Source organism: Euleptes europaea, chromosome 16 (genome assembly GCF_029931775.1).
Source record: "Euleptes europaea isolate rEulEur1 chromosome 16, rEulEur1.hap1, whole genome shotgun sequence".
Classification (NCBI taxonomy): Eukaryota; Metazoa; Chordata; class Lepidosauria; order Squamata; family Sphaerodactylidae; genus Euleptes; species Euleptes europaea.
This window is the reverse complement of record NC_079327.1, coordinates 49153600-49222097: the sequence shown is the minus strand read 5'-3', so window position 1 is coordinate 49222097 and position 68498 is coordinate 49153600. Positions and strand designations below refer to the sequence as shown.

General features: G+C 41.4%; 2 protein-coding genes across 3 annotated transcripts; both read right to left on the bottom strand.

Moving 5' to 3' along the window:
- Window positions 1–16719: 16719 nt before the first annotated feature.
- Window positions 16720–39293, bottom strand: ZFX (zinc finger protein X-linked). 2 transcript variants are annotated; one of them, XM_056861697.1, is made up of 8 exons: window positions 39198–39293; window positions 35279–35367; window positions 33363–33929; window positions 23846–23995; window positions 23040–23183; window positions 22820–22954; window positions 21233–21373; window positions 16720–18234 (listed from the first exon to the last, which is right to left on the bottom strand). In XM_056861697.1, the coding sequence occupies exons 2-8, from the start codon at window positions 35337–35339 to the stop codon at window positions 17048–17050; spliced, it is 2385 nt and encodes a 794-aa protein (XP_056717675.1). In that variant the 5' UTR covers window positions 35340–35367; window positions 39198–39293; the 3' UTR covers window positions 16720–17047. The 2 variants fall into 2 exon arrangements, with proteins under 2 accessions (XP_056717675.1, XP_056717676.1); XM_056861698.1 differs by lacking the exon at window positions 39198–39293 and adding an exon at window positions 38897–38915.
- Window positions 39294–45518: 6225 nt separating this feature from the next.
- Window positions 45519–62999, bottom strand: EIF2S3 (eukaryotic translation initiation factor 2 subunit gamma). Its single transcript, XM_056861909.1, has 12 exons — window positions 62916–62999; window positions 61516–61579; window positions 59674–59801; window positions 59423–59544; window positions 54754–54848; window positions 54045–54203; window positions 51579–51713; window positions 49748–49842; window positions 48962–49106; window positions 48439–48608; window positions 48148–48320; window positions 45519–45752 (listed from the first exon to the last, which is right to left on the bottom strand). Exons 1-12 carry the CDS (start codon window positions 62982–62984, stop codon window positions 45689–45691), a joined length of 1419 nt encoding a protein of 472 aa, XP_056717887.1. The 5' UTR covers window positions 62985–62999; the 3' UTR covers window positions 45519–45688.
- Between the last annotated feature and the right edge of the window lie 5499 nt (window positions 63000–68498).

Genomic DNA, 68498 nt, shown 5'->3' with positions numbered 1-68498 from the left:
AAATACCAACCCAGTTTAGCTTCCAAGATCTGACTAGATTGGGCTATACTATACTAGCCCTTTCCACCTTAGTGCCAAACATTTTCTTCATCTTTAATATGCATTACTGGGGAAGAATAAACTGCTTCTCACAGTAAGTGAATGGTCACATAGGTCATGGGCAAGATTGCTGAAGTTCATTTATATTATTTATTTTAAAAGTGGACATTGTACTTATTGGGGTTTTCCAGTGTTTACTTGTTGGCTCATATGTGGATCAGTATACTGAGACTGAAACTGATGTTCAAACAGGACTGTTCCCTGTATGAAGTGTGTAGTAATCAATTATGATTTTATATTGAACTTCTAAGGTGATCCTTCCTTGTTCTCTTTTATAGCCGTTTCTTTCCTCTTTCCCCCCCTTGATTGGTTGATTGTATTGTTTAAAAGTTGCACACTTTTAGATATGTCTAAAAGAGAAAGTATTTTGATGAATGGGTAGAGGAAAACAAAGCCACAGTAATAAAAACTACACTGATGAATAAAGTATCTCTGCCGAGTGGAGTGTAAAGTGATTTTTTTTAATGTCACATTCTGTTGAAAAGAAGGGGCTTTCAGAAATGCTACAGTGTGCGAGCGTGCACATGCACATACACCGAGAAGTGTTTAATTTGTTACAGTGATCATGGAATCTGTCACTGAGTTTGAGATGATTTAAAAAGACCAAAGCAAGTTTCCGTTCTTTGGCAGAAAGCTATACTGTAGTTTAAATTAGTGTGGTGCAGCTGAACCCGTATTTAAAATGTGTTCGCACTGACATCGCAAGAAGAGAGTTTCTTTGTTTAATGGCATTGTCAGAACAGCACACTTCAATGCTCAAGCCCTTCGGAGTTAGGCCTTTTAATAGAAAGTGACAATTTAAATTGCCATGGTGGTGGCCTACATGGTGCTTAAAACTATTATGAGCTGACGCTGTAGTTGGCTTTAAACCAGTTTGTTAAAGCTTAAGATGGGAGTGGGAAATTAAGTGAAGAATAATTAGTCATTCTTTTGTTCTTCACTATAACAACATTAGCCATGATGAGCTCATTTGCCTGTGCTATTAATTTTGTCATAGCTCTGTACTAGTTAATCGTCAGTGCTAAGGAACCTGATCACAGACCAACACACCAGTCCCCACCGCACCCAATAGCTGATGGTCTTTTCCCCACCTCTTGCCGTACAAATTAGGTAACAATTTATATAGTTTGTTTTGAGGTCTGTTCTAAGTTACTTTGAAAGGACTTCTTTGCAATCCTGCAATTGCCCATTAAGCATGGCAGGAAACGGGATAAAAAGCTGCAAGGCAGTTTACATTCCAAGGGGTGGGGTGGGTGGGGAAATGGTGCAATATGTGAGGAGATATTATTCTGTCCCCATGCAGAGGCAGTAAAAGTAAACACATCAGCAACTGTGCCAGCGGCCATGTGGCCACCATGCCGTGGCCTCAGCTCTAAGCCATCATACCTAAAGGATCCCTGAGGCAGCTGCAAACTCAATATACATGGGCAGCCCATTTTTGAAGGGGGGGAGAAAGGTGGTGGCCGGGAGGGGTGGTGCCACACCGCCTCCACAGAGACTTCCCTGCCAGAAAACAAAAGTTTAAAAGGCTTTAAAAAAAACAAAACTGTGAAACTCCTCCATGGAGTTTCACGTAACAACACAAGAAAGGCCCTGCTGGATCAGACCCAGGCCCATCAAGTCCAGCAGTCTGTTCACGCAGTGACCAACCAGGGGCCTCTAGGAAGCCACTAACACGACGAGTGAAGCAGCATTTATCCTGCCTGTGCTCCACATCACCCAAGATAATAGGCATGCTCATCTGATCCTGGAGAGAATAGGTATGCATCATGACTAGTATCAGGATCCTTTCCCTACCCTATAGGGTCCCCAGGCCTGATCCTCAGGTTAAGAGCCACAGGGCAAGAGCCCTTATGCCCTCGCTTGTGCCTCTGGAAGGAGGACCGTTTGCCATTTAAATGCTCACAGCTCCCGCCGCTCACACACAAGCTCCACCCAGCACCAATAAAAAACCCTCCTAAGAAGGCTACAATTAGGCTCCAAGCACGCACTGTCCCTCAATCACAGTCCTCCCCAGCAGTTAATTAATGCTCAATTAATGCTCCCAGCAGTTGCAGGAAAGGCAAAAATCAGCACTCACTTCTCCTAGCCAGCACCTCTATCTCCCAGCCCAGCTGATTCACATGCAACCCCTCGGGGCTATGCTAGCTATTTTGCTGGTGTAGCAATGCTGCAGTGTAGAGGGGCGTTCCCAGGCCAAAAGGGGCTTGAAAGCTGACTAACATCAGCTCTGCCCCTGGGAATGCCCTGAAAATGCCCACCCCCCATGCAGGCTCTTGCTTCTGGTTTTTTGCTGCCCACACAGCAGTGCTGACGGCTTAGGGCCATGCTGCTGCATCACTCCCTGGTGCCGGTGTAAGTGCCCCTGTGCCAGCGTCTGTGCCATTTTATCATGGCGCAAAGTGGGATGGATGCTGGCATGGGGTTACACCGGCTCCTGCGGCACTTTGCCCCCCCTACAGGATTGCATGGATACTCTAAGAAAGTGGTGACATGTCTCTAAAACACTCTTTGAACACCTCCAAAGGTAGAATCTCTGTCCCTTCATGTAGCTAGATGCAATTGAAGAATCACCTACTCCCATATGAAGCATCTGCCTGACTGTTGAATTACCTATCAGAGGCCCTCTTCTGCATGGCCTGCTTTTGGAAGTTAGATAGAATCATAGAATCATAGAGTTGGAAGGGACCACCAGGGCCATCTAGTCCAACCCCCTGCACAATGAAGGGAATTCACAACTACCTTCCCCCCACACCCCTAGTGACCAGAAGATGGCCAAGATGCCCTCCCTCTCATCATCTGCCTAAGGTCGTAGAATCAGCATTGCTGACAGATGGCCATCTAACCTCTTCTTAAAAACCTCCAGGGAAGGAGAGCTTACCACCGCCCGAGGAAGCCTGTTCCACTGAGGAACCGCTCTCTTAGAAAATTCTTCCTAATGTCTAGACGGAAACTCTTTTGATTTAATTTCAACCCGTTGGTTCTGGTCCGACCATCTTGGGTAACAGAAAACAACTCAGCACCCTCCTCTATTTACAGCCCTTCAAGTACTTGAACATGGTTATCATAACCCTCTCAGTCTTCTCCTCTTCAGGCTAAACATACCCAGCTCCTTCAACCTTTCCTCATAGGACTTGGTCTCCAGACCCCTCACCATCTTTGTTGCCCTTCTCTGGACATGTTCCAGCTTGTCTACATCTTTCTTAAATTGTGGTGCCCAAAACTGAACACAGTACTCTAGTTGAGGTCTAACCAGAGCAGAGTAAAGCGATACCATCACTTCGCGTGATCTGGACACTATACTTCTGTTGATGCAGCCCAAGACTGCATTTGCCTTTTTAGTTACAGCATCACACTACTGACTAATGTTCAGTGTTTGGTCTACTAAGACCCCAAGGTCCTTTTCACACACACTACTGCTCAAACAAGTCTTGCGTCTCTCGCTAGCCTAAGTTCATACTGAGCTTTAGCTTTCCTAACACTCTCCCTACAAGCACTAGTTATTTGCTTATATTTTCTTTGGTTATAAGGCCCTCCTTCCACTTCCTAAATGAGTCTTTTTTTTATTTCTCAACTCTTTAAAAAGCTGTTTATGGGGCCACCCTGGCCTCTTTAGGCTCCTCCCATTTTTCCTTCTCATAGGAATGGTTTGGGATTGCACCTTCAGTATTTTATTTTTAAGAAATGCCCACCCTTCTTGAACTCCCTTCTCCTTAAGTATTTCTGACCATGGGATTCTACCTAGCATAAGTTTAAGTTTCTTAAAATTTGCTCTTTTGAAGTCCAACCCACATGTCTGACTACGTACAGGTTTTCCTCTCCCCAAGATTGTAAATTTCAAGAGTACATAGTCACTACTACCCAGGGTGCCTACTACTTTAACCTCATCAACCAGTTCTTCCCTGTTGGTGAGAATCAAGTCTAAGATAGCAGACCCCCTTGTTTCCCTGTCCACCTTCTGGAATAGGAAGTTGTCAGCAAGACAAGTCAGGAATTTATTGGATCTTGCATTTTTAGCAGCACTGGACTTCCAACAGATATCCGGGTAATTAAAATTGTGTATACCAGTCAAGGGAACACTTTCAGAGTTTTTGTCTTTTAAAAACTTGGATTGGATTCCTAATCATACTAGTTAATCTGATATTAATTTCCGGTGTTTTCAATGGGAAATAGATCTCAAGGTGTAACAGATCCTTCCTCAACTGAGGTGAAGTTTTCAGGGCTTGCAGTTCTCATCTAAGGGATCCTGCTTGCCAAATTGTAGATGAATAGTATCCTAATTTTAGAAGCAGTGAAAATTCTTCTTTGCAAAGTAGGCCCAGGGACACGGGGCATCTTTGGAAAAAGTTTTGTGTAGCCCTGTAAACAGCATAATTTTCATGACAACTTTGTGATGTGCAAATAGGCCCTTTGTGATGTATTGTGATGTATCCTGGATGGTTTTCAGTACCAAGAGGAAAATGCAGAAAGCAGGGGAACACAAAGAGGGGTAAGATACAGACATAGTTTCATTCTCTGGGTCTAACTAGATGATTCATGTTACACAAGCTGGGTTGCCCAACCTGACATACAGTCACATGTAACATTGGTGAACTAATGTTCCCAAGCATTCTGCATCTCCCCCAGTGGCCATTGTGGCTTGGGAAAACAGTGCAGGAGGGAAGGCTGAAACCAAATGAGGCCCTGGAGCACTTGGGAAAATTTATTTCCCAGTGTTATGTATGACTGCAAGTCAGGTTGGGCAGCCCTCAGTCTAATTATTTTATTTATTTGTTTATTTATTCAATCTCAATTCCCGGCTGAAACCAGGCTCAGGGTGGCTAACATATAAAAACATGTAATTCATTAAAACAATAAAACAATCTCCATAAAAACAAGCAAATTCAGAAAAAATTAAAACAAGAAAAAATTAATGTTACATGTATTATCTAGAATCATAGAGTTGGAAGGGGCCATAAAGGCATCTAGTTCAATCCCCTGCTCAGTGCAGGATCAACCTAGAGCATCCTTGACAAGTGTTCGCCCTGCCACTGCTTGAAGACTGCCAGTGAGGGGGAGCCTCACCACCTCCCTAGACAGCTGATTCCACTGCTGAGCTACTCTTACGGTAAAAATTGTTTCCTAATATCCAGCCAGTACCTTTCTGGCTGTAATTTATACCCATTATTGTGAGTCCTATCCTCTGCTGCCAACAGGAACAGCTCCCTGCTCTCCTCTAAGTGACAGCCTTTCAAATACTTAAAGAGAGCAATCATGTCCCCCCTCAACCTCCTCTTTTCCAGGCTGACCCCAAGTCCCCCAGCCTTTCCTCATAGGGCCTGGTCTCCAGACTCCTGAGCATCTTCATTGCTGTGCTGTACACCCACTCCATTCTATCCACATTCTTTTTGAAGTGTGGCCTCCAGAACTGCACACAATACTCCAGGTGTGCCTGACAAATGCGGTGTTCAGCAGGACTATGACATCTTGTGATTTGGATATTAGGCCTCTGTTGATACACCCCAAGATCACATTAGCCTTTTTTGCCACTGCATCACACTGACTGCTCATATTCAGCTTACAGTCCACCCATACTCCAAGATCTTGTTCACACACACTGCTACCCAGAAGTGTATCCCCCATCCAGTATGTATGCTTCTCATCTTTGTTACCCATATCTAGAACTCTGCATTTATCCTTGTTGAATTGTATCTTTTCACATACATCCACTTTTCCAGTGTGCTCAGATCTAATTGAATTCTATCTCTATCTTCTGGTGTGTTCGCTACTCCTCCCAATTTGGTGTCATTGGAAAATTTAATGAGTAGTCCCTCCAACCCCTCATCCAGATCATTTATAAAAATATTGAAAAGTACTGGGACCAGAACCAAGCCCTATGGCACCCCACTGGACACTCCCTCCAATCAGATTAAATGCCATTGACAACCACTCTTTGGGTTCAGTTCTCCAACCAGTTCCCTATCCACCTAACTATCCTCCAGTCCAGTCCACAGTCCTCCACTTTACCCATCAGAACATAATGGGGAACCCTGTCAAAAGCTTTACTGAAATCCAAGTAAATAACACTGGCAATTCTTTGCGAGAAGAATTCCTCCCCCCATCACTGCTGATTCCCCACACCTGATTCCCAGTGAGGGGGGGCAGGAGATTCATGGGGAATCCAATATCCCCCCATTGTCAAGCCTGGTGCAGTTCCAGGCCCCACTATCTACTATGGAGCCTGGCTGGTGGCGGCTACTTATGTTCTTCTCTGTCACTGCTGCTGAGCCTGGGGCGGTGTTTAGCATCCACCACCTCTAGCCTGGAGCCGCTGCTAGCGTCCACAACCACCGCAGGTGGGCCCTGAGCGCTGCATTCTGTTCTGGTAGGTATTTTCCAGATGTATATTTGAGGGAGATTTAACCCCCCATATATTTTATTGTTGATTTTAGATTTTTCTGAAAACATGGGAAATGCCCCAACTTTGAAGAAAAATCTGTTTAGCTTTGGTGTGGCCCTGATCTGTGGATTTAGGTATTCACAGATGGGGGTCACACGTCACTATTAGATATATAGATTGATGTACTACCTTTTGCTCAATTGCACAAAAGAAGACAGAGCATATTTTGGAAATAATTTGTTAGGCAGCAGTAAGGTGCTCTTTGAATAGCTTTATGACCACCTCTGCCTTTTCAAGAAAAAAAAAAGTCATAAAAACAAAATGTCCTAGAGCAAACTGGATGTTGAATACCAGTACTATTATATTTTTACAATACTGAGAAATTAAATTGTCGGTATCTTGTGCTTTTGGCTAGGATTGTTGGCAAACTTCTTCAATCTATTTTTATTGTTTAAGAAGCCAGTTGGTAAGCTAAGCCTATTTCAGTTCTTATACATTATTGCCACCTATTGGCAAGGCCTTCAGATTACAATACTCTAATTTACTGTACTTAAAGATATGACCTGTATATTCTGGTTTTTACTGGATAACTTCTTTGTTGATATTACTTGTACAATATTTGAAGAAAAACATACAGCATGTATCCGTTCAAAAACACTCTATACTTGATCTTAGCCAAAAGGCCAAGAAGCAATAAATTAAAAAACAGATAGTTCGGATTTCAATTAATTTGAACTGCCAGTGCATACTTTAAAAGCAAGCAAACAAACCCCTAAATCCTTTCAGTGGAATCCTCTATTGGAGCCATCTGCAAAAACATTTAATATTTCTTTATAGGGCACACCAACATTTTACAGGGATGCCTGTTGTCAGTGCTGCTTTTTTGTGCAGCATTTGCAGCAGTGTAAGGCAGGTTGTATCTTTTGTGAGGCAAAGCTAACCTTCAGCTAAGGGATAATCTGGCATTCTTTTTAATTATTTTTTCTTAAAATGCAACAATATGGAATATAAAACTAATTAAATTAACAATACATAATCAGAACCATTATATAGAGGAAACAACATCTAGTTCACAAATTAAAAATAAGTGAAGGAGGAGAATGTACACATTTGTCGTTCATTATTTGGCATTCATGGTGCTCTCCATGTTTGATGTCTTAATTTTTCACTCTTTCCTTTGTCCTCTACCTACAGCACTGCATAGAAGTGTTTGGGCCAGTGCAGTGCCCTTAACCCTCCCTCCGCCCCATTCTTTATATCCGCATTTTCTGTATTACATTTTATTTATTTTATTGTTATAGGCTGCCTTTCTTGTTGACATTCAAGATGGTTTACAAAAATAGAAACCAATGCAATAAAACAGTATAATATAAAAATAAATGATGCAATAAAACTGGATCACAAACATTAGAAAACACAATAAAAACAAGATGAAATAAACAGTGCAATAAAAACTGCCTAATTTTCCTCTACAGACATTAAAGCAACACATTAAAGCTCCACAGACATTAGAGTATTGTGTTCAGTTTTGGGCCCCACAATTTAAGAAGGATGTAGACAAGCTGGAACGTGTCCAGAGGAGGGCAACAAGGATGGTGAGGGGTCTGGAGACCAAGTCCTATGAGGAAAGGTTGAAGGAGCTGGGTATGTTTAGCCTGAAGAGGAGAAGACTGAGAGGGTTATGATAACCATGTTCAAGTACTTGAAGGGCTGTCATATAGAGGAGGGTGCCGAGTTGTTTTCTGTTGCCCCAGAAGGTTGGACCAGAACCTACGGGTTGACATTAAATCAAAAGAATTTGCGTCTAGACATTAGGAATAATTTTCTAACAGAGCAGTTCCTCAGTGGAACAGATTTCCTTGGAAGATGGTAAGCTCTCCTTCCCTGGAGGTTTTTAAGCAGAGGCTAGATGGCCATCTGTCAGCAATGCTGATTCTACGACCTTAGGCAGATCATGAGAGGGAGGGCATCTTGGCCATCTTCCGGGCATGGAGTAGGGGTCACTGGGTGTGTGTGGGGGAGGTAGGTGTGAATTTCCTGCATTATGCAGGGGGTTGGACTAGATGACCCTGGTGGTCCCTTCCAACTCTATGATTCTATGAACCCTATTCCCTCTATAAAATGCCCTCCTGAACAATTCTGAATTTGGTGTGTCGTGCAGAATTTTGACTTGTGAGTTTTCCTGGTTTGATGAGTATATGAAGATCAGGTTTTGACTTTTACATTGGTCTTAAAGAGATGTCAGATATGATGTCTCCTTCTTGCCTAGTCATATCTGGGCTTGGGCTCAGATCCATGAGTTTGATTTGTTTTTAGTCAGTAATCCCCAGCTCAAGTCACTCTGAGGAGTGCTTTCTCATTTTTATTAACTTCTCCATCAACTGTCCGTAGAAAGCATTTTGTCATATTCTATTAACTTGCCTTTTCTCTGTAGTTTATTTTCTTCTTTCTGCGCCACCAGAGGTTTTTGATTTCAGTCTCAGTTAACTCTCCCTCTTTTTCTGTCCCCTTCCCATATTGCACACTCTTTTGGCATTTCAGAGCATGCACTTTCTCTCTGCATGTGGGTCAAACTGTGGTGGGAATAGTCCACAATAATAGGTGTTTGAAAGGTCCCCAGGATCAAAAATATTAAAAGGGACCTTATGGTGGTACAAGCCTTGTCTCCTTAGGATTGTCAGTTACTGCCAAAAGGTATTTGGGTTTGGGGGTAGTAAGATACCACCTCCTTGAAACCACAATGATTTATAGATCAGTAAAGTCAAGAGTATCTGCTCTCACAGCTCCAAATCAGCCAAATCAGCAGTAGACATAGAGAACAATCTTAAGCAGGTCTATTCTATGGGGCTTATTCCCTGGGAAGTGTTGTTAGGATTACACTGTAAAGTAGCATGGACTTTGCACTTTAAAAAGAATCTGCACCATGAACCCATTTTCCTAGTCACAGAAAGGGGAAGGGGCTATTTTGGTTAGCAAACCTGAATGTGGACAGGGTTCTTGAAAGTGTTTGGGCATCCCCTTGTATTTTCAACCTTTATCTATCCTAGTACCTTGCAACCAGCTGAACTGGCTGGCTAGTTTGACCTAGGGTTTTTGCAGTGCCTCTGTTTGGGAAGTGGTAGTGCCTACCCTCCTGAAGGTTGCAATTGTATGTCCTTTGCTAAACAAGCATTCTGTGGATTCCCTAGACCCAAGCACCTACTGGCTAGTGGGCTGTTTGAGGGCAAGGCTGTATTCTGTATTCCATAGCACATTCTTTGACTCATGTAAACTTCTGCAATATCATAAAATACAACTCATTAACCCAGGGGACAAGGAACTAGCGGAATCCTATCAGGGTTTGTTTGAAGGGTCAAGGGTCAACATCTTTATACATGATTCTTTATAGAACGGAGCCTTGGCTGCTTACAATGACCACTCCTACTGCTCTGAGGAACATGGGCATGTTGAAAGCTGTGGGTGGTTCCTATTGCTCTTGGGGAGGCAGGACTAAGTCTTATTTCCTGCCTCCGTGGGCAGGAATCCACCCACTACTCTCAGTTTCACTGATGCTGAGCTAAACAGAACAGGAACTATAGACAATAACAAACAAATAATAAGAACAGTAATAACAACCATATCAACGAGAACAACACTAAGTTTAAGCAAATACTGACATATACAGTGTCTGAGATTTGAGAGAAAAGGGCTATAGAGAAAAAATAGACTTAAGCGTATCTAACTTCCATCAACTATTCTTTTGAAGACATCCTGCTTCTTATATATTGAAGTTTTCAACACAGTCCTTCCCTAATGGACAGTACCCCCAATTCCGACACTCTGCGCGCTGATGTAACCGCCACTAGGAAAATTACCTTTAACCTTAGGAATTTCAGCGGAACTTCCCTCAAAGGTTCAAAGGGGGCTTTGATTAACACCGTCAGAACTACAATGAGATGCCAAGTGGGGAATCTGTGGATTGCTGGTGGTTTCACCTGTGTTACTTCCGTAAGGAAAGATTGAACGTGAGGATGTTTGGTGGTATGCACCCCATCAATTGTTGTAAGCACTGTGGCTATTGCCACCACTTGTCACCAAAAAGTACATGCTCTGAAATCTTGTTGTACTCCATCTTGCAGGAATTCTAAAATTTTGTTAGCTCCGGGGTATAGAGGGTCCACTTTTTTCCTCTTACACTACCACACAAAAGGAAGAATTTTATATACGCCTGGTTGATGGACATCTGGTTTCAATGATGGTATCCACTACCTCAGAAGTGTAGCCAAGTCTTAGAAGCCTTCTCCTTTCAAGTGCCAAGTAATCAGTTGAAACCACTGGGGAGCTGGGTGTAGTAACGGCACTTGGAACAGTAAATCCCCTTGCAATGTTAGCAACCATGAGTCCTGAACTGATAACCTCTTCAAAGTTGTGAACTGCAGTCTGCGTGACTATGATGGGGTGATGATAGGGTGATTAGAATTACTTCAGCTCTTTCTTGTTGTACTTTTTGCAATACTTTTGGAAGAATGGGTAACGGAGGAAACACATAAAGAAGACCTCTGGGCCATTTGCTGAGAAGTGCATCTGTCTTTTCCACCTCCAGATGGAAAAACCTGGTGTAGAACCTCGGGAGGACATGGTTCGAGTTGGAGACAAACAGATCCACTTCAGGAGTTCCAAACTTGATCATGATGTCCTGTAGAACTTCCCAATTCAGGGACCATTTTCCTTTGTCCAGGATCCAATGGCTGAGCCAATTGGCTTGTACATTCAATGTGCCCTTAATGTGCTCCGCCTTCAATGACAGTAGGTTGCCCTTGTGGAGTGCAGACAACCTTGAACCCCCCTGTTTGTTGATGTGGGCCTTGGTCGTCACATTGTCCATTCTTACAAGAACATGTCACTGGTGGAGCTGATTCTTGAACTTCAGGAGGGCTAGTCTGATGGTCCTCAGCTCCAAAAGATTTATGTGTAATTTCTTCTCTTGTGAAGACCAGACTCCTTGCATCAGCTCCTTGTAGATTGTTGCACCCCAGCCTTCCAGACTTGCGTCTGTGAATAACTGAACTGTCTTGTCCTGTATGAAAGTCTAGCCTTTGTTCAGGTTGAAGTCCTTGGACCACCTGACTTGCAAGGACCGTGAGACCACCTTATCCCTTTGATGAAGGATGTCATTTTGAAACGGACGGAGGAGCCATTGAAATGGGTAAGAGTGGAACTGTGCCCATGGCACTACTCCAATACAGGAAACCATAAGACCCAGCAGCCTTGCAAGGTGCATAGTCCTGTGTAGGGCTGTTGACATGGCTGTCAATGACATCTTGATGACCTTTTCGGGTGGTAAAATAAGTAGGTTTTCTGATATTGATAATTATGTCCAGATGATGCAAAGTCTGTGAAGGCCACAGACTGCTCTTTTCCTTGTTCACCAGGTAGCCATGTATTTGTAGACCCTGAATGACTCTGGCCATGTGCTGGACCGATAATCCTTTGGACATATCTGTATGCCTTCTTATCTCAACATGGTGACCGTAGTGATGAGGATCTTTGAGAACATTCGGGGAGCAGAGGCCAACCCAAAGGGAAGAGTTCTGAATTGGTAGTGCATCCCCATATAGGTGAAGCAGAGAAATCTTTGATGGTGTGGATGTATGGGAACGTTCAGATATGCCTCAAGGTCCACTGCCATCATGAAGGTACCTGGGTTCAGCGACTCCATGATGGACCAGAGCATATCCATTCTGAAGTGCTTGGCTCTGACAAATCTGTTGACGTGTTTCAAGTCTAAGATCACCACCAGTTTCCATTTCTCTTTGGTACCATGAAAAATATTGAGTAAACGCCCATACATTGTTATTTACTGACATCAGTTCTGTGGCTGATTTGATTTAAATGATTGATTGCCCTGATGTTTCTGGAGTGTTTTTCTGGATGAAGAGAGGTGGGAGAGGTCAGAAACCTGTCTGGGAAGACTTTTTAATTCTATTAGATAACCTTTGAAACAATCTGGAAGACCCAGGGCTCTGGGTTCGACAGTGACGATTGATAGGCGAACTGTTGTAATCTGCCCCCACCTGAGTCTGATTGTCATCATTTTTTGCCTGATTTGGAGAACTTTCCCCCTTTTTGTCAGTTGAATCTTCCCCCTCTACAAAAGGAACTCCTTCCATACCATGATCCCCTCCTCTGTTTCGAAAATGAGGGTTTGATAGGAACGGAAAAAGGGAAATGAGGAACCCCTGCGATTCTTCTTAGGGGGTCTAGGAAACAGCGTTTAATTTTCCTTATTGCTGTCTAAGGCTTTATCCAGCTTGTCGCCGAAGAGATGACGGCCTAAGTATGGATATTCCATGAGAATGGACTTAGATCTAATATCTACTGGCCATGTTCTAAGCCATAAGGCTCTTTGTGTTGCAGCTGTGGCTACTACAGAACGAGCTGCAAATTAATTTTCTTACTCATACAATTGAAGCTCTGGCAAAAATAGCTGGATAGCTAAATGCTGCTGCTTCATGTGACTTTCTAGTCAAAATCCATCTTTTTATCTAAAGGATCTCTGAGGTATCCAACCCCATCCTCAGATAAGACATCTGAGGATTGCAATGATGCCACTGGGCCATCTACCAGAGGAAGCTGGAACATGTCCATGGCATGAGGATTCATTTTACATAGCTTTTTTTGTAGCTGCTGGGAACTGCCTATTCACTAATGGTTTGTCCCACTCAGCCTTAACCACACATACAAAATATTCTGGAAAAGGAACTGCAGAGTTCTTGCCCTGAGAATTAGGGGGAAATTCTGTATTTCCCATGAACAGAGATTTACCCTTTGGTTCCTGACCCTCCTCAACCTCCCCAGTAAAATCGAGGGCAAAAAGTTAGAAAGCAAAGATTGGAACTCCTCTGCTGCAAATAGCCTAGGCTGTTGATCTTCCACAACAGTGGGCTCTTCGTCAAACACGAACTCGCCCTCTTCCATTTCATCATCATAAATTTGTTCACAGGGTAAATAATCCATGCCTCCCCTAGGGGCAGTAGCCAGGTAGGAGTTTTTCATGGCCATCTTTGTAGGCTATGCTCTGGAAATCCCCACCAGAAAAAAAAACCTTTGTGAGTGCGAGTGAGGTGGAGAACTGCCTGGGGACTCTGCAAAACTGGCGGGGGGAGGGAAGGAAGAAAACCCAATGGCTGTAAAGCCTTCAAGGCTTGAAGCTGCCTTTCCAAGGCAACATTAACTATGGCCATGACATCGGCCTTCGTGACTGGTCTTTGTCTCGCCACTTCAGGAGAAGGGGTTGGGGGTACGTTACCAGGCGCAGTGTTTTCATGACCAACTAAAACTGCCTGCGCCGGGGCCGCTGAGGTGTTTTCTCCACCTAGTCGATCCAAGCGGGCCTGAGCCGCTGCCATTTTGCCACCTGGGGCGTCCTTCGCACCTTTTTTTAGAGGCTCTTCTTTGCAAGATCTTTTGATCACACTCAGCCCAGCCCCCGGCTCCATTTCCTCCACAGCTGTTAGAGGTCTTGGCAGGCTGACTGGCCGAGGTTATTAGATGGGGCCCAGAATCCTCCTCAGAGAGAAAGTCATCTTTCCTGTGGGCTCTTGCGGCTGTCATTTTGTGAGATCTGATAATTCTCCTCACAGTTATAGAGATGAAAAAAGAGAAAGTAAAAAGTAAGACGAACTCCCAGGAGGGACAGAATACAAGGAAAGAAATAAGTAATAGCTAAAACTGGAGGGAAAAGGCACATAGATAGAAAAAAATTCCTAAGAGCGAAAAGCTCAGCACTGAGAAAAGTTGCGAAGGTGCTCTCCCTGTTGAGGCAGGACGGAAACTGAGTGAGTAGATTCCCTCCCAGGAAGACAGGAAATAAGACTTAGTCCTGCATCCCTGAGAGCAATAGGAACCACCCCCAGCTTTCAAGATGCCCTGTCCTCATACTGAGAATATGCCACTTTCAGTCTGTCATCTCTGTTTATTCCAAGAAAATAAGTTGCTATTAGACTAACAAGTTGACTATTGCTGAAAAGTTACTTTTTAACAAAAATATGTAAAATAGTACCTGGAATCAAATAAATATTCATTAACAGGAAAATAGTCTGATTTTTATTTTTCACATTATCAAGTACACATTACAATGTCACATATCCCTATATATGAGTCTATGGAATTTGTTTTTTTTTCTTTTCATTTTTACAAAGTGTACAGAGGGTGGGACATAGTATTTAATAGACATTTTAACAGAACAATTATTTATATTATGTCCTTTTTTTAAAGTACCATTTAAAACATGGAACTGAAACATCAATTTTATAGCATAGGCTAATTAAAAATAGCCTGTAACAAAGGTCAGTACATTAACAATAACTACACTTTTCATTTGCTTTTTATACAGACACATTGTACAAAATCCACTGGACTAAACTCTTAATTTTTGTTAAATTCCAAAAATTATGCTCCAAAACAATGTTTAAATAATGTTTATGATTGAAAGCTATACTGGAGGAAGGAAATGGTTAAGGTTTTGTGCTTTTAAGTTTAATGATTATTCAATAAAACAATTTTTCAAAATAGGTTATACTTTTGAACAAGAATCTGGGAATTTCAGGAGACTTAAATTTTTGTAATAGGCTTTAAATTATTTGAGAGCAGATGACAATTGGGAATTTGGGCAAAATTTCATTGAAAACAAGAGGCACATACATTTCATCAGCTAATGGCTGGATCTTGAGAACTCTTGCATCACAGACTGCAAGTGTTTGAAGGAGCAAGCATTTAAGCCCTCAGTGCAGCCACATGTTCATCACACCAAATGTTTGGAGGTCTCTATACAACTCCACAGGTGCTGCTTAATTTACTATAATATCAAGCAATGCTCCATGGCCCAATGCATATTGCTACTGCTGGATCAAATGTCCAGAGCATGATGTATAACAGATTCCACCAACTATTCCAGTTTTATGAACATGCACCATACATGCTAAAAGCTCAGAAACTGCTTCACATAAATATGGCATAGCAAAGAAAGCTTTCACTTTGCACAAATTTAGACACTCAAGTCAGGCTTACACATGTCAGGCTGTCTGAATGACTCTATTTTATTAATTAACCAGCTAGGTAATACTGCCATATTGGAAGGAATGCACAGACTGCATCACCTGGCCTTGTACCATAGGGTGTGACAAGTGATTTATTGGGGAAGCCATGTTTCTTATGACAGATGAAAAGTGAGGAAGCGAAGGTGTGTAAGCTGCCCTTTTGGTCCTTGCATCTTACTTCCATTATACTTGACCAGTGCACCAAAGCAGAGATGAAAAAAGCAAATACACAAAACACCACGTGAAAGATGGAAATCCATTAAAATGTGCTTTGGAAGCCAAACTTTTGAACTTTGTACCCTAACAGAATACTTGCATGCCATAAAACAGACTGCTACAGCTTTGCCTCAATAGCTTTCAGGCAATAGCTCAAGTGGTAACTGAAACATCCTTTCAGAAGTGTATAACGGATAGCAAGAAGAAATGGGTAAATGCATGATAAATTACAGGTTTGAAGAACTGCTCACTCCTTACAAATTATTCAGTTAAGAAACATTCTGTGTTCCTAAAAAAGTAATAGTGGTAACATAAAAAAAGCTACAGGAAAACAAAAGCTTCATAAAAACACATCTGCTTCTATTCTTTACTTGCCCATCTGATGTTCTCCTAAATAGCATATAATTAAAAATTGTCCAAGGCTGTTGGTGGATAGTTTAAAAAGCAATTTACCAAATAATTCAAAATGTTTCATAGAATCTTGCAAAAATGCATTTAATTTGAGATAAACTTAGCAACAGTCAATTGGCCAATCTATCCTGTCAACAACTGAAACAAATGTCTATCAACAATGAGTCAGTAATAAGTTTCAAAATGCAAATACATTTTTAATACATAACCAAAGGCAGAGAAGCATATAATACTTTGGGAGAAGTGCCTCAATTTTTCCTTTAAAATTCATACCTATTGAAAGAGAATGCTCCCAGCACTCACTGTGGAAATATTAAACCTATGTAAAATAACTTCAAATAATGGAAAATGGTACTGTTATGGTGCATAACTACTCAATTCAATATTAACATGTTCCATGTTCTTTAAATGAGATAGTTAAGTGGGTCCTATACTACAATGCCGTTTTTTGACATTAATTTATTCCAGATTATTTTATGCATATCTGACATTTGTTAAACAAATTAAAACTCTTTAACTCATGACAAAACTGAATTAGTATTGCCACTAACTATGAACCATGTCAATAAGGTAAATATTCTAGAGAACTAATATGGTTGAAAAATTAAGCATGAGACAGGATTTACTTTATTCAATGCAACTTTATTGTTGCCATCCTTCCTCATTTATTAAACAAACAGAAGAGAATTCAGAACACACTAATGAACAAAATGTATAAAAGTCAACTAGAAGCAATAATCCTATCTGTATACAGCACTAAAATCAAATGCAGTTTGTGTTTGTGTGATCCTCTTTAAAATACGACTGTCTAGAAAGCAACATTTTACACACACCAAGCCCAAATTTATAACATCTGGCAGAGTCCTCATGGCAAGCCAACATCTTTATGGTGCCTCAAAATGTGTTGGTTCTTCTCTGAAGGCCTCCGGAAACCTTTCTTACAGAACTCACAACGATGAGGATAGTCCTTTGTATGAATGGAAATAACATGCCGTTTGAAACCTGAGGCATCTGTAGTGCTATACTCACAGTACTCACACTGATAAACCTTTCTACCACTGTGTGTTTTCATGTGTTTTTTAAGTTCTATTTGTAGTTTGAACCCCTTCTTACATCTCTTGCACCTGAACGGAAGATCTTTTGTATGAACCGAGAGAATATGGCGGCTTAGAACAAACGGATCTGCAATCTTAAAGTCACAATGTCTGCACTGGTGCAATTTTTTGCCTTTGTGCACTGCAACATGTTTTTTCAGTTCTGATGGCCTGTGAAAGCCTTTGTCACACATGTCACACTTATGGGGGTACTCTTTTGTGTGAACAGAAATTATGTGTCGTTTTAAGTCGCTTGAGTTTGAGCTTTTGTGGTCACAGTGCAGACATTGGTGCGTTTTACTTTCTTGATGCATAATGATATGCTGTTGCAGCTCTTTGGTATCTGAAAATATCTGAAAACAAATGTCACATTTGAAAGGCATTTCCTTACTGTGCCTAGTCTTTACATGAGTTTTCAGGTTGGAAGAGTCAGCAGACCTGTACTCGCAGTACTGACACTGGTAGGGTTTTTCACCAGTGTGGATTCGCATGTGTTTCTTGAGTTCTGATGGATGACGAAATCCTTTGCCACATTCCACGCAAATATGAGGGAAGTTCTTGCTGTGTACAGCCAGAAGGTGACGATTCAGTAATCCCTGCTCTGCTGTCTCATAATCACAAAATTTGCACTTGTACATCTTGTTTGCTGCCTTGTCCCTGTGCATCACCTTGTGAGTAAACAAAGCTCCTGCATGAGAGAAATTTTTCCCACATTCGTCACATTCAATTAACTTCTCAGTTTTGTTGGTAAGCTTGTGGCTCTCCAGATGGTTATGCAAACTTAACTTTTTATTTGTAGTGTAATCACAGTCAGTGCATCGGTATTTTTTCTTGGCAAGAAGGTGCTCAGGGTGATTCCTCATGTGCCTTTTCAAGAAGCCCCTAGATTTAAACTTCTTCCCACAAATCATACAGGGGTAGACTGTCAAAGGATGACCATCAGGCCCAATTATTATTGCTGCAGAATAAAAGCAAACAGAGAATGATGAGCACCACACCCAGGAAATTAAACAGTTGTCTACTAATACTAATCTGTGTGCTACAAGCAATGGGAAAGTCCAAGTTATACACATCAAAATCCCATTCCTTTCAATGGGAAAATTAAAAGTGTGCCAAAATACACTTAACATTTGTGCCCTTCCAATGCTGTATCAATTATGTCATACTCACTGCAATATGTCAGCGTTACCTCTATAGAACTGAATCAATATCATTCAGCAGTGCAGCACATCCAACAGTATTGAGAGTGAACTAGATAAAATTATACATTAGAATGGAAACCATGATATATCAGTAGTTGCACCAGTCTCTCAAAGGTGTCTTGTAACAGCAATCTTTTAAAGGACTACTCATTTTGATATATCTGAGGTAAGTTTCCAAATGCATATTCCAAATGATGCAACATGGCCAACAGTTAAGGAATCTAATATTTTAATTTTGAAATGAAAAATGCCTGTAGAATGGTGTATTCTTCTCTTTGTATAACTCTCAAATAAGAGAGCAAACTAGTAGAAATGTAAGAAAACAAAAATGAAAGATAATCTAAAGTAATATTAGCTGCTCTTGTAGTTTCATGCAGAGACCTTTAGAAGGGAATTATGTTAACCTGCAGTGCAACAGTAAGTAATACAGGAAGCAAGCCAGAACATGCATAAACTATATATCAAATAAAAAGTCTGATGAAATGCTTTAATCATAAGAGCTATGGCAGTAAAGGGCAACCCCCTCCTTCCAAGTAAGCATCTTGTGAATTGCACAACGCCTGGAGATGACAGGAAAGCAGTATTCATTTCTCTGGTAACAACCACACCTATAACAAGCCCGTGCTGGGAATAAGAGACAACATACATATGTATCCTTTCCCACTATGTGCAGTCAGGGCCAGTAGCTGTGAAAGAACAATGGTTGTTTAGATGCCTCCCCCACTCTTGTCTTTCCTTTGCTGCTCCCTTGGTCATCTTGTCTACAAGCAATCAAAGAGGTGTGATGGACGAAATGGCACTACAGTGTTGATTATGGCCTTCGTTTATATTGGGGATGGCTGTACAAGAACTGACTAGAACAGTATGTGTTCGTGTGTGCGTATGTTGGGCTATAGTTGCTTCCACATATTGTTATTTGCATCTTACATGACTTTATGTGTATAAATGTTATGCATCTAATAACTTGGCTTCTGGATGATAAAAAGCCATTGTTTTAAGAATGTGTTCTGCTCAACACAGCTGGCAAGATTTGGTGATCTACACAGTTCCAGACTCTTTTTAAGCCTCCAAATCCTTGTTCCTGGGGCCCAAACTCACACTTCAATTACAATTTGCCCTCTGTCAATCCAGCCCTTACAAAAAAGCACAATTTTTTCAGCAAAAAGAAATGTAATCAGAATAAATTAATGTTATCATTTACACACTTTTGAGGGATACCATAAACTGTTGTGCATAGGTCAGAAAAAATGTGCTTAGACATACACATTTATTCCTGTTGTAATGCTAGCTGTGCGTCTACACTGCTTTTCTTACTGGGCATTTTATTATTCAGTGGGGGAGGGGGAGAGAATATTGCTATGTAATGTTACTATATACTGATATGGTGGAAATGTTTGGTATTCACTAGAACTATTAACATTCCTATCGCTAAAGCATTGTGTGCCTGTAGCATGAGTACAGTTTTGCAGGATGCTTTAGCAGGATTTCTCCTGCCTTTTTTCACCACCTACGTGCTCTAAACAAACAAAAGTAATAACTACAGGAGAATTACAGAACTTTAAGGTTGACAATGAGGAAATTGAAATTGTTCAAGACTTTCTATTCCTTGGCTCCACCATCAACCAAAAGGGAGACTGCAGCCAAGAAATTAGAAGGAGATTGAGACTGGGAAGGGCAGCCATGATGGAGCTAGAAAAGATTTTGAAGTGTAAGGATGTGACTCTGGCCACCAAGACTAGATTAATTCATGCCATCATATTCCCTATTACTATGCATGGGTGTGAAAGCTGGACAATGAAGAAAGCTGATAGGAAGAAAATAGATTCCTTTGAAATGTGGTGTTGGAGGAGAGTGTTGCGGATTCCGTGGACTGCCAAAAAAACAAATCAGTGGGTTATAGATCAAATCAAGCCTGAACTGACCCTCGAAGCTAAAATGACTAAACTGAGGCTGTCGTATTTTGGTCACGTCATGAGATGACAAGAGTCACTGGAAAAGACCGTCATGATAGGAAAAGTTGAGGGCAGCAGGAAAAGAGGAAGACCCAACAAGAGATGGATTGACTCAATAAAGGAAGCCACAGCCTTCAATTTGCAAGATCTGAGCAAGGCTGTCAGAGATAGGACATTTTGGAGGACTTTCATTCATAGGGTCGCCATGAGTCGGAAACGACTTGACGGCACTTAACACACAACACACACGTGCTCTATGCTAGTGCACCTTTATTTCCCTTGGTGTTGCATGTCCAATTACTTTTGCATTTCTGTATAGAAAGCCATGGGAATCAATACTGCTTCAAAAAGGACTGAATTGCATCCTGAGGATTAGAATTTATTAGCTAACATTTCAAAATATCCAAATAATGTTTAAAAATTGCTTCTAAAATGACAAACTTTTGCTCAAACAATCTGCATTAAGCAGAAAAAATGGACAAAAAGCATCTTTTGGATCACTGTATTCAGAACAGTATACTAAACTGCCCAGGCCAGTACCAAGAATGTTCACATAAGCAAAAATGATTCTTTATCTTTCACTCCTATTTAAAAAAAGTTTCAAAACAAGCCAGGATTATTTCAAAACATGGTTGGAAGCTGAATTTGTGAGAGCAATACAGGTTAAATACAGCAAAACAACAATATGAATGCAATAACATAATTATGCTTTCTCCATTTTTTAAAATCCACAAAAAATGCATTTCAAATCTTTTTGTCTCAACAAGCAATTATCACATTCAGATAGGTAAATGGGTATTACCTGTTTGGTATTGTCTAGATTCCAGCCTCCGCCTTTTCTTTGGTTTTTGTTTTGCTAATCTCCCAAGACCAGGAGATTCATCTATGTGCAAGAGGGCACTTGCTGTACCATTCCGGTTTTCAACTGCATCAGTGTTATTACCTAATAATCATTCAAAATTATATAACATCTGCATCCTGTAGAATATTCAAAACTCTGATTTTACATGCTAATTACATGTTAAAAACTAAGATAAAGAATCAAGCACTGAAAGTGCAAATGCCTTTTAATACTCATCTTGGCACAGATTAGTGCTTAATTGAGATGAAAAGTAATCATGCAGCCACCACTTGAAATCCAAACGTATGGAGGTGGCTCCACATAGCGAACTATTGCTACACACATCCAAGGCCCATGGATTTCATCATGCTACCATAAACTACTGATCAATAGTTCAGAGTGGCACAGTGAAACATAGCACATGTGACATGTGAACAGTCCCATCATGAAACAGTCTCTTTATAGCTGTTTGCACACGCTGGGATTAGAACCCCTTCATATACATACAGCAGCAGAGAAGCTACTTCAGAATGGTGTGATCCAATATCCAATGTCACTGCTCAGTGTGTATGAATACCATAATTATATGAACAGGGTTGATGACCAAGTCTTTATCCAGCCAACTGCTGCAACCCCTGGGAAGAACAACTACTAGATGTCAAAGACCCACACTATCAACCTGCATGTCTGGAAGAGTCACACATGCTCCCCAGTGGCATGGAAGCCACTTCTTCTGGTGTGATCAGAAAACACTGGAAAGTGTGCATAACTATGGCAGTGATGTGGCATGGGCTGATTATGTGAGTCTTTGCCATTCTACAGGAAGGGGGGGAATACTGGGTACGAACTGAATATGCATGAGAAGCACATCTGAGATAGAGATCCTGAGCAGTAAAATGCCAAAATTACAGGAATAATGATGCTTTAGTTTCTTATTGTTGTTGCTTAAACTTCTCAATAAAATATGCCAAAATGCCAAAAATTACAGCAGCATAATTCCTGATTTTGTTTCTTTTTTTGAGACCAGCGCTTACCCTTATCATTCATTTACTTTTTTTTTTTTTAACTTAGGAACACAGCTTTGCTGGAATAGTGTTAAGAAGGTCCCACGGCAGCTGTCTTTGAGAAGCAGATCCCTTGTTTTCTCTTTCAGTACTACATCTGCATCTTAGAAAGCCTATGGTTTAGGATTATGTAACCATCATAATTTTCTTTTTATTCTATTTTAAACTGCAACAATAAGACTGTTGACAATTTCTTCTGAACAGAATGCAAATGATTTCTATGTATTTTTGTATATGAATTGCAACAGAAAATATTGAGCACACTCCACGTAAGAAAAGACCCCATTAGTTTCTCCCAAAAGGTATTATCAGATGCCAAATATCCTCAAGTTGCAATTTTCAGATGGAAGCAATTACTAGCACTTCCTTAAACAGTACACACGAAAAGAAAAATCCAGATGATTTGTTTTAATAATTATTAATTCTGTATAAATCAGTTTACCACCAACAGGAATCTTAGGATAAATCTGAATTTATGACCTACCATAGGCTGCTGCCCAAGCAATTGGCATAAAGCTTTTAATTTCACTGTCATCAATTTGCTGCTCATGAGCAGCTGCAGCATCCTCCTCTCCTACAATGACTTCCATATAGACCTCATCAGCAATTTCTGCAACATCTAACAGAAGAAGAAACTATATGTAATTCAAATATTATCTCTCTGTAAACAAACTTGTACCTCAAAACAAAGGCCACATACTTACTTAAATCTTCATCTTCATGCTGAGAATCATTTACTGTCATATAAACCATTTTTTCCCTTGGAATACGAACACTGCTATTTTGATTAATTAATGTCTCCCCGTGGTCATTTTCCGATTCACTTTCCACAATGTCTACTGTGCCTCCTAAGTTTTAAAAAAAAAGTTAGGCAAAGTATCGTGTGCGAGGGTATTTCTACTAATTTATATTTTAGCTATAAGAAATAGCACAAGAATCTACACTAACACTTTGAATCTATACTATGTTCCCCACAGGATATTTGAAAAAATTTGAGGCAAACCAAATGTCACTACAAAAGGCCAGTAATTTGATTTCTTGGACAGCTACTTTGAGAAGAACGTGAGGGGTAGCAGGCCAGTATCTTAACCACCACTCTCTAAACCAGGGGTCCCTAAATGTCTTGAGCTTGAAAGCACCTTTGGAATTCTGACACAGAGTGGTGGGTGCAACCACAAAATGGCTGCCACGGCTTATTTTCATTTACATAGTAAAGATCCTTGTGCAGCTGTTGCCAAAGCAATATTCGCACAGGCAAATCTCCCATTGGCAATCAGAAGTATTGCAGGGCAAAAGCCTCATCTGGCCCCATGCACTTTCTAAAAACATTTGGCAGGCACCTGAAAAGGTGTTAGCAGGCACCATGTTGTACACCATCTTGCCAACAGGTTCTGCAGGCAAAGATAGGTAACAACTGTGAGACAATGAAGAGCCATAATTGGCCCAAGGACTTCCTTTTGCCATTCCCAAGATTAAGACTTTTATTTTTCTGAGAATACAACTCCCTTACCCAAATCATCTTCTCCAGGATCAGCTTTGAAAATATAGACTTTGATGACTTCTGGACAAATACCATCCATTTTACAAGGGTCACTTTCTGACTCAGCTTTTATAGTTATTTCACCAGAATTGTCATTTTCTGTCTTGACAGCATCATCCACTACAGAAAAAAAACAAAAACAAAACAGTCAACTCACCATAATCAGATTGCATTAAAACTGAAGGTTAACATTTTTATTTTGGAAATATTTAAAGTTACAATAAAATTAAGTAAATCTAACCATGGAAGAGGCTTCATATTAGAAAATCTCCTAACAAGAAATAACAAACTAGTAAGAGGTTGTTTTTTTAATCAAGGAAGAATGCAAATTTTAAAAATGCAAACACCTCACTACTAATAAAATTTGAGTTTTGTTGTGATTTGTCCTGGATCATCATACTGAATAAAGAGATTCAGTAAGTCAGACTGCACAAAGAGTGATTAATTTACAAGTCTCTGAGCAACATGCATGAATTTTAAAACAGAAATTATTCCTAATCCACTATTCAGAGTTACCCAGGTAAGTGACATGAAGCCAAACTAGGTAGGGAGAAAAAAGGCATGCGGGAAATTCACATGCAAAACAGATGAGTATGGAAAAGTCTGGCATAATCTCTCAGCCTGTTTCTTAACCTCTCCTAATTGTACATTCGCATTGAAATCAATAGTCTTAGACGGGAATAATTTTACATTAGCTTAGACAACAAGATACTTATCTCTTGTGCTCCACAAAGATGTGCAACAGGGATGCACAACTCAAACAGGTGAGTCATAAGAGACATTGGTTGGGAGCTAAGTGGACCACCCTGTGATAGCACCTGGCTCCATTAGGGTCCATATAATCTGAGGGGCAGTGGTGATCAGAACTAAAAGGTGCTATTCTCCCACTCCTCTCAATTTCTTTATTGCATTCCAGAGGTTTGCAACCCCCTGGGATGCCGTGGAGTAATTTCTTGCATTTGCAAGCACAACAGAGAGCTTTCAATTAGCTTGGGGAGAGAAAGATCAAAATACAGACTTCTAGCTGAAACTCCATATTCTTATTCCCTCACCCAAGAAGCCTCCTGCCAGGTTCCAGCAGGAATGCAGCAAGAGACTTTCCAGGTGTAGAACCAAAGAATGGATCAGAAGTGCAACTCTTAGCTAGGCCAGGCACACAAACTGGGTCCGCTGGGCTGTGTTTGTTGAGCACTCCAGATGTACACAGAGATTTCTCTTTGGCTGAAAAAAATCTAGATATGATTTCCCTGATGCCTTAATATGAATATTTTGGCTCTCTAGAAAGAAAAGTGAAAATCTATGGCTAAACAAAAATCTTCGTGGTGAATTATAAAGCAGTTAATCTATAAGCATCTAAGGGAAAACAGTGTCCTTACTAATAGTTAACAAAGATTTGTTACAAAGAAATCATACAGAAAACAGGTAAAGGGAGACCTCAGAATCTAAGAAAAGCGAAGGTACACAATACCTGAGGTCAACAACAAGAATTCAAAGAAAAAAGAATTTTGCAATAAAACGTATATAACATTTATGAAAAGTGAAATACAAAAATAAATATATTTGTGTCACAATATAACAGACAATTCCTCAGTACACCAATACCTAATGTGTGAAAATATTTAACAGCTATTTACGAAGTCACACATTGAGAAATGAATTCACAGTAAGTGATGATTCTTAACAAATATTGGCAAAGTCACACAGCCAAATTACAAACAATTCTTTAATACAAAGACAGGAATTGTCGGCTGTTTTGATTTCATCAGTCCACATGGCCCATAGCTACTAAAGCCAACATTTTTCAGCAAATTCAAAATATGAATAAGTCATCAACGAGAAGCATCCTGGTTCACTTCCTTGGGTTGAAAAATGTTATGTGTTAGGTGTGCACAGAGGTATTGGTTTACTGAGGTATTGGTGTCTGTCATATTGTGACACAAATACATTTATTTTTATATTTCACTTTTCATAAATTTTATACACTTTTTTTTTGCAAAATCATTTTTTCTTTGAATTCTTGTTGTTGACTTCTGGTACTGTGTACCTTCACTTTTCTTACAAACAAATCATGTCAAACCATCTTAGTTGCCTTATAGAATAGACAAGGAAAATGCAAAACACAGATAGCCCAACCTGTTCTAGAGCTGTATCTGCAGTGGCGCACACCTCTGAGGCTGCCACAACAGTTGAAGTAGCATTCTATATTAGACAAGCTCTACACTTGCCTCATCAGTCTCCATTCCATCCCCAATTTCCATTTTACCAATACTAGATTGCACTTGAACTATAGAAAATCCACTACCCTAGTGCATCCCATGGTTTGCCGTGCATTATTTGAATAAACCAAATTTTAATTGAAGTGTCAGTCAAACAAATATATATGCTTTATTAAAAATATCATATTTTAAAAGACATATTAATCATTTTAAAAGGTGAGATTTTGTTTTCCCCTGCAAAGCAGTTATTGGCTGGATTAAACAACTCCAAATGAAGCACTAACCTCTTGGCTAAAACCTTGCAGAACTAGTTTGGGAACTGTAAATGAAAGCATGAAGTAATAGGGAAAGACTCATACAACATAAACTCTAGTGTGTGCTATCACATCAAATTATACAGAGTATGGATTTGCATTTTGTTACAAAACAAGAACAATTTAGACTGAAGTAAGAATTTAGAACATATTACTATGAGAATCCAGATATGGAAAAAACTACATACTACTAGGAAATAACTGACTAGCATCCCACTTAATTGTATAGATATGCTTAGCTTTGGCAGTGTACAAAGTTCTTCTGTTAATGAATCCAAAGATGTATCTCACCTATGCTACCTGTCAATTGCGATCTTTGTATGAAATATTAGCTCTAAATGCTAAGCATATACTGTTGCGCCGACCCAGATAGCTTGTGGGGGTCTAAAATGCCTTGGTGATGATGCAAGAGTTCTCCCAAAGCACACCTTAATGACGCCATTCCTATACTTTTTACACCTTTCGGTAGTTTTCAGTGCTACTGCTATGACATTTCTGGCAATGCTGTTGCCAGCATATTCGTGCCAAAGCTGATGGTGCAGTGACATGATGGTCAGCTCACAACAATGTGCTACTACTACAGTTCATGGAACCCCATCATAGCCCGTTCTATGATGGCACCTCCAGTCATAGACTTAGGATATTGAAATGAGAAATAGACTACACTATCCTTTGTTAGTGTTACTGATAACTTTAGGAACATATTTTTCCAACTAATTTTTTTAATACCAATGCACAATGATAATACTTGTTTTATGTACTTCTGGGTTCAGAAAATAGCTTTCACCACTGCACTTACGCAACCCTCCTCCTCTTGCTTCCTGAAATCCACTGTTAGTCCTGCTGCTGGATGCTTTCACTTTCTTGAGAAACTGAAACCTCCATCAGCCATAATAATATACTGTTTCCTCAACACTGTGAAGGCTGCCACCTTGACTCCCTCCCACCATTCCACTCCTTCTCTGTCAAATCTCCCTTTTGGATGCACACCTTAATGTGGTGAAGGGGTTTGTGTGTGTCAGCGAAGCTGAGACCAATACCGTAAGGAGTCTAGATTCTATGAAGAGGCTAAATTCCTAACAGAGTCATTCAAGGCGTAAAGGTCACATCTGAGACAACAGACTAAGATGCATCCATCCTCTTTGGGGATCAATGGCCACATCAGCAAAAGAGAACAGACAGTTCAAAATGGTGATGGAGGTAGAGGAATCCTTGAAGGTTAGCTACAGGGGGGCAGCAATAGTGGAAGGTGACACAGGCAGAAGATCTTTCATAGACAATGGCAGTGCCACTTCAGCTAACCCTGGTTAGTATTGTGCAGAGGAAACCAATAGTAAACTACTTCTGATAATCTCTTACCTCGAAAACCCTATGATAAGAAAATCCAAAATGAAAAAAGATATTAGTGCTGGAAGATAGAACCCTCAGGTCAGAAGGCACTCAATTAGCTACTAGGAAACAGCTGAAGACAACTACGATTAGCGATACTCTTAATGACCAACTGGACTAATGCCAAAAGGATATTCAGTTTTCGATGTGAATGGATGCCAAAGTTAAGTCCAAAGCTGTTCGACGCAAATAGGAACATGAAATGTGAGAAGCATAAATCAAGGTAAGCTTGAAATCATAAAATGAGAAATGGAATGTTTAAACATTTCAGTCTTGGGAGTGGGTGAACTCAAGTGGACTGGATTAGGACATTTTCAATCAGAAAATTAGAAAGTGGTTTACTCAGGGAATGACAAAAAGAGAAGAAACAACGTTGCTTTAATAGTGAGGAGAAATGGGGCACAGGAAGTCAGAGGCTATAATGCAAAGTCTGATGGAATAATATCAATCAGACTTCAGGGAAAGCAAATCAACACAACCATCACTCAAGTTTATGCCTCAACTACAGATGCTGGCGAGGAAGAAATTGAAAGCTTTTATACAAGCAATACTATTGTCCGAAGCAGCTGCTGCAAAGATCGGAGTTGTATCTGTGCAAAGCTTTACTGATTAATCAGCAAATATGCGACAAACCACATATGGCTGAAATCGAGAAATTTTATAAGTCTAAGTTGAAGAAGACTGAAATGCAACAGAAGAACCCACGGCCTTCAAAAGAAACAATTGAACAGAAGCCAGTGGGTGAATTGTAATGAAATCAACCCTTCCAAATTATGCACTGTACATTCCACACACATTGCCTTCTTATTTTACTTCTCAGAGGGTAGCCATGTTAGTCTTCTGTCTGCAGTAGTAGAAAAGGGCAAGAGTCCAGTAGCACCTTAAAGACTAACAAAAATATTTTCTGGTAGGGTATGAGCTTTGGTATCTGAAGAAGTGAGCTGTGGCTCACGAAAGCTCATACCCTACCAGAAAATATTTTTGTTAGTCTTTAAGGTGATACTGGACTCTTGCCCTTTTCTACTTATTTTACTTCTTCTAGCTTTTTTAACTTGGTAAGAGGTTGGATAAAGTTTAAATATCTGTACTTCCCCTTTCACATCCAAAAAATAGAAAAAAGAGAGAACAGAGAGAACTACCAATGCTGGATGAAAGCGCTGCCCTTTCCATCTACCTGTCCAGCTTTGGTCCTGGTGGCATGAAAGAGTTTGCATGTTTCTTGACAGAAGATCCTGGGCGGGACTACAGTAGTCTATTAACACGCGAATACAAGCAAAGCTGTACCAAGGTCCTGCGAGCTGTAAAATTCAATTGACCAAGTGCCATTTTTTTTGTTCAATTTTTTTTTATTATTAGAATGTACCATTTTTAATATGCCAATTAAATGTTTTAAAACCTATTTAAAAAAAACCTATTTATGCAAGTGTCCAGGAAGAAATTGATCACACACCTAAAAAAGATGTGCTGGTAATTATAGGTGACTGGAATGCAAAAGTAGGAAACAAAGCAAATATTGTTGACAGATTTGGGCTAGGAACATGAATGAAGCAGGAGAGCAACTCATAAAATTCTGTGGAGACAACAATTTGTTCATTGTGAACACATATTGTGAACAACCAAATAGACCAGGGGTGTCAAACGTATGGCCCGTGGGCCAGATCAGGCCCGCAGAGGGCTTTTCTCTGGCCCACGGAGCCAAGGCAGCTAGTCCCCCTTTCCCCCTTCCAACCTTTTCTGGACCAGAAGCCTTCCCCCATCCTCCATGGGCACGCATGGGCCGGAGCGCCCCCGCAAGCACAGCCAAGATCCTTTGCCCCTCCCTCCCCGGGCCGGCCTCGCGTTTCCAGCCTGAAGCCTCCCCCCTCCATTGCTGGGTGTGCACAGGCTGGATCCAGCCCCGCGCGGCCAGCCTGAAGCCTCCCCCCTCCCTCGGCACAAATGCATTTGGCCTCGAGTGTCCAGCCTGAAGCCCCTCCCTCCCTGGGTGTGCAGGAGTGCCCCGCAAGCGCAGCCAAGATCCTTCTCCCAACCCTTTCTGGGCTTCCCAAGCCCAGCCAAGATCCTTTGCCCATCCCTCTTTGTCTTTCTGTCCCTCTTTCATTCTCTTTTTCTTTCTCTCTTCTTTCTTTCTTTCTTTCTTTCTTTCTTTCTTTCTTTCTTTCTTTCTTTCTTTCTTTCTTTCTCTCTTTCTCTCATTTTTCCCTCTTTTTCTGTCACTCTCTCCCTTTCTTTCTCACCCACTGTCCTTTCCTTCCCCTTCCTTCTTTCCCACCCACCCTCCCTCTTTCCTATCTGTTTCACTTTCTATCTCTCCCTCCCTTTCTCTCTCCCTTACTTTTTCTCTCTCTCCCCTTCCCATCCCTCCCTTCTTTCCCTCCCTCCCTCCCTTTCTTCTTTCCTTCCCTCCCCCTTCCTCCCTTTCCCTCCCTTTTTTTCCTTTCCCTTCCCTCCTCTTCCTTCTTTCCCTCCCTTCCTTTCTCTCCCCCCTCTTCCTCCCTCTCCTCTGTTTCACTCTTTCTCCCTCTTTTATTTCTCTTTCTCTCTCTCCCTGTCTTTCTGGACTGGGAGAGAGCTGTAGGCTCACCAATCAAGGCAGCCAGTCCTTCCCTAGTCCAGATCTGGGCTGGTGAATCTGCTATGGGCTTGCCAGCTAAGGCAGCCATGCCACCCCCCTCCCCGCACAGATCTGGACTGGTGAGACCACTGCAGGTTCACCAGCACCCTGGTTTAAAATGTTTAACAGAATTAATGGCAGGGACTAGAGATACAAAGTTCACAGAGGACACTTTAAAAGTCAATTAATGATATTATTTTTTACTTTATTTTTTACTTAAAATACAAACATACTTTATAAAATAACAATAAGTCTGTTAAATAAAAGAAAATACTGTAAGAATGTTATTGTTGTAAACTTGTTTGTGTTTTAAGTAAAAAACAATATCACTAATAGACTTTGCCTGTGTCTTTTATAAAGTTTGTATCTCCAGTATCTGGCATTACATTTTATGGTATTTATTTATTTATGTGCACATGGCCTGGCCCGACCAAGTGACATTTATGTTATACCCAACCCTCCTAACAAATGAGTTCGACACCCCTGAAATAGACTATTACATACATGGACAACACTGGTTGGTAAATCGAGATATCAAACAGATTACATAATTTGAAGATGACAGAAAAGCTCTATTCTCACTGCTAAAACAAGACCAGGAGCCAATTGTGGTACAGACCATGAATTGTTAATATTAAAGAAAACCACTAAAACATTCATAGTGCCAAAATACAATCTAAGGAACATTCCTGAAGAGTTTAAAGAGCATGTGAAGAACAGATATGAATTACTAAGTTCAAGTGAATGTGAAATGGAAGAACTATGGGTTAAACCAGAGATATTATCAAGGAAGAATGTGCAAAGACTATTCCTGTAGCCACGCCTCAATGGATGACTGAAACTCTTAAAATTGTTAAAGACAGACAAGAAGCAAAAGGTGATAGAAACAGAATCAAAAGTCTAAATGCAGAGTTCCGGTGACTCGCACGTAGGAACAAAGAGAACTATTGTAATAACCAGTGTAAAGAAATAGAGAATAACAAAAAAGGAAGGACACCTGTTCCACAAGATCCCAAAAATCAAACGGACATTTAAAGAATGGTTAGGCATGCTGAAAGATCAACATGGAAATACTTGAACTGAACAGGACAAAATAAAAGGTGGGAACTATACAGTGAAGAACTATACAACAGTGAAGAACTATACAGAAGAGATGAAAGGATGATAAGATTCCTTCCAAGAAGAAAATTTTGAAGAACAACCTACAGTTTTACTAAGTGAAGTGAAAGTTGCACCGAAAGCAATTGGAAGAAACAATTCACCAGAAGCATATGGGATATCAGAAGAGCTATTTTAAGCCACAGAACATAGTCCATCAAAATCATGATAAAAATCAGTCAACAAATATGGAAAACAAAAACAACGGCGCACAGAGTAGAAACAGGCAATTTACATTCTAATTCTAAAAAGGAGACATTAAAGACTGCAGCAACTATTGGACCATCACATTAATTTCTCATGTGAGTAAAGTGATGCTAAAAATCTTATAACAAAGTCTGTTTCCATATATGGAAAGAGAAATGCCAGATGCTCAAGCTGGATTCAGGCACTAGATTCTATTGCAAATTTATGTCGGTTACTGGAGCATACGAGAGATTTTCAGATGAAAATCAGCATGTGTTTCATTGCTTTTGACTGTGTGGATCATGAAAAGCTATGGCTGGTCTTAAAGGAAATGGGTGTGCCACAACATCTGATTGCTTTGATGCGCAACCCGTACTCTGGACAAGAGGCTATTGCTAGGACAGAACATGGAGAAACGAAATGGTTTCCAGTTGGCAAAGTGTCAGACAAGGATGTCTTTTATTTCTCTATCTCTTCAATCTATATGTGTAACATATAAGGAAAACTGGCTTAGATTTAGATGAAGGTGGAGTGAAAATTGGGGGGAGGAACATAAACAATTTGAGACATGCTGATGATACCACATTACTGGCAGAAAACAGCTAAGACTAGAAACAACTACTGGTAAAAAGTTAAAACAGAAAGTGCCAAAGCAGGACTACAGCTGAACAGCAAGAAGACAGAAGGAATGACTACTGGGGAATTACTCAACTTTAAGGTTGACAATGAGGAAACTAAAATTGTTCAAGATTTTGTATTCTTTGGCTCCATCATGAACCAAAAGGGAGACTGCAACCAAGAAATCAGAAGGAGATTGAGACTGGGAAGGGCAGCCATGAAGGAGCTAGAAAATATTCTTATGTGTAAGGATCAAGTTAATGTCTAAAGATCAAGTTAATTCATACCATAGTATTCCCATAGTATGGGTGTGAAAGTTGGACAATGAAGAGCGCTGACAGGAAGAAAATAGATTCCTTTGAAATGTGGGGTTGGAGGAGTTTTACAGATACCATGGACTGCCAAAAAGACAAATCAGTGGTTTCTAGATCAAATCAAGCCTGAACTCTCCCTAGAAACTAAAATTACTAAACTGAGGCTATCATCGCATTATGAGAAGACAAGACTCACTGGAAAGAAAACGCTAGGAAATGTTGAAGGCAGCAAGAGGAAGACCCAACATGAGATGGATTGACTTTATATAAGAAGCCATGGTCCTCAGTTTGAAAGACCTGAGCAAGGATGTTAAAGATAGGATGTTTTGGAGGACATTAATTCATAGGGTTGCCATGAGTCGGAAGCGACTTGACAGCACTTAACACACACAAAACCCAAAAATTTCAGGATGCAATTTTAAGCAGATTTACTGGGAAGTGAGCCCCACTGAACCCAGTGGAACTGACCTCCAAATAAATATGCATAGCAACAGGCTGCGTGGCTCCAATCCAATATACATACTTTATTGAGAACATACCCGATTGAGCTCAGTACGACTTATTTCCACGCAAACGTGCACAGGATCAGGCTGTAAAACAGAGTAACTGAAAGAAGTTCAGATTAAGTTATTTGTAAATAAAACTGTCATTTTGAAAATACTTTACCCAGAGACTTACAGGAAATCATTAGATAATCTTCACAGTTGCCCTTATCATCATGTCCCACAGGTATTCCACTGGCATCAATTACATCTTCAGAGGCACAGTCTGCTACCAATACTTCTGAAACTACATCCTCTTCCAGAGAATCTGCGACAATTTCTGCTTCTACAACATTATTATGATCATGCACTACATGTTCCATATGTCCAACTTCAGGTATGTGCATTGACTCACTTGTGAGTACATGCTCTGGTATTGACATTGCTGTTGCTGTGATCTCAGAAGATAAAACTTCATCAGGAACAGTGCAGTGTGCTAAAGATACTTCTTCAGTGACATCAGTGTCCAGCACTGGTTCAGGTATAATGACAGTTTGAGATACATCTGTATCTTCCATGATATCTGGACAGTGAACATCTTCTATAACAACGTCCTCAACGACATCTTGGATAACTACAGAATCTGGATCATCAGGGACAAAGTTATGAACGGTTATGTCAGAATCCTCCACGTCTGACACATATACAGTTTCCTGTATTTCTACTACAATTTCATCTCCATTCAAATGTGTTCCATCAGCTCCTGAAAAACATGAAAATAAAATAACTGTACCAGCATAATCCCAAACTTCATAAAAATCCTTGATACTTATTTATGACTACAGGAATAGCTTTAATTTGTTTAGCACACTGCACAACACTAAAACCTGAATACCACTACATTTCTCCCCCCCATCCAATCAATGCAAGTTTTTGGATTTTATGTGATGCACTCAGAATGGTTATAAGCTATACTGCTATCTTGCTAGCTCATGTTTATTTATTTAATTTGTATCCTGTATCCGACCAAGTTTGGGCTCGGGGCAGTTTACATCCAGTTTACATCCAATGTAAACACAACCATATGCAAGTCAATTTAAGTACCAGAGGAAGAGAAAATTAAATTCCTCTTATGGGAGGGAGACTCTCAGCAATCTTTGCAAGTAGCCAAGTATTGCTCTGCAGCTATTAAAATTCGCTCGGAGAAGGGTATTAGTGATTTTTAATTGATATGTACCTATGTGAACAAGGTGAGTTTTAATTGATATAATTTTATTTGTATTTTGTATATAAAGATTATTTATTATGTAATCGGTTTTACTGACAAGGTTTGCAGTTTATCTGGCTATTGCCGTAATAATAAAATCATTCATTAAATTTAAGTATCACAATAATACATATAAATTACCATTAAAATCTCTAATAAAACCCCTAGTTTATACATTATCAAATCCAGAGGCGACAAATGACAATCATGTATGAATTCTCAGTCAGGAGAGACAAGGCAGGTGGGCAAGATGAACCGGACTTAACTACACAGAAAGTGGAACAAGGAGGCAATTACTATTCATCCACAACCAATTATTTTTGTGCGGGGAAAATTCAGGGAGGATTTAGAGGTCCTAGAATCGGCACAGGAAGGACAGTTGCTTTGTGAGGGGTGAGGAAGGAGGGAAAAGGAACTGGTAACGTAGAGCAAGCTGTCTTAGAGAACTAAGAGTTGCTGGATTTACATCTAAATTCGTATAACTCAGAGTTTCCACGATTGTATTTTCCCCAACATTCTGTAATTTGCCTTCAAACAACAATCTGTAGAATAACATATACTTTGGATGGAAGCTTGGTATCTAAAACTATGTATTGCTTTAACACAGAAATACGTTAAACAGCTATATCAACATGGAGGAAAATGCTGGACAATGCTTTATGAGGATGACAGCAGTTTTTTACCCTCAAGATATTTTTGCTCATGACAGAATGTAAATTGTAAAGCAGGTTGTATTCATCTTTCTGAATTAAAATTATTTAAACTAATAACAATCTCGCTTGCTGTCATATAGTAAAGTTACATAACATGTCAATTATTATGTTGTATGATATTTCTTGACATACCTGTTGGATCAAAAAATGCATGTGGATCATGTGGCTGTAGTTCAAGCCCATCTTCATCCATGGTCTTTAACTTTCATCAGTCACAAAGTCTGTAAAATTAAAGCAAAGATAGCTATCAAGTAATAATCAGTAACCTGTGTCCAAATGTAATGCCTAAATTAAATTCAGTGTTTTGTCAAGGTTCAAAATCTGTGAAAGAAAAAAAGAGAGCACATTTTTGAGGAACAACGTAACTCCCCAGGGCTTGCATTTTCCCCCTCAGGTGCAAAGTAGTTAATTTCTTTAAACATTTATTTCCCATCCTTCCTGGTGGTTAAAGGTTGCTTACAATAATAGTTAAATCATTTTCAGTTTGAAAGCAAAAATACAAACCCCAAATCTCTCCCCGTCTATCAACTCAAGAGTGAGGGGCAAGCAATGCATTTAAATCCCCTTCCCGCTTGTTATAGCCAGTAAGAAGAATAAAGCCGTGCCAAGGCTTCTGCCCCACTTCAGCAGCATTTCCCTGTTTAGGGGATCAAAAGATTCCATCTACTTGTTAACAATAAAGTTCTTCTTTATCAGTTTGTAATGACAGTTCCAAATACAGTTATACCCTACTGCAAGAACTCAACAACAAACACAGCTTTTAAGTTTGGTTTTTTAAACTACCTTAGGGATATATACCAAAAGACAGAGTATGTTTCTTTTAAAGAATACATTACAAAGTTTAATATCTTAGCTATGGTTAAGAAAATAAACATATGTTTCTGAGGGGCCATGGTAGTTTAAGGTACCTCAAGACTTTTTTTTTTTTGCTGTCTTGAAGCATGTCTTCAATAAACAGATATATACTCAAGAGCACAGAGAAAAGACTGTGAACAAAGGGGCCAAAGGACAATGCCAATATATCTTTTATCTAGCTCTTCCTAGGGAATTTTCTCATTTAATACTGTATGTTTCAACCCTCTCAAAGCATTACCAGGAGAGAGGGAAGAGGGCTGGCTGAGGAGATAAAGCCTTGTATTCTGGCCGTCTTGGGGAAAAGAGTTCTTCATCCAAGAGCTTACCATCCTCTCTGTGTGAGGTGTTCTCCTAACCACTGGGGATGGTCACTAGCAGCTCTGATTCTATATGCGGACTGACAGGAAGGAGCTGCAGTGGGCATACCACTCTGATTCCATGCTGCCTTTGTTGGCTGAATGGAGGCCACGGCTGCTTGTGTAGAGGTTCAACAAGGTGCTATCAGAGCTGACTGTCAGAGGGTCTCTAAGGAGTGTAGTGTGTGATATGAAAATGATGACTGTTGGCACCATTTGCAAGCCAGGTTCAGAACTGGAGCTCTACCACAAGAGCAGTATGAACCATGTGAATCAGCAGGGCCTACCTGCCTTGTGGCTTAAGAAAAATCATCTCCATCCTTTGGCAGATGCTTTCTGTGGCTTTAGAAGCTTCCACAACTAAGCTCTTAGCTGAACAGGTCAGGCAGGCAGGCAGAAAAAGATGATGAAAAGAGGTGTGTGTTTTTTTTTTTTTTTTTTGAGGGAGGCAAGTAAGAAATGGTACCTGTAAAAATAATAGAAAATTAAGCAGCCAATCATAAGCATCATAAAAACAGCTCTCTGATGCACTTGCTACAGAGGAAAAGGAAAATGGCACCATCTATGGGCAAACAGAAATCGTGATGGCCTCAAAATGATGTCCTCGGTTGTGAACAAAGTGGCTAAATGACAATGAAGGGCAAATGAAACTATAGCTTTTGCTCTCCATGTCCTCGCTGATTCCACTGTGTATATTTTTTCTCTCTATGCCCAACCAAAGTTACACTTCATGCATCTGAGGAAGTGCACTCCAGTCTATAAAAGTCACAATAAATCTGCTCTGTTTAAGTTATCACTCTTTTAGACTGCTTTGCTTTTCAACATGCATGTAAGTAAGCTGTAGATAAAGACCGTGAACAGCGACAAACTTTAATTTGTTCTGGTATGTCTGTTGAGTTCAGAAAACGCTAACACCTATTACCAAAATGACCAGGGTACATTCCCATGAATAGCTGCACATTTCTACTAATCTACTAAGGAGAAATAAAAATAAGAAATGGACTAAGGTATTTGCCGTCTTAGGAATGTACACGCTGAACTATTTTATTCCACATAATTGCTGGACGGGACTCCCAGCCTGAGCGCGAGAAGGATGGACGTGGCGTATATTTAACAAGATACTTGAGGAAAAAAAATATGAACGAAATAAGTTTCCACTGCCAACGCCCCTTTTTCATTGCCTCTTAAACGTGGTGTGTGTGTGTGTAAAGTGCCTTCATCCCCCCTTTTAATATACAAATCCAATGCCTCTGTGACTGACATAATGCCTTTTTTTACTAAGTGATGGGGGACCCCAAGGCTACATTGTCAGTGGCAAGATTTGTTTCAGTCCTTATATCCCTCCAACACTAGATATATGCTGCTCAAGATCAATGGATCAAGGAGCTTCTAAGGGATAAAAGGAAAAAAGGAAGGAAGGAAAGGAAAGTGCCTTCAAGTTGCAGCCGACTTATGGCGACCCCTTTTTGGGGTTTTCACGGCAAGAGACAGAGGTGGCACATATTATCCATATCACTCCCCCCCCCCACACTTCCACAATTTGGTTGAACGCCATCAGCTTCTCCATTGGCAGAAGAGGAAGGAATGACCCCTTTCGGCCACCAGGAAGAGGCTATGCGAAAGATCAGGGGAACACCTGTGGACAAAAGCCCCCCTGGGACAGGTGCAGGACCTCGCTGGAGGAGGCCGAGCTGGAAAGCTGACAGGGCCCTAAAACCAGGGGCTTTTCAGTGTGCTGATGACATGTTGCTGCTTTAGACGGGGGCAAAACGAAGTGTTTTCGATGGAGGGTTTCCAATGTCACCCCCCTATTTCGTGACAGGAAGGGATACAGAAGGAGATAAGTGCCTGTCTGTGGCTGCCTACCTCAGGACACACTGGGGGGGGGGGTGAATGAAGCCCCCCGGTGCGGGGGGGGGGGCTCGGCTGAGAACGGCCTGGAGACAGGCCTGTTTCCCTTCAGGACTGCGTGTGCCAAGCCCGGGCAGGCGAGCCAGGCCTGTCCTAGGAGAGGCCGACGCGGGATTGTGCCAGCTCGGCCCTGCAAAAGGCCCCTTCAGTCTGTCGACCCGTTGGCCCCGATCTTCTTCAGGGAAGGTCTTGGCCCGCCCCCACGCGCCGCCATTGCCCACTGTCACCCGACGGAAGACTCGTCATGGAGTCATTTGTGGGCCCGCCGCGGCGCCGCGCGTGTGGGGCTCTCCGGGTCCGGCTGCGCGCCGCTCGTGCCCTGCGGGGCTGGGCCACGAGCAACCGCTGGGGGGTGGGGGGAGGCGTGAGGGAGAGCGGGGAGGCCCGCAGGCGCCTCCCAGGCCGCAGCGTCGGCCGCGAAGGAGAGGCATGGCGGTCCCGGGAGGAGCCGGGCAGGACAACTGGGCACAGAGCGGGGGGGGGGGAGGGGGGAGGAGGGCAGGGGAGGGGCGAGGCTCCCCTGCCGGCGCCGTCCCCGCCCTGCCCGCTGCGGGGACCGTCCGGGGCCAGACGCGATGAATTCAAGATGGCGGCCGGCGCCCTCCTCACCCCCCCCAGCCTCTCTCACCGCCGCCATCTTGTCTCCTCCTCCCAGACCGTCTCAATCCGGCTCAGGCCTAGTCCCTTCGCCCCCTCGGCCTGGCCCCGGCCCCTCCGGCCCGCGCCCCTCACGCCCGCCCGCCGCCTCGCCCCGTCCTCGGGGCCTGGCCGCGGGCGGCCGGGCCTTGCCGCGCGGCCCCGCCGCCGCGGGAGCGCCGCCCCGGCGCGGCCTAGCTGCGGCCTTCTCGGGGCCTGCACCGCGACGCGCGCCGAGGCCTGGCGGTGCGTGGGGGCGAGGGCCTAGCTCGGGCCTGTCCCGCGCTGCTTACCGGACGGGGCGGCCGCGGGCTCGGGGCGGCCTCTCTCCGCGCAGCCGGGCCGAGCTCGGTGGTAATGCCGCCGCGGCGGGGCGGGCGGGAGCGGAGTCGCGGAGGGAGGGAGGGAGGGGCCGAGCTCGGAGCGCAGTGGAAGCGGCCGAGCTCGCCGGGCCGGGCCGCCGTCAGTACGTCACGTCACTTGCCCGAGAGAGACCCAGGGAGAGGCGGAAGGCAGGCAGGCAGGCAGCCACCGGCGCTGCTGCTGCTGCCGCCGCGGGAGCCGCCTGCTCCTCAGGCCTCCAGCGGGCCGGGGACGGGGAGGAAGGGCGGCGGGGCCCGGCCCGGCCCCTCCCGCCGCCGCCGCCGCCTCCGTTCCAGCCGTACAAAGCCCGCTTCGGGCTCAGGCTTGTCCGACTCGGCACCGGGGAGCCGAGAGTCGCCTAGGCCTGGAAAAAACCCCGCGTCTTGGGGGGGGGCTTCCCTCAGGCGCTGCTCGGGGCGCCTCCCGCCTCCCAAATTTCTACACCCCCCCCCCCAACGCGGAACTTAAAGTCTCCCTACTAGGTTATTTACAGCGAGAACTAGAGGCCTTAAGTCGACGAGCGAGGTTAATTGGGTTGGGTTATGAAAATGTTCAATAAACTATTGTGTTTTTTTTTTTAAAAAGAATATTTTGATTAAAAGCTTGCCCCCCCCCCCCAAATCGGCGTATTTCTTTGGTCTACAGCAGTGGTTCCCAACCTTCTTTTGACCAGGGACCACTAGGACTTTTTTTGTTCGGGGCAGGGACCCCAAGGCTCAAAATAAAAATTCCGGGGATTTGAAAATAAACTTGAATCGTAACTGTTAGTTAAACAGTAAACTTAGAATTATATTTGAATCTATATATTTTTATAATAGAGAGCTTTTAATTGAAAATATTAATTTATTATGGGTTTACAGCTTTGTTTCGCAGGCCTTAATTTAGTTCTCGCAGACCCCTGGGGGTCCACGGACCCCCGGTTGGGAACCAGGGGTCTAGAGCAGTCGTTTATTCTTACGAAAAACGTTAGCCGGGAAGACGTGTATCAACTGAAAAAGGGCGCTTTAACATCAGAAGCGAGGCAGGTTAAAGGGGTTTTTTTGGCCATGAGTACCTCGACATTGTGTACTGAAAGATTATTTTCTAAAACGTAGCAAAGGCAAGTTCAGCTAGCAAATATAACTGATTGTGGATTTTAGATACCCCTGTAGCTTCTGTGATGTTCTGTTGGCTAGAAGACACGTATGGTTTATTTCCAGCTTGAAAGCTTAAGTTTTTTTGTCGAACAGCTCAGTATTTTTGTGAGTGACATAATGACATAACGTTTAAGAAGAAGTTGTTACATCGCTTGGAATATCATAGGCTACAGGAAAAAAATATTGAGAATTATAGTTCTGTGTACAATAGTATGTAAAACTAAGACACTAGAACTACAGGGGCACTGTAGCTATGTGTATGTTATGTGCCATTGAGTCACTTCTGACTTATGGTGACCCTTTGAATTTATGACCTCCTAAACGTGTTATCATCTACAGCCTTGCTCAGGTCTTGCAAATTGAATACTGTAGCTTCCTTTACTGTATAGGCTATACTGGGTCATATAAATGACACTGGATGGCTTTCATTCATTTATTTGGTAAACACTAGCTTTGGAAACTAGCAATGCCCAAGTGCAAAGGTTTGGGGCTATTTCTTTGATTTTTTGATACTAGGGTACTTAATCTCTCATGGGATTTTCTGTAACTTGATACATAGGATCTATTTGTTTCTATTAATATTCAGTCTGCACTATTCTCCTTCAAATTCTCCTTGATACTAGGGTACTTAATCTCTCATGGGATTTTCTGTAACTTGATACATAGGATCTATTTGTTTTTATTAATATCCAGTCTGCGCTATTCTCCTTCAAACATCTTTAATTATTCCCATTACAGTGGTCTTTTAGTGCACTACTGAGGCATTCCACATTTATAAGGCTGTCAGACCCTTTACTAGTACCTCTACTGTTCTTGTATTCTTGCAACCTCATCTGTGATGTGAATTGAATCTCACTGGAGTTACTTAATCCCCTAATAGCCACCTTTATCTATGTTCTACATCTTTGTACCCTTCCTCCAAGTTCAGGGTCACATACATGTTTCTCCCTCAATTTAGCCTTACAACCTGGTGACATAGGTGTGACTGGCACAAGGTCACCTGGTGAGCTTAATTTAAGAGTGGGGATTTGAACATACGTCTCCCAGATTCTAGTCACCATCTCACCCTGGTTCTTAAACTTAACTAAACGGTTATATACAGCCTTCTTTCTCTCTCTGGACATCTTCAGAGCAAGGATAGAAAACTTACATTCTTTAGGGCTTCTCTGTTCTCCAGACATGCTGTAGGCTGGAAATGCACATTGCCGCAAACTGTCCACCTCACAAGTGGAAGGCATACAGTAAAGTTGCTGCAATCTAGTAGTAACATGTACACTTGAGAACAGGGTTACAAAATATGTTTTTAAAACGAAAACCATTTCTCATTTCCTCAAGAGAAATCGTCTCCCATAATTTTATTAAAATGGGTTTGATGTCAGGAGTCACAGGGACTAGCTCTATTGCATTGGCCATCCCCTTATATCTTGTAGAAGGGAAAACACTACTATCTGTCCTACTAAATCAGACAGGTTGAGTGTGGGCTAAGGTAGGTACCAGGATCACATAAACTTGGTTCTGATAAGAAAAGCCTGAGGAAGAAAATTTTCAGGGCAGACAGCAGCAAAATAGCACACAACCAACTGTCAGTAAAGGCCCCTAGGAGGCTGCCCCATAGTTTTGTGGGTAGGAACACGCCACAAGGGCGTAGATATCTACAGCTCAACTTCAAGAATAAAGTAAGGCAGAAGGCTTATCAAGTGTGTAGGGAGCAAGGACTAAGCCTAGGTTTAGGGGTCAGCAAGGTGAGCAGTAGTTTAGAATGCCATGTGTGTGAAATACAGGGGCATACATAGGCCTACTTACCATCACCACCAAAGAACTGCTTTGGAGGGGGAAGAAAAGTGACATGACAGTGGCACATATTTTTAGTAAGGCTCCATCTTACATTAAAAGTAAACATGATTAAAAATGGGTCTTTTTTAAACCTTTAATCTCTGTGGGTACAGTGCTCTCGAGTCTCAGCCAACTATGTAGTGTTTTCAAGGCAAGAGACTAACAGGTGGTTTGCCATTGCCCTCCTCTGCATAGCAATCCCAGAATTCCCTGGTGGTCTTCCATCCAAATACTAACCAGGGTTCATTGGTTCTTGTAGGTTATCCGGGCTGTGTGACTGTGGTCTTAGTATTTTCTTTCCTGACGTTTCGCCAGCAGCTGTGGCAGGCATCTTCAGAGGAGTAACACTGAAGGACAGTGTCAGTGTTACTCCTCTGAAGATGCCTGCCACAGCTGCTGGTGAAACGTCAGGAAAGAAAATACTAAGACCACGGTCACACAGCCCGGATAACCTACAAGAACCAATGAACTCTGACCGTGAAAGCCTTCGACGCTAACCAGGGTTGACTGCTTAGTTTCAGAGATCAGGCTAGCCTGGGCCATCCAGGTCAAGGCAAAGATAATCTACCTGTGAAAATAACAGGTGTTTCTAGGGTAGAAATCAGGCAAGAGGAAAAGCTGCTCCTTTCTCCTATAAAAATGACTAACTCCAATAACTTAGATTGGAATAAGGCAAATGCCTATCCTTAATTGCAAATTCTGGCTGGAAATGATAGTAAGTAAAAGCCTACATCAATTATATATAAAAGAGATAGGCTAAGAATGCTCATTGCGAGGCACATATAGTCAAGAGTATATATTCACAGAAATTCTCATTTGTCCAGGCTGTAATTTTAGCTCACTCTGCTGGCCTTAAGAGCAGATTAGGCCCATAGAAATGGTAAAAAGGGCAGCTTAAGGCAGTGAGGAGGGATGTGGTACTACAAGAATTACCAGAGCGAATGTGAGCTCACGTAACAACTTTTTTTTCTTCCATGATGCCACATATGTGATGAAAACATACTTGGTTGCAGATATTTCAGTACCTATATCAAGGGTGAAAAAACCTTAGGCTATGCTGGGTTGCAGTAAATGCCATATAGACAGCCCATACCAGTTCCTGCTTTTTAGCTTGCACTCAGCAACACTGTAGCACTGCATGCTGGAGGTTCAAGGCATGTAGCTGCATCAGGAAGGATATATATGAGCACTCTTCTTGTTAGTTCAGACTCATTGGGTGGTACTTAATTTTTTCAGCTCCAGGTTTTCTCATTGAACAGTTAATTGTACAGAGAAAGCCTATTAGGAGTCCTTGGGATATGTAGGATGAAAGCCACAAGGAAAAAAAGTGTTAATGAAAATTAATTTAAAGCAGTAGCTTAATAAGAAAACACTGTAAATCTGAAGGACAGTATTCCTTTTTGTCAAAACTTCATTTGAAAAAAAGGCTGTTAAAGTAATTATTTTCTTAGTAAATGGGCTATTTATAAGGTTACTGAGCAATGGCAATACATTTTGAAGTCAATGGTTGGGTTGGTCACTCCCTACTCAGAAAGGCATTAAGATTAATCCTGCAAGTCTTATTGTCCTATTTGCCACCTTAACTTCCCAGCCCTAACATAGACAATCCTGCTATGGCTGTAATAGCAGTTAATAAGCAATGAATTGTATAAGAATACTAACTCTCATCACAAATTTTACATTCAATTAGTGGACACTGAGGGCAAGACAATAAACATGTTCTTTCTTGCCTGAGGGTCAAGACACTTTAGTACTGAAATGGATTGCCAGGTTGGTATTTTGATGTGGATCTCTTAAAGCAGCACTCTGACACAGTAAGTCTAACACATTAAAAGAAGTCTCTCACTACCTCTAAAAAGGAAACTCATGACAACTCTCAACTATCACTCCTTTCTCTAAGCAGGTTCTCAAGCTTTAAGAGGGGAGTGGACATATTCATGGAGGAGAGGGGTACTCATGGCTATTAGTTAGAATGGATACTGGTCATACTGCATACCTATTCTCTCTAGTATCAGAGGAGCACACCTATTATTTTGGGTGTGGTGGAACACAGGCAGGATGGTGCTGCTGCAGTCGTCTTGTTTGTGGCTTCCTAAAGGCACCTGGTTGGCCACTGTGTGAACAGACTTGATGGGACTTGGTCTGATCCAGCAGGGCCTTTCTTATGTTCTTAAAAAAATATTTCTAAAGTGTTGACTGACAAGTGCATGAAGTACAAATATTCTGGTAAATCCCACTCTGATTTTTTTTCTAAGGACATTACTTTCCAGATTTGCGGGGGGGGGGGAGCAGAAACTCTAGTGGCTGTATCTATGTTTTGAATTATATAAACACTGTAAGGGTCTGCACGATTGTCACATTTCCCTTCTGCTGCAGAGTTCCAATTTGTCTCATGCTTTTCCCAGAGACACCCCCCACTTGTACCTCAGGAGCAGCATCTTAGGATGCTGGTAGAACTGCCTTCTGTTACTGGTGATTCACCTTATATTTTTACTTGTGATTTTCCTTATTGGGAACGCCTTGCTCTATAGTATACAGAACAGGAAAAATAGTTAAGTGTTCTTTTATAACTAAATGAATTCTCCATTGCCCTGTACCTTGCTCACATTGGAGTCCTATGCGGTTAACAGGATGAAGACCAACATGCAAAACCACAATAGTATCTCTTAAAGGCTCTGTCTGCTTTATAATATGAAGCAGATTGCAGAGTTGTATACCATGAAAGATGACAATTTACATAACACTCCTAAACACTGATTTTAAAGAACATTTCCAGGTGAGCAAATAAATCCGCAGGATTAGCAATTTAAATCACATTGATTATTAGACAACTAGTGCAAGTGTAATGTAGTGTGTGTCCCATCAGGAAATACATTGTAACAATGATTTCATGTCTTGTTTAGGTTTTAGATAACACATGTCAAATCAGTTTCACTAAGCAACTGTAGTTAGTAAAAAGAATCAATGATTTGCAGAAAGAAAGTACTGAAAGAAAGCTTGAAGGCTAAACAAAACAAGGTATAGGGCAAGAAAAGGGGATTAATCTTCCAAGGAGTGTTTATTTTTCTTTTTAAATTCTTTCACTGTTCAACAATCCTGTCAGCTTTGTGTCACTCAAGTACTGGTAAAAATTAAATGAAAAAATAAGCAATTTTATTTCAAAACAGATAGTTGGGTATTCTGTTACATTGTTTAAAATTAGATAAGCCAGCCCCAAACCGAGCCTCATACATAAATTAAACATGACAAGTTTAGTTTTGCTAGAATGTAGTTAGATGCATCTTTGCCAATTTGTTTTGTTTTATTGCAAATACTGAACAGAGTTTTAATGTCAGGATAGATTTTCAGCATAAATGTAGGTATTGCGCAACACAAGCCACACTGAAAATACACCCCAGATTTGTGGAGCTGTGCTCTTCATCTTTTACCAAATGAAGTGCTCCATTTGCTTTTCAGTCATCATCCACTGTGGGCTTGATTGTCACTCCTCTTCTAATCTGTCCCCAGCCAATTAAACTGCAAAAACAGAACAGTGTAGAATTAAAGAACCATTTTAAAAGCACTCAGAATCAAAATTATGTTTTGTGGAAAAATATTACGTGCTTAGTTGGTTTATAAATGACAAGAAATATATATTACTACATGAACACCATTTGAAGTGGAAGCACCAATTCCATCTTATATTTTATAACTTTTTTTTGACTCACAAGAAGTGATAATGTTCTTTTAAGCAGGATTTAACCCTGTTCATATCGGCTGGAATCCAAACAACTCATGCCCAAGCAGAAAGTGCCAAATAGCTGTCTGGATTACTTACCTATACTGCCTTAGAACCCCACTCTTGAGAAAACTTCAGAGACAAAAAGGCTGCATTGGGAAGGGTTCTGCAAAACCACCTGCACTCATGGAACACTATGCTTGTCCTTGAGATCAGAGCCAATGACCACTAGTCATGAAAAGAGGTTGGAGTTTGGATGACACCTCATAAACCCCTCCCCAATCCCCTGCCATTTTGTAAAACATGACAAATCCCCCTTACTTATCTTAGCTACAATCACTTCTAAATCTCAGAAAAGAGGTGAGTAATAAACATGTGCACTGGCTGACACTGCTTATTCTCTCCCCAGTTACATAAACCAACAGGTATTTTCTTCTGGATCTAATTTGCTGCACCTATGAGCTGCAGTGTCTAAGTGGAGAAGAGGAAGCAGGGAAAATGAGTATCTGGCTAATCCTTCTGCTTGATTTTCTCTTTGCCGGCTTCCCTTCCTGAGCATAGAGGATAAATAGTAGCCTTTTTGGTGATTTTAATGTACTAAATCACTACAGTTCCTGTCCTTATCAGAACAGCAGGACTACATCAAAATTATACTTAACTGAAACCTCTCACTTGCAGAACACACAATTATATTTTGTATCAGTATCTGGAATTTAATTTAGTATTTTCTTTTGATCCATGTAATATTTTTAGGATATAAAAGATAATGTAGTTGTTGTAGTGTGGTGGAGAGGCCTCTACCTCTACTAGAATTTTCCAATATCAACTTTTTTTTGGCTTTGTGACCATTTCAGTGAAAAGAATACTGAATCAGACCCTTGGTCCATCAAAGTCAGTATTGTCTACTCAGACTGGCAGCAGCTCTCCAGGGTCTCAAGCAGAGGTTTTTCACATCACCTACCACCTGGTCCTTTTAACTGGAGATGCTGGGGATTGAACCTGGGACCTTCTGCATGCAAAGCAGAAGATCTGCCACTGAGCCACAGTCCCTCCCCAAGGCAAGAGACATTAGGATGTGATTTGTTATTGCCTGCCTCTGTGTCACAACCTTGGTATTCCTTGGAGGTCTCCCATCCAAATACTAGCCAGGGTTGGAGCTGAGAGTGTGTGACCTGCCGAAGGTCACCTAGCAAGCTTCCATGGCCCAAGTGGGGATTTGAACCTGGGTTTCCCAGGTCCTAGTCTTACACCTTAACCACTACACCATGCTGTCTTAGAATAGGGACAAAAAAGTTGTATTTCAGAACAGAGGGATTTTAAGCTTTTAACCATGCTTAATTACATTCGACCATGCTTGCACATTTTTCTGCCCTTCCTTGCCACTCTTAACATGGGCTGCCTAAGGACTCAATTATTTCATTGTCTGAGAACATGTTCACAAGCGAACATCCCCCCTTTTAGCAGGTTAGTGGCTTTCAGTACACTTAGGTAATTAGACAACGGGTGTTGCTAGAATGTTCTTAGTCTTAACTATTAAGCTTCCACAAAAAAGGCAAGTCTGCAACAGTAATTTCCAATTAGTTTTATAAGTATATTCACACAATGCTGGGCAATGCTAAACAAGAGGTAAACTCTCCCCCCATTACCTTTGCAACCTCTCTGAAATTTGGATAGCCCAATACTGTGGCAGAGACCACACTTGATGGGGCAGGGGATGACAAACCCAGCATGATAAGGGCAATAGATGGAGTTTCTTCTTCCCTGCAAATGGTTGCAGGACCCTGGTGCAATGCCTGCTGATGTTTCATTCCTCTCTGTGCTTCTACACTACACTATCTTCTAGATAATTTTTAAAGAATGGGGTATGTACAAAAATATTTAGGGAAAAGTTAGGGAATGGGCTTAAGAAAAACAATTGATTATGATGTAGCTTCAGAGCATCCTCTCAAAAACAAACCATTCTATTTTCTCATTTGGTCTCTAAAGAATTAGACACTCATGGAAAGCAGTAAATTTTGAAGTATGTAGCTTATTTAGATTGTTCATGCTGAACATGCACTAGTTTAGACACCTTCAAATATTCTGTCATTTTCCTTTTGTAATGTATTTGGAGGCCTCTATTTTAAAAGTACGCAAGATGCTACAATAACATTTCTGCTACAGTAATTGCCACTTTATGTCAAGCAAACTTACCGCCAGTGTTTCTCAACTCTTCGACTAAGGGCAATTTTTTCTCCTACTTCTGTGCATACAGGATTTGTTAGCACTATTTTACCCAGGTCAGCCTTCACTGCACTGACCCGTCCCCCAGTAGACAGCGACCCTATGTTTACCATTAGGACTTCATTCTTCGATAGCTTTTGCACCTGAAATAAGTGGCAAAGGATTTCAAAGTAAAGAATATAAGCATCTGAAGTACAAGAGATCAAAAGAACTTCAACTGTTCTTCAATGTTTTAACATTTTAAAAAAGCGTTTCACTAACCTTTGCAGCTTTTTTGTCTCCTTCAGTACGGACACCTAATAGCCGCCTAAGCAAGAAGTAGGAGATTTCAAGCTCTGTGAATATTTCAGGGAGTGCTCCAACTGCACCAAGAACTTGCCCCACCATTCTATCAGCTCGACACAAAGTTGGATCGATCTTGGTACCAACACCTAACAACAAAATTCCTTTAAGTACATCTGATCATTTATTTGTTCATGGAGTTTGCAGTATATACCTGATATTTTCTCAAGCTTCACCATCTAAATTTTCATAGCCCTCTGTCCATCCTACTTAAATTGTAAGGATGAAAGCCAAACAATCAGCAGAGCTGCCTCTTCCCTCCCACAGCAGTTCACTGAACTCTCCAAAATGCTAATCCTAAGGAACAAAGATCCCCCAAGAGAATGGGTGTGGGGGGAGAGAATTGATGGAAAAAGTGATAGAAAATGATCAACCCAACCTCTTATTAAGAGCTATAAAGCTCTAGATAGGTAGGGCAGAAACCTAACACACATAAACATACCAATAAGGCCTCCTGGTACAGCGTATTGCAGATCATTGTGTTCTGCAAAGAGTGATACAATTTTGGAAAAGATGGGCTTGCACATAAGTTTTCCTTCACTGTCCTTTGAGACAATTCCAGGTCTCACTTCAAGCTCCTGGCCTACCTATCAGTAAAAAGAAGAAAAAGGTATGTCGATTTATACAGCGTGTCACAAATAATACAAAAATGAGTTGGTGATGTTAACTATTGCTGAAAGTTACAGTGCAGAGGCAATATATTTTTGGTAGAAAGTGAAACTGTTGCAGAATAGTAAGTGCTTGTTCACTATTCAGAAACAAACTGAAGAGCTGCTTCATATCTGTGCCAAGCTTTAGACTTATGAAGTTGATCTTGTTTGAATTTAATATTTTTAGGTTCTTGCTTTATTAAAGAGAAATATATGGGCAGGTTTATTTAATGATTCCTGAAAATCCAGTTGTACAATTTGTATTGTACAACTATACAAAACTATTAAGATTAGTTACATTGCCTTTTGTACGTCAATCTTGTGTAGAAATATATAATCAGATATTGTGAAGAGGCAGAAGAAACCCACATATGCAATTAAGATTATGGCTGCTGAAGAATACTGAAGTGTCCAGTTTCTACTTTTCAATAACATCATAAAAACAGAAAGTGGACAATTAAATTACAAAAATAAAGTCAAATATCAGCAGGAGACAATTGTTTTTTAAAAGTCCCACCTATAGTTTTTTTTTCTTAGTAGTGTCTTTGGAGGCAACAATAGAAAGCAACAGACTTTACCTTTAATACACCTTTTAGAATACTACCACCAGCTACGCCCCCCTTCAGGTCATCAACTTCACATCCAGGCTTGTTGACATCAAAGGATCTAATAACTGAGAAGGACATACTTCATCAGGCACACATGCAGCGCTCATAGATATGTCCTGCTGTGATTTAATCTATACATGCCTAACCTGCTTATCTCCAACATTTTATGGACTTTAATTAAATGCTGTACCAACATAACTGATAACCTCACAAAAGAATGCAAGGTATAGCAGTTGAATCCAATGATTCACTAGCATGGGGATCATGCATCTTCCCTAATTCCTCTCCCCCCAGGAAGCCATTTGTGACCCTAGGTCAGGGTTGCAGGACCCATGTGAAGCTATAGCCATGGAGGTTGCTGGAGGGGGAACAAAGTGAAATTGCTCACTTTTTGCTCTTCTGTCAGTGGAACGCTGACAGAAGAGCCACCTCTCTTACAGAAGTGGAAAGTACAATTTTGCCTCCTTTCTCCTTTTCACTGTAGTCCAAGGACCTGCGTGGATATTACTCCACATGGGTCCCACGTTCCTGGGAAACAACTTTGCTAGGGTTGGAAACGGATGCTGAGTGGAGACAAGGAGGCTCAGCTGATGGGACTGTTAGATCAAATCCTTAGCTTTTCATAAGAACATAAGAAAGGCCCTGCTGGATCAGACCAAGGCCCATCAAGTACAGCAGTCTGTTCACACAGTGGCCAACCAGGTGCCTCTAAGAAGCCACAAACAAGACAACTGCAGCAGCACCATCCTGCCTGTGTTCCACCGCACCCAAAATAGGCATGCTCCTCTGATACTAGAGAGAATAGGTACGCAGCATGACTAGTATCCATTCTAACTAATAGCCATGAATACCCCTCTCCTCCATGAATATGTCCACTCCTCTCTTAAAGCCCTTAATGCCAGAGCAGCATCTTATAACAGCAAAAGCTCACAGCAGACAAGTCTTGTGACAAGAATTGTAGCAGCTCATTTCTTCACAGGCAAGACTATCCTCCTTATGAATGTATTATGCCTGATGAAAAGAAATAAGTTACAGCAAACATATTTTGAATCTAAGCACTGTTTCCAAGATAATCTGCAACACAGGTTTGTTCAAAAATTAAAGAGTGACACTTCAGTGGGTCGGCAAAAGCCCCTTTTGTGAGCTTAAATCTTTTTGAGTCTGCGGTCACCTTTGAAATTCTGACACAGGGAATGGATGAGGGCTAACAAACTAAAACTTACTCCCAACAAAACCTATGTGCTATTGGTGGGGGAAGGTCTGACCTGGGAAATGGGTTATCCCCCGTTCTGGATGGGGTTGCACTCCCCTCCCCCTAAAGGTGCATGTTCATAGCTTGGGGACGCTCCTGGATCAGCACTTCCTTTTGGGTAAACAGGTGGCAACGGTGGCCAGGGGTGTCTTTCACCAGCTTTGGCTGGTGAGCCTATTATAGCCCTTCCTGAGCAGAAAAGAAAACTTCGGAATTCCCTCCCCGGAGCAGATTTGTTTTTATCCCTCTTTTGCCATTTTGTTGTTCGGTATACCCCAACAACACTAGGAGGGAGGGCCAAAAAGTATGTGTTTTTAATTGAATGTTTATATTTTAATTGTTTTATGTTCGCCACCTTGTAGACCTTGATTGGGTGGTAAGGCATCATAACATGATTTAAATAAATAGATAATCCCTACTATTTATCAATGAAAGTGTGACCTTTGCAATACTACTCCAATGGTTTTACTGTAAGAATATTATTTATCCAAATACCAGTGTTGGCTAGGGGATTTAGTTCTACATGCAAACGGACATGGTTTGACATACCAATAAGCCTTGGTTCTGACGTGAAGTCTCTTAAGGGCACTGGAATTTTCTTTACTATGTATTCACAAACAACTTCTATGTTGTATTTTAGCTGTGCTGAGATTGGAATAATTGGGGCTCCTTCTGCAACAGTACCTATAATTGTCAAAATAAAGATTTAAATCACTAATCACCACATTTGTCAAGTAGAAAGCAAACTAAGTACAATCTCTACATTGCTTTGTAAGTAATGAAATATGGCATTACTATTACAGCAGGTTCTGCTCCTATCTTCCCAAACAGAAATGCTGGCTCTTCTGCACTTATTTGTTAATATTTGTATGCAGTGGTTATGGGCTATTAATATTAATACATATAAAGTTTTGAGTGTGTAAAGACAGACTGGTCCATTTGCGGGGGGGATTTGACTTGAGGTAAAATAACATTGGAATCTTGAAGAAAAAGAAATGTAACTGGTGCCCAGGAATGCCACAGGCATGTCTTAAACAAAAGTCCTTTGTACAACAGGGAAAACAACTGTTTAAACCAAGCAGAATTTTAAAAACAGCTTGAAATACAACACTGGTGGTTACAAACTTACAAAAAATAATAATGCATGGTCGTTTTAACCTCCTTTATTCCCCGTTTCAGCCAGGATCAAATTTTTTCAGTATGCATGATACCTCATCCCTTGGAAGCTCAACGCTGTTTCAACTCAAAATGAACCTGGCTTTTCCCATTCCTCTTCTGGCCTGAATTAAACCATTCATCCTGGCTCATTCTGGAGTCACAGAGCATGCATACTCTGTTCTCGGGTTGAGCTTACCCGCGCCATCACGCCTCATCCAACCCCCTCTTCAAAGCAGCATGCAGAGGGGAAAACAGAAGATTGGCTTCTTTCAAAGCCAATCACAAAGCGTAAGAAAGGCTTTTTAAAAACAAGGCTGAGACCCTGGAGAACCGCTGCTGGTCTGAGTAGACAATACTGACTTGGATGGACCAAGGGTCTGATTCAGTATGAGGCAGCTTCATGTGAGGTTTGGATTTCTCCCCCCACTCTTCTTTCAGGTAGCTCCGTTTTTTGTTCTTAAAATGCTTTTTTATGCGGCAGTTGGGTTTGGGGGGGGGGGAAGGAAATCTTCTCTCACATGGAGCAATGCAAAGTAAGCCAATTACAGAGCAGCATTTAAAGGGGTGGGACTTGATTTGAGCTTGGGAGACGGCTTTTCTGTATTCATGGTTCAATTAGCACACAGTTTAGTCCCTGATCATTCAAGCCAATGCATACAGTTTCCCCCAACCCGGGTTACTTTAAAGTGCGATGAACCCAGGTCCAAGCAGGGAGATCCAACCCATGCATAAAAGACCTAGGAAAGCCATAGTTTTGAATCTCAGTCAACATTTGATTGGCCCTTGAAAGGAAAAGTTTAGTAAAAAGGGGTGGGGGAGGCAGTCATCTCTCCATCCAGTTAGAACTGATCTAACCACACTTGATCCATGATTCTGAACAACTGCTTTGGAATGTGTACCTATATGTGAGTAGAAATGGAAAGGCTGCAATGCTCAGCATTCTTATGTGGAAACTTCCTACTGAAATTAAGAGTAATTTCCTTCTGAGCAAACATTATTAAGATTATATTGTGAAAGTATTAGGACAGAGTTGGACAAATAATTTAAATGCAACTTCCCTGTGTTGGCGCCAATATACACTAGAACACTCGGAGAATAACGAAGTACAAAAAACTCAAATTGATGCAAACCCTATGGCTTTGCATCTCTTACACTTTTACAGCTCCAAAGTCGATTAATATGGAAGTGGATTAGTATCTGCAAACATTAACAAAAACGACCCAGCACAGCTTCAGACACTTTGCAAATTACAGCTTTAGAATCAATGAACGTCCAGCATAGTTATGCAGTTGATCAGATGAGGCTGCTTGTGTTAGCAAAGAATCAACCAAGCCACACCAAAATGCCATGCAGACAGTTTAATGCGCTTTGGTAAAGTGTGCCCTAGTTTCTGCTATTCTACACAAGTAATCTGGGTCAAATCCAATGGCACTTCAACAAAGAAGGTCTTCTCAATCGGAAAAAAGTAATTCTTCATTGGGAAAGTCTTTCTCTCTTAAAGACTTAGTGGAAGAGAGGTGAGCAGAACTTACTGCCCCTGTTACTTGACATAAGGATTCCTTGCATTTAATCAGTTGAAGGTCTGAGCCAAAGAATTTTAAACATTTATCCTATAAAACCTTTCCCAGTGCAACTTATTGTGTCATCCTAAACTTAGTGCAACTTACTGTGTCATCCTAAACAGAGTGACACTATAAATCCATTGAAATAAATGAACTCAGAAAGGCGTAACACTGCTCAAGACTGCACTGTTAATATCACTAAGTATTTCAAAGAAAGCTAATATTTATCATACGAAACCATCATTAAAAACTTGCAAGGCAAACTTCTTGGCTGTGACTGTTTCTGGAAACTTACCTTGTACAAATGCTAGAATTTGCTCATACTGTTCCTTGGCTTGGCTCTCTTTTACCAAATCAATCTTATTTTGTAGAATTAGAATGTGTTTCAGCTTCATAATTTCTATAGCAGCTAAATGTTCTGAGGTCTGGGGTTGAGGACATGACTCATTGCCAGCTGGAAAGACAGAGAAACATGTTATATTGCACAGCAGAATACAGAAGGGCATGCAGCTAGTTTCATCTACTCTATGTGGATCAGAGTCCATAGATATACCAATACCCAATACTGGAGGCTTACCAATGAGGTTTAAAGCTGTCAGTTAGCAAGCCATACCCATTGCTGGAGGTCAAATAGGTATGAATGCTTACATTAAAATAGGTATGCAAGCTTTGTGATACATGAGTACCAGGAAGCAAGAGTTATGCTGAAGTCTGCAGGTCAGATTGTATTTCAGTTTTTAAAAAACAATCGTATACTTAGCCAGTTACATATGGACCTGGCTTGTTGATTTTCTGATAAGCAAACACATGCTTGCAAACATATACATCATATGATATCTGTGTGTATATTTATACTGGGTTGAATCTAAGGATTCTGGAAGAATACTCAATTAGTAGACGGAACCCATGGCTCCAACCCTTTACACACATACTTTATATAATCCACCTGATCAACAGTGAGAAGCGGCCCGCACCATATAACAACACCCCGTACCAGTGATTACCTATTAATAGCAGAGCTGCATCCATGACAGCTGCTCCGTTCAACATAGTAGCCATCAAAATATCATGGCCAGGACAATCCACAAAGGAGACATGCCTGTTATACAAACAAGAAGCATTAATCACAAATAAAGGTAAGCAGTCTACTTAAAATAACTGAAAGGCATTTAAGGCGGATGAGCCCAATACCAACATATTGTTATTAAGGCAAATATGTAAAACAGTAATTCTGAGAAAAAGATCTCTTTAACATGTATCAATGGGCTGGATCCAATGACTCCCAGGAGATCCAAGCAAAACAAAGCCAATGGATCCAAGCGGGTTGAAGGGATTCAAAGGATTACTGCAGAATTCAGAAAGGAAGGTCTTTCACCATATCACTTCTCTCTGCTAGTTGAAGTGGCTACTATCAATTAAGGGATGGGAATGCTGATTCCCCACCCTCACCCCACACTATTCTTGGCAGCATGAGTTCAGTGAATACAGTAAGCCGCAGTGTGCATGTGTGGAAGAAAGTTTACTTCCATGTGTGTTGTGCTGCTCTCTTTAAATAGGATTCAGGTTAACATCTACATTTGTGTATTGTCTGTAAAGCTCACTTGATATTTCAGAAATCGCAGAGAAAACATAGCAGAATAACTATGGAGCATGTTCAGTATCTATCATTTACTCTGTCTTCACAGTCAACGTCAGGAGTCAAACAACACATTATGCCAGTAGACAAACCCAGGCACCAGTCCACAATTGCAACTGCAGGTTGCTCCTGGTTACAAGTAGTTTTACAGTTACTATGATGGATGATTTGGAAAAGCTCTCGCTTTTCCCTGATGGAGGCCCAACCTGTTCAACACCAAACTGGAGGGCAGGACCAGTCTTATCACAGGCATATTTACTCAGAAGTAAGTCCCACTTCTTGTGGGAGCTTAACTTCTACATACCTGTGCACAAGTGTGCAGCTTTGAATAGACGTCACCATGCAGCACTCTCAAGTATGACTCATGAAAACTAACACTGCAATAAATGCTGTCAGACTTTAAGGTGTCACTGGACTTTTGTTTTGCAAGTTAATTACTAGCCCTTCATTCATTAACCTTTAATAGGCATAGTTAATTACTAGCCCTGAAACAGGTTCATGTGTAGATTCCCAGCCTCCCCTCTGTCATTTTCCCCCACAGTCACAGCAATGGTAAATTTCCTCTTTACTCATTTTTAACTGTGCCTTTATAAGACTTGCTACTTTGATACAACTATATGGACTGGGATCTTGATTTCCTGAATATTCATGAAACTGCCATATTTGTAAGCCCAACAAATTGGCAAAATGGTAGACTCATTTTGATGAATTGTTTGAGTAATCTGTTCTTGCTGAAACCTCTAAAGTTTAGGAAAAGTTTTGTTTTGGCTCCCCCATTGTTTTAAACGTAAATGCTTATTGATTATTTAGAACTGAACTCCATCCTTGATTCTGCTAAGCATATGATGCTAAAACTGGGATTGCTTTTGATTAGCGTTGTTCTTTTGTAAAAATAAATAAATTGGATGTGCTGCTGATTTTGCTAAAAAGATCTAACTGCCAGCGAACCTCTATCTGATCATATGCAAATTTACTCATAAGTAAGTTCAACTGGATTTAACCTTTCCTTCCTTTTTCCCCCTTTCCTTTTATCCCTTAGAAGCTCCTTGATCCATTGATCTTGAGCAGCATATGTCTAGTGTTTGAGGGATATAAGGACTGAAACAAATCTTGCCACTGACAATGTAGCCTTGGGATCCCTATCGCTTAGTAGAAAAAGCATTACGTCAGACACAGAGGCATTAGATTTGTATGTTAAAAGGGGGGAAATATAATGTGATCGAAGTTCCTCGTAAAAGCGGCATTCCAAAAGGGCATGAGCTAATGAATCGATAGAGCCAGAAAAGCAAGGACAGGTCCTGTCTGAAGAATTCAAAATTCTGCCCTGCATAACCATACAGGGGTTAGCATTCAATCTAGCTAAACAAAAAGCTCTAGAAAGACGAGGAGTTGTCAAATAATATGTATAAGCAGGCAAACCACGTGGTGGTGGTATTCCAAAGAACTGGGATGAACAAATGCGGCGAGAACGAAAAGTAGTGCTGTTATAATCAAGCTCTTTAATGCGCTTTTTAATTTTGGTGAAAGCTTCAGTTTTCCCAAGATCTAATAACATATCCTGCGAGAAGCCCAACAATGACAGTTTCTCATCTAAGATTTTTTGCCATGAGGATTTAAAAGGGTCGTGCTTCAGAGAAGCGAGGAACCCCTCAATGCTAAAGCACAGTTTAAGGTGTAGTTTAAAGGCAGCCGACCATGCCCTAGCTTCGAGTGACATTTGGCCAAACTCGGAACGAAGAGTAACGCCAGCAACACATCGAGGGGCATTTAGGAGTTTTCGTAAGAACTGAAGCAATGGACGATCTATAGATTCATTGACAACTGTTATCCAGATGGCAACACCAAAGAGAATAATTGGGGTAATTTTTAGATTAAAAACCTGAATAGCTCCTGGAATATATTTGCCAACTTTGGTGTGGAAAAAGTTGACAATAGCACCAACCCCAGGTTTAATTTTGTTGGACACTGCTTTTTGATGGGCATTCCAATTTAGGTTATGGGAAAAAAGAATGCCTTGACTTGGTCAACCTCAAAGCCGTCTAATACCCAGTGAAAAAGAGGCATTTTTCTCCTCTTAGTGAAGATCCTAATCTTAGATTTATGACGGTTTATTTTAAGATCTTCCCTAGAGCAGTACTCGGAAAAGGTTGGTAAAGATCTTTTCAAACCAATTATTGTGCGGGACAGGAGAACTGCATCATCAGCATACAGTAGAATTGGGGTGGGATGACTTGCAAGCTTTGGGGGGTGACAATATTCTGAGAAAATGGTTGCCATATCATTCAGGCATAGATTAAACAAGAGAGGAGCAAGGAGGCAACCTTGTCTAACTCCCTTGGCCAGTGCAAAGGGCTCAGTTAGTTCTCCTTGGTCGCCACAAAGAACCTGAGCTGTGAGGTCAGTATGAAATTGTTGAATGAGCCATAGTAACCTCCTATCCATAGTAGAATTTGATAGTTTCAACCATAGCCTCTCCCTCGGGATGGTATCAAAAGCTCCCTTAAGATCCATAAAACCCGGGTAAAGGGTGCCATTTTGGGGGGAGGAATATTTCTCGGCTAAGTGAGAGAGCACTAAACAATGGTCCGTAACAGACCAACCCCTTCTGAAACTGGATTTAACAGTGCTTACTCCTTTATAATTGCGCAGGATTGCAGAGGGGTGAATGTATTAGTATTTTATAGCAAAATAAAACAAATATCATGTGGCACCTTACACTAACAATATTTATTTCAATATGAGATTTGGTAAGCCAGAGCTTACCTCTTCAGTTTATTTTCTCATACATATTCAGCTTAACCCCACTGGAAAAAGGTGGCTGATGTGTGGTTTGGTGTGAGATTAAAAAAAATCCTTTGGTGTCTTTGGCAGGCACAAGCAGGATCCCCCCTGATGGAAAGTTTTTTTGCAAGTTCTGGCAGCCTCCCTGTTTTTTAGAAAATCTGCAGCAGTCTCTTTACTACTATTTGTAGGAAAGGCAAGTTGCATTGCATGCCTTAGGCTTAGAGCAAAGGGTTACACCACTTTAAGACTAATTGGTAAGGGGGGGGGGAATCCTTTTGGTAGCTGCTCCCCCTGAATGAGAAAAGCACTTTTATCTGATTAGGATTCTATACCATGGTGGATCATGCATAGGAAAACATATTTTGCTTCTTGATTTTTCTTTAGTGGTTACCTGGAACTTTTATTTCCCCATCCCTTGTATCTGAGGTAGTACTTGCTCAGTGTTTCTTTGCTGAAAATTGTAATTTTGTACCACTTAGTGGGCATGGATGACAGAGCACTTGGTTGTTTGATTACATTAGGATTGGCCAGTGGGTAATCTTGAATATTACAGATGTCACTGAAACAACAACACTGGCTCAGCATTTCCAAAAGTAATTTTTCCACCAAACAGGAATAATGATCAACTTATCCTTAATGAATGGTACAAATTCTAATTCCTTGAAAAGGCAAAGAACTCAGTGAGTTTCTAAATTTGACACTGATTAATGCTTCAGGTCTCTTCAGAGATTTGCTCAGGGTGATTCACATGACAATGAAAATATTGTGTTAGTTACAGATAAGGCTGGCTCCAACATAAAAAAAAAATCTGTCACGGCCTGCGTTATGCCACTCATCTGTCCAGCAGCTCAGGTCTGTTCATTTGGAATGCTCAAGGCTTTCACCACAGGCATAAAAAGCTGTGGAGATATGCAGTATTTGTGTACCCCTTGCCATTTTTACACTCTTGTCAGATAAAAGAAGTTTTTGGCTGACTGAGCTTTCCTCTGCTACTGCTAAACTGAGAATAATCTAATCTGTTCTTCTCCCTCTCCTGGGGTAGATAAAGTTGCACAACTATGGAAGGAGATAGCCCAGTCAGCCCTCAGATGCTCTCCTCATCTGCCCTCAAGGTCAGTCTGAGAACCTACAGACCCAGTTTTCAACACACGCACAGAATGGTGAATTTCAACTGTGCACTACACTTAAGCATACACCCACATTAAAGAATGATGGGAAAAAAACTAAAAATCATTCATGGTGAGAATGCTTACCTGACTAATTTAAAATTCCCTTTGGTCCCAGAAACATCTGTAGGGAATTCATCAGGTGTACTGCTCCCACAGGACCGGTAACATTCTGGTCGAGAACAACTTGGATCATCAAGTTTGTAAATCTGCCAAGAGTTACAGGAGAGAAGGTTTCGTTTGCTGCTGATTAATTACGGTATGCAGTGAAGGATAGTAAAAGCAGAACAATTCAAATCAAAATAGGAAATAAGCAGTATGTAAGGGTAGTGACAAACCTTAGCATTGGCATAGCCCAGCTTGATAGTGATATTTCTTTCCAGTTCATTTTTGAATCTGACAGTATGAACTCCAGAAATAGCTTTTACGACAGTTGACTTTCCATGAGCTACATGACCAATTGTACCTAGATTTTAAAAACAATTTTTTGTCAAAACATTGCTTCATGTCCAGAAAGCCCTCTACAGAATAGAAGATTTTATCAATTTTTCAGCAGCCGTCCAGAGTCTGTCACATACTGGGACCACAAGCCTTCCATGTTTGTAAAAGCTCGGTTAATCTATTGCTTACAGTAGATGACAGGAACAACTCCCAATATAGTAATTTAAACTCTAGATCATATTCTCTTATGAACCATACACTCGTCTCCATATTAACTGAAGAGTCACAAGTTGATCTGACCTGGGAAAACATTCTTTCAAAAATTCAAATATGGTGACCAATTAGATATCCTGTGTAACACAAAATCCATTCCACAGAAAGGTTCCTTGGCACCATACCAATCTACCCCAAACAAGATCTACTTGTGGAAGCATCCACAGAAACTGTATCTTGCCAAATGATTCTTATTTACCAACGAGTTGCAAACTGAAACACCAGACCAAAAACTTTCATAAATGTATCCATTACTTTTGAAACCAGTTTGGTTCCTACACCTCTTCTAGAATGAGTATTTTAAAATCCAATAACAGGCATTGGAAAACATCATCTAATACAGCCAACACTTATTAAAAGCTTGATGCATTATTGCGGCAGCAGACTTCCAATTTCTGTTGAAATGAAGCCTGGACAGTAAGGGAATGAGTGTATTATTTATTTATTATTTTTGATTTCTAACCCACCCTCCCTGGCCAAATTAAGACTGTTGGTGAAATACAGATGAGGAAACAGAAGATAGTCAAGCCTGTATAGTAAGGAGAATGCAGAGAGAGACTTAAATAAGAATCAAGGCAGCATGTATAGGATGTGCACCTGAAGGGAACATTGGGAACATGAAGTAATTTAGGAAAGAAGTTATCTGTATGTCTAATACTGAACCTCAAGTCAAGCGAACTAGTCAGGACGCCAAAAGGGCAATCAAATCAAATAAGCCTAGCTTAGTGGCAGATTAAAAATAATGGAGCAAAATATCCAAAGTCACATAAGGAAGGAAACTCAAAGACAGAAGTAAAGCCCTGACCAACAAATGCAGGAAGGCGACATGTACTATTAAGGAAGGCACAAAGAAAGTTTAGTACTGATTTATGAATGGGTCATAACACCATAGTTAAACAACAATCCAACACAGTCATGTGCACTTAAATTATTAAAATTAATAAAGCAAGCACACTTAAATCAATGCTGGATTATAACTTTAGTCTTGGAAGAGACCCTCCTACCTATCATAGCTCTTTCTACAGAAGCCTTAGTTTATAGTGAAAGACATGGGCTTAACTAGCAATACTGTATTGTGTGTAAAGAAACATTCTCTGATTCATGAGTGCTTATGCCGCAATAAATGTATTTGTCTTCAAGAAGAATAGCTTTATACCCTGCTTTTTTCTACTGTAAGGAGTCTCAAAGCGGCTTACAATCGCCTTCCCCCCTCCCCAAAACAGGCATCTTGTGAGGTAGGTAGGGCTGAGAGAGTTCTGAGAGAACTGTGACTAGCCCAAGATCATCCAACAGGTTTCATATGGAAGAGTGGGGAATCAAATTTGGTTCTCCAGATTAGAGTTCACCACTCTTAACCACTACACCATGCTGGCTCTTAAGGTGCCATAGAGCTAACATGGCTAACCCTGTGACTTATTAACATTAATGTGCTTCAACATGTTCTAGTTAAACTTGTGTTAACTCACCTATATTTATTGTAGCTTGCCTGCTGATGACCTCTGGTGACAGAGGTGTCAACTTAGTAACATCCTGAAGGAAACAAAACTTCAGTGACCCCCAAATATTTAACACACAACCATATTACTTTTATTAACTGAATAATTGTTAACTAAAAACACAAATTAAAATAGATATAAATGCTCATAACAAACATAGAAGAACTTTACAAATAATGAGTATAAAGGCAAACAGAATTAATGATAACACAACTTCCGCTCACTGATATGAAAGCTACTTTCCTATCCATGCGTACCTGAGTATGCAATTAAAGCTGGATTTACTCTAAACATGCTTAAATGAGTACATTACTAAGGTTTTATTATAAATAATATATTTATGATATATTATAAATATATGTATGTTATTCGTTCAGTTTTCATAAATATATGTATGTTATTCGTTCAGTTTTCATAAAAGTCTCATTAGCTATACAGCTTGTCTTAAGTAGTTTACCGGCAGTTTATTACCATTTTCATAGGAACCCTGTAGAGAATGTAATTCATTTTTCACAAGTGAGAAACTCGAGATGAAAAAGGGTAGCCTGGCCAAGGTTATTTTGCAAAACTACTTAAATTATTGGCTTAATTCTTAACCACAGTTGCAAAGCGCACAACAGCGTCCCGACAGAGTTTATTGAAGTCAAGGGGCACTATCTTTCGCCTGAGTAGGCCCTGAACACTTTGCAGCCAGAGTTCTGACAAATGCAAATGTTAAAACGATGCTAAAAACACGCAGCTGAATAAAAAGGAACAGTCACCGTATGTATACCCCCTGAGAAACAAGCCTACTGCCATCTTGCTCTCTCCACAGAAGCTAATAAGCTGTGACTAGTCAGTGCACAGCTTCACATCCAAATAGTGCCCATTTCTTTCTCCTCCTTAAGGGGGGAAATCTTCGCAATTCCCTAAAAATTTCGCTAAGGGAGAAAGGAAACATTTCGGCGAGCTACTCTTTTGACTTAAGAGATAGCAAACTGGAGGGGAAGGGAAGAGGGGGGGGGAGGAAAAAAAAGACTCCCTCATCGTGTAACACTAACATCACCGAACCCACGACCAAGTTCAGGAGCAGAGCATTTCAGACGCGGGGGGGGGGGGCCTGACGGTTGGGATTGCAGCCAAAGTAAAGGCCAACCGAGAAAGGAGGAGGTGAGCGCGTGAACCCCCACCCCCACCCCTAACTCCAAGGAGGAGCGTTTCCTCGCGCTTGACCAGAGAGAAGGAGCAGCAGCCGGGCGAAAGCCTCGTCGCCTTCCACGAGCTCCCTTCCTCCCGCCCGCCCTGCCCAGCACCGCGACTGCCGCACAGGGGGAACTGACCGCCCCGGCCTCTCGCCGCCCCCGCTGCACCTTCCCCCCCCCCGTCCTCACCAAGGTGCTCAAGTCTTGCCGGGAGAGATGCGGCTGCCCCAGAGTCACGCCCGCCTCATCCCCCGCCATCTTGCCGGAAAGGAAGCGAGGCGGCTACTCAACCCGCCTGACCCTTCGTCGAACAGCAGCCGCGGGGGGTTTTTATTTTTTATTTTTTTTGACGGTGCCGAGAAACGCCTGGGAAGGGGATTTCCTCCTTTCCGCCTCTTCCCGGTCCGCAGGCCCGCTCGCGAGTTGGCTCAGGCGAGGACGCGGGCAGCCCGGCGAGGACCCCACAGCTTGGCTGATGCAACCGGCGGTGGCGAAGCGAGGCGCGTCTGGGGCGGGACGCCTCCTCCTTCCCAACGGGAGGGGGGGAGTGGGAAGGGCCAACAGCTGCTGGGCGGGGGCGGCGGCGGCAGAGGCCTGCGAGCCATGGCCGGGCGTTCGTTAGCCTTTAAACGAGCGAGAGGGCCCTTCTTTTGTGGCGGTTGGCGAGTGAGGACTGGGCAGGGCCGGTTTCGGACAGAAAGTCTTCGGCCTTTTCACTGGCTATGAAGGGGAGGAAGGAGACTGGCGAAGTGAGTGTGTGAGCCCGAGAGGATTTCCGACCTGTTTATGTCACAAAGGAATGGAGGGTTGTTCTATCCAACTACGACCGTTAGATCGGCGTTTTCCCTCAGGAAAAGAGCTTCCCAAGTCTAGAAGTGGGATTCGTATGGATTTTGAGATTTTTTAGTAGAAGTGCTAAATGTCCAAAAACTTATAACCTCTGATATCTGATGTTACTCGCTATGATTTTATCTTATCGGTTTTAAGATTTATGACCATTGTTCGTATCAATTGTAACAATTTATATGCCATTAAAGGTTTATGAATGAATGAATGAATGAGAGGTAATGAGAAGCACCCCCAAAGATAACCCTGATTCTGTGATCTAGTTGGACCTAGCCAAAACCTTTAGTTTCTGGAATAAATGTGTCCCGTGGTTTTCAACTGAAGAAGTGAGCCTAATTTGGCAACCTAAAAGTTGCAAAAGAGGCCCTAGTGAAATTCCACCAGCATTCAATCCTTTTTGCTTCTTTTCTACCTGAACCAGTCATCATAGCAGGTTTACTTTTCAGGCGCTACAGTGCAACTAAGCAATATACATATCAACAACCACCTTATATCTAAAATCAGCAGACTTGCATTTACCTTCATTCTTCTAGCTGTCTTCCAGTGTGTCCCACACAATTCATGACCCACAGTTAAGCCCTACAGTGTAACTGCAGTTGAGCCAAGCCTTCAGATAGCATCTGGAGAATTTACATCAGGCACTCTTAAAGTACTCATCCAGGGAAACATGAAGAAACAGATGGACAAAGCCAGATGGGTACCCAAGAGTTGTATTATGACAAGGGGAAAGACTCCTGGTAGAGGGGAAATCCCATTCTCTCCTCCCTTGTGGCTCCTGCTGTTATAAACCAGAGCTTAGAGAGGGAAAATGTGTCTGCTCAAAGCCCAAACTTCCACCATCACCTGGATTATGAAAGAGGCTCCAGTGCATAATGGGCATTCCTCTCCAAGCCTCCTTTCCCCCAGTCACTGCTGAAAGGGGGACCCTGGGCTTGGAGCTGAAAGGCTGGATGCACTTTCTCCTCCAAGCCACCTCTGGCCAGGCTGTTACAGAAATCGTTTAAAAGACCTGAGACAGTGACAACATCTTGTTTACGTTGTTTTAGTTTCAACACTCCTTTTCTTTTGAGTTTTTGGATTTTGCTGAAAACCTGGGCTTTTCCTCTGAGTTTATTAAGAAAACTTGTACCTGACCATCTTTTTTGGATTTGCACACTTGGGGGCAGGTTTGAAATTAGATAAAAGAACAAAATTAAAATTTTCTAGAAACAGGAGGATGCAAATACTAAACATATTTACATACCTTTACCATGAGCTCAAATGTTTATGTCAACACTATTTGTGAAGTACATAGGCCATGAATGGGGAGCCTGCTTTCAGGCTTTACTGAACTGGGGCATTCACCAGTTTGGGACCAGCTGTAACACTGATGGTTTACCGCTGGTATTCTTAATTTTTGTTGGGACTACATTCATTGGTTTTACCCGTAATAGGCATCTAGCATCGTGAAGCAACCAACTTTCATTGATATACCACCTCTGGTGTGAAATTATGGGTTGTGCTTCTAATTATGATTTGTGGCAAATATCATGTATGCAATGCTGTATCCTTGCACTCCATATTAATTAATTCAGAAGACCTATTTCCCCGTAGTTTTGTTCTCAGTATTTAGTGTCATCTTAAGCAGTAGTTGGTAATTTTGTTTAGGATGGCACTATTAGTAGATCAACAGTGCAGTTCTAAGCAGAATTACACTGTGTGTGTTAAGTGCCGTCAAGTCCCTTCTAACTCATGTCGACCCTGTGAATCAATGTCTTCTAAAATGTCCTATCATTAACAGCCATCTCAGGTCTTTTAGATTGTGTGCCATGTCTTCCTTTATAGAGTCAATCCAGCTCATGTTGGGTCTTCCTCATTTCCTGCTGACTTCAACTTTTCCTAGTGTTATTTTGGCATATTCATCATAAGATTTGGATGGAGTCTGTTTCTGTGCTCCTGGAGATTTGTTTCTCCCAATTGCTCTCAGTGCAGCTTTGACTTCACTTTCTAAAACTGTACGTTCTTCTTCAAAAGATTCTTCTTGGAAGGAATCGGTCATCCTTTTGTCTCTTCTGTATAGTTCTTCAGTGTATTGTTCTCACCTTTGCTTTATTTTGTCCTGTTTGGTTGATGTATTTCCATATTGGACTTTCAGCATGCCTAACCGTGCTTTAAATTTCCCTTTGATTTCTTGGATCTTGTGGAACAGATCTCTTGTTCTTCCTTTTTTGTTATTCTCTTCTATATATTTACACAGGTTATTATAATAGTTCTCTTTGTCTCTACAGGCGAGTTGTTGGAAGGAACACTGCCTTTAGGCTTTTTGATTCTGTGTCTGTTGCATTTTTCTTTTGTTTCTCGACTGTCCTTAGTAATTTTAAGAGTTTCCTCAGTCATCCATCAAGGCTTTTCATTTCTTTTGTCTTTGTGCATTCTTCCTTGATAATATCTCTAGTTGCAATCCATAGTTCTTCTGGTTCACATTTACTTGAATTTAGTAATGCAAATCTGCATGAGCTTAAACTCTTCAGGAATGTTGCTTAGATTGTATTTTGGAACTATGAATGCTTCGGTGTTTTTCTTCAGCTTTATTCTAATTTTCAATATTAACAATTCATGGTCTGTACCGCAGTTGGCTCCTGGTCTTGTTTTAGTAGAGAGAATAAAGCTTCTCCATTTTCTGCTTACAATTATGTACTCTATTTGATTTCTATATTGGCCATCTGGTGATGTCCACATATACAGTCATCTGTATCTGACTGATATTATTCACTTAGACTTTGCATTATATCCCCGACTGCCTGTGCGACTTTTTGCCTCACTGTTAAAGTACTTCCATTTCTTCTGTTTTTGTCATTCCCCGAGTAAGGCGCTGTAATTTTCTGACTGAAAATGTCCTAATCCAGTCCACTTTAGTTCACTCACTCACAGAACTGAAATGTTTGAATGTTCCATTTCTCATTTTACAGTTTCAAGCTTATCTTGATTCATGCTTCTCACATTCCATGTTCTATTATCTGTGTCCAACAGCTTTGGATTTTCCTTTTGCATCCATTCATGTCAACAACTGAACATCCTTTTGGCTTTTGTCTAGTTGTGTCATTAATAACAGCATTTCTCGTTGTTGTCCTCTGCTCTTCCCCAGTAGCTGATTGAGTGCCATCTGACCTGGGGGTACCATCTTCCAGCACTATATCTGTTTTCATTTTGGATGGTCTCATTGTAGGGTGTTTGAGGTAAGGGTTAGCCATAAGTGGTTTACCTCTGCCTTCTTCTGCGCAGTACTAACCAGAGTTAGGTGAAGTGGGACTGCCGTTATCTATGAAAGATGCTCTGCCAGTGTCACCTTCCATTCTGCTGCTGGCCATTCTGCTACTACCCTTCAAGGATTCCTCTGCCCTCATCACCATTGGAACTGTCTGTTCATTTCTGAATTGTCTGTTCTCTTTTGCTGATGTGGCGGTTGATCCCTGAAGGGGGTGGATGCATCTTAGTCTGGTGTCCCAGCTGTGACTATTCCACCTTGAGTGATACTGCTAGGAGTTTAGCCTCTTGACAGAGTCCTTGCTTTCAGCTTGACTGACACACAAAAAACCCTCACCGTGTTAAGGTGTGTCTCCAAAAGGGGGGAGTCAAAGGCTGTCAAAGGGATTACTAATGTCCATTAGATGACCGCAAGGAAATGTCTAAATCACAAATTTAACATTCAACAGGAACGGGATTGGTTTTAGAGATATCCAGCATTCTCAGGACCCTCTCCAAACTACAGTTCCCAGGATTATCTGAAGGGTGAGGAGAGGGAAGCCACACAATTAAACTCACATAAAATTGGTTCTTGTAGGTTATCCGGGCTGTGTGACCGTGGTCTTGGTATTTTCCTTCCTGACGTTTCGGCAGCAGCTGTGGCAGGCATCTTCAGAGGAGTAACACTTCAGAGCTCTTAAGCTTCCAAAATGAGCGACAAGTTCTTGTATTACACACATTAACAGATCACTTCAGGATACAATGGTTCCATATTAACATACCATACCCTCATTAGCACATTATCTTGATACTTACAGGACAATACTTTTGCAGGACAATACTCAGCTCAAACCCAACCCCTTTCTGACTATATATTACTCTTTCTACACCCTTGACACTGAGAGACACTGTCCTTCAGTGTTACTACTCTGAAGATGCCTGCCACAGTTGCTGGCGAAACGTCAGGAAACGTCAGGAAAGAAAATTCCAAGACCACGGTTACACAGCCCGGATAACCTACAAGAACCAATGAACTCTGACCGTGAAAGCCTTCGACAAAGTTCTTGTAGGTTATCCGGGCTGTGTGACCGTGGTCTTGGTATTTTGCTTCCTGACGTTTCGCCCGCAGCTGTGGCAGGCATCTTCAGAGGAGTAACACTTCAGAGCTCTTACGCTTCCAGAATGAGCGACAAGTTCTTGTAGGTTATCCGGGCTGTGTGACCGTGTCAGAGTTCATTGGTTCACGGTCAGAGTTCATTGGTTCTTGTAGGTTATCCGGGCTGTGTGACCGTGGTCTTGGTATTTTCCTTCCTGACGTTTCGCCCGCAGCTGTGGCAGGCATCTTCAGAGGAGTAACACTTCAGAGCTCTTAAGCTTCCAAAATGAGCGACAGGTTCTTGTAGGTTATCCGGGCTGTGTGACCGTGGTCTTGGTATTTTCTTTCCTGATGTTTCGCCCGCAGCTGCGGGCGAAACATCGGGAAAGAAAATACCAAGACCACGGTCACACAGCCCGGATAACCTACAAGAACCAATGAATGCTGACCGTGAACCAATGAACTCTGACACGGTCACACAGCCCGAATAACCTACAAGAACCAACGAACTCCGACCGTGAAACGAACTCGACAACGTTTTTCACATAAAATCGAGACACGTTTTGTAAAACAAATGTCGCTAAACACGTATTTAAACATTCGTCTCC

Coding starts and splice junctions, on each gene's coding strand:
- ZFX (XM_056861697.1), bottom strand. CDS start 35,339: ATGGATGAAGATGGGCTTGAACTACAGCCACATGATCCACATGCATTT. Junction 22,955..23,039: donor GCATGAAGATGAAGATTTAA/GTAAGTATGTGG, acceptor TTCTTCTGTTAG/ATGTTGCAGAAATTGCTGAT. Junction 21,374..22,819: donor TGCTTGGGCAGCAGCCTATG/GTAGGTCATAAA, acceptor AATGATTATTAG/GTAATAACACTGATGCAGTT.
- EIF2S3 (XM_056861909.1), bottom strand. CDS start 62,984: ATGGCGGGGGATGAGGCGGGCGTGACTCTGGGGCAGCCGCATCTCTCC. Junction 61,580..62,915: donor GGCAAGACTTGAGCACCTTG/GTGAGGACGGGG, acceptor TGTTTCCTTCAG/GATGTTACTAAGTTGACACC. Junction 59,802..61,515: donor GCAAGCTACAATAAATATAG/GTGAGTTAACAC, acceptor TTTAAAATCTAG/GTACAATTGGTCATGTAGCT.